The following is a 52,338-nucleotide window of genomic DNA, read 5'->3' on the forward strand; positions in this document are numbered from 1 at the left end:
CAGTTGTAATACAGGAGCAGGTTTTTGGTGGGAATCACAGCTCAAGAAAAAGCACCAGCTTCAACTTGCACCTCATAGGAAATAAGTGAATCTGAAGTTAAACATTAAACAAAACGTCGGGGAATAACGGGTTTATCATTATCTCAAGTCTGCAAACGGTGATCTAAGGATAGGAGAAGGAAGGGAACCGAAGAAGCAAGCAGGATGGACTCCTCCACAAAAATCAATAATGCTGCAGACATCTTGGTCATAGTCCTCTATTTCTTGGTAACCCTGGCAGTGGGAATGTGGGTACGTCTGGATTTTTCTTTCTTAATGAAAATATAGTTTATTGGATTCTAGGAAAATGGCTTCATAAATTAAAATGTATAAATTGCCTGCTGCTTTATTGGGGGCGTGGATTAAAAGGTGGCAGGATGGAGATTATGTTGGGAAGTACTGGGGAAGTAGAACCTGGTATGAGGCCTGGATTGGGGGTGAAGAGGATGAGATTGTGGTGGAGGGGAGCATAGATGGGGCTCGGAGTGAAGGTGGAGGAGGGATATCTGTACTGATGGGACTACAGGAGATGGCTGATGGATGGAGATCTGGATAATGGTGAAGTGCAGTTTTTAGCAGATTAGAGGTGGGGACCTGGTGAAGTACAGAGTGGGGGTGGAGGTGAGAATGGGATGGTAATGGTGGTTCATGGTTGGAGATGGGGTCCTGGAGCAGAGGCAACTGCAGTGGGAATGATGGCGTAGGAATTGGAGTGAAGTGTGAGAGGTGGGATAAATGGGGATTGCAGTGAGGTTGATTGTGCTAGGAAGGTGGGGATGAGTACTGGACGAAGTTGTAAATGGTGGAAATTGGAATAGAGCTAAAGGTGGAAGAGAGGTGGTAATGGAGTGGCAGATGGGCATTACTGCAGGATGGATATGAAATGGATGAGAGCACAGACAAGGTCTGGACACAGGAGAATGACAACTTTCCATCAACAGGATTTCACTGAAGTTAGTCCATGGCAGGCTAATGCAGGATAGAGTCACACCCCAGGTGGCTGCAAACAAATTGTTAGTGTAGACAAGCCCTTAGAGAAAAACCAGTTCTTTCACACCTAATGGGTGAAGTAGGTCTAGATACTGAAACATTCAAAGGAAAAAGGGAGATAGTTTTTGTTGTGATGCTGCCCTAGTGGAAAACACTAGTGTGTCACTTGATTGAAGAGCTGAGATCCCTTTCAGGAACAAAGTCTGTGTATTCTATCTGAGGAGAGATCAGAGACTGTCCTTGGGGAAAATGCTGCTAGTCCCTTGAGGAAAGAGCCAGCAGTTACCCAGAATGAGTCAGGGAAACCTGCCCCTCGGTGACCGACCTGTGCACTCCCCTGAAATAACCCAGGAATCCATGCCATAGAACAGAGCAGCAGCTGCAGACAAAATCTTCCCCACTAGCAGCCTGTCAGACTTTTGAAAAGTGATTAACTTTTGAGGCCAATGAACTAGTTAAAGTTTGTTCAGCACTTAGAAGATGTGAAGTACCTGCACCTGTACCTCTGGCCGAGTGTATTGGAGGCCAAGGGTTGGATTGTACCAGAGAGGCTGTCCATTTATTTTCCGTCCCATAGAAGCAAAACACAATTGAGGGCCCATACCTTTCATGAGAGCACTGCTTCTTCCTAGCGCACCCTGAGGTGCAAGCAACCTCAACTGAGCAGGGAAGAATGGGGAGGAGGCCCCCGCATCAGCCCATTCTAGCCAGCCAAGCTGTCCATTGACTCAGAAGGGTGCAGCATGCTCTCCTCTAAGGAGTGTTGTGGCAGAAACATTTCCATTGCATCTTGGGGAGGGAACCAGGCTTGTGCCTTAAAGGTACAATCTGACCTGAAGTGTGATTGTTGTAATTTATTATTGACTGTAATTCTTTGTAACATAAACTCCTGGGGCAGAAGAGGGCTGGCAGGTGGCATTTCAGGCACTGGAACATTGAAGTTTCTACTTGTTTTGAATAGTTGCTAAGAAGCTTAATGTTAAATGTGTCTTTCCACCAGTGTTGTCCTTTTCCATTAGACAAATATTGATTCAACTATTGTATGTAGTGAAACATGTCCCTGTTTGTTTATTTTCTTGCTTCTATATTAGGATCTGCGATCTGGCTCACTTTTGCTTACGCCCTCTCTGGGTCTGATCCCATTGTCTGCAAAGGATTTTGGATCAGGCCCTGTGAAATATGTGAAGGAAACTTCCTGTAAAGTCACTCCTGATAGATATATGAGAGTAAGGGAAATAATTCCTAACTGGCTACTCGGTGGAAGTGAAGAAAGGCTAACAAGTATGGGTACCTTGGCAATCCTATCAGAACAGGAAAGGTTAAATTGCCATGCAGTAGATTCCTGCGGGGAAACTCTGGAGCACGCTAGTATTGAGTAAGAAAGCTAGGTATGTCATCTCTAGTGCATGAACATAAAACTCGCTATATCAGCAGTTTTGAGGCCTGCTCACCTTCAGGAGTGCTCCCATGAGCGACAGTTTGCAGGCAAGGCCCTTGGTCAGTGATGCCTTTCTTGTGTTTTATTTTTATTGTATAGTTCGTTGTATTTAACATGTGCAGTGTTTAGATTTGGGTTTTGCAGGCTTTGTGTAATGAAAGTTGAAGCAATAAAGCTTGAAATGGTTAATTTATAGATTGATATAAGAATCATTTCTCAGTCATTGGTAGGTCATATTATTTCCTTCAAAATCTTTCTCCCCTGGCCCTTTCTGGGCATTATATTGGTTCCTCTTTCTCATTGATGCCCTGGTTATTTATGCCATCAGCCTATAGTTTGCCTTTTAGAGCTGAAATTTTAACCAGTCATTCTTTTTCCAGGCCATGTTCTTGTCTAACCGAGGGACAGTGGGAGGATTCTTCCTGGCTGGACATAAAATGGTGTGGTGGCCGGTGAGTTTGTATTATTTGCTCTGTGTGTGTGTATGTGTGTGCATAAGTGTGCTTTTAGTCCACACGTAATGTTTGGCTGCACATCACTTTCACCATTTATTCAGTGTTTTGTACTTACTACCTGGGGTGCCAGGTTTGTATAAATTTTGGTGGTGCCCAGAACCCTCACCCCCCCAAATTCTGCCCCCCACCTGCCTAAGTCTCTGGGAGGGAGTTTGGGTGGGGGGAGGAGGTCTGGGGTGCAGGCCTTGGGCTGGGGCAGGGGATTGGGGTGCAGGACGGGTGAAAGGTTGGGCTGTGGGATGGAGTTTGGGTGCTGGGTTCAGGCTCTGGGGGTGCGGGGGAGGGTGAGGGGGGCAGGCTCTGGGACAGAGTTTGGGTGCTGGCTTGGGGGTGGTGGTGCAGGCTCTGGGAGGGAATTTGGGGGCAGGATGGTATGTTTGGGAAGGGGGTGGTGGTGCAGGCTCTGGGACAGAGTTTGGGTGCTGTGTGCAGGCTAGGGCAGGGGCTGGGGGTGCAGGAGGGGATGAGGGGTGCAGGTGCTGGGACTGAGTTTGGGTGCAGGGTGGGGGTGCAGGCTCTGGAAGGGAGCTTGGGGATGGCAGGGGGTGCAGAGGGACAGGGTGCAGGTTCTGGGAAGGAGTTGGGGGACGGAGGGAGGGGGTACAGGCTCTGGGAAGGGGTGGAGGGGTGCAGCGCTTACCTGGGGCTCCTAGGCAGGGAAGGCCAGGAGTCTCCATGTGCTGCTACCCCCAGGCACCGCCCCCGCAGCTTCCCATTGGCTGCAGGGGTACTTGGGGCAGGGCACAGACCCACTCTGCCCAGGGGCTGCAGGGAGGGGCCGGCAGCCACATGGAGCGAGCAGGGAGGAAGTCGCTCAGCTCTGCTGCGCGGCCAGTGTGAGTGGGGGCCCCGGGCTGTTTTAAATAGCCCGGGGGATGCATGGGGGGGACCCGGGGGCGGAAGGCAGGGCCGAGGGAGAGACCCGGCCCCAAACATTGCTGGAGCCAGGCCCCGGGCCAAGAATATTCCTGATGCCCAGGCACCATGGGCCCATAGGACTCGCCGCCCATGCTTACTACCTTCTCTGGACCCTAATGTTTTTGGATGAGGGCCTGGCTCATGCGAGGTGATTGCTGTTAGGTACAAGGTAGAGAGAGGAATTGATTTGTAGGTGTGGTTTCTGTGGTGCTGCTGTATTGCCTTCATGTGGCTGCGTAATCTAGTCTTTTGCTGTAACATTGCAAGGCAAGAACCCTGGAATGTTCATAATAAATTACCGATAACAAATCAGAGTTTATATTTATAATAATAGTATCAAGCACTTACACAACACATTTCAGCTGTAGATCCAAAACCACTTTACCGAGGAGGTAAGTGTCATTCTCCCTGTTTTAAGATGGGGATAGTGATTCACAGATGGGTGCAGTGACTTGCCTAAGGTCACCCAGCAGGCCGGTAGCAAGGGTTGAGATGAGAACCCAAGTCTCCTGAGTTAGTCGAATGCTCTCCCCATTAGGTCATCATCTCTCTATTGAATGAGACTTCCTGGCAAAGGAGAAATCTTTCTAGATAAATGTGGTTCTGTGACCGAATGCATCCCTGTATTCACACCCTACTCACGACTGTACAAAATGTGCCTTGTGAGCCATCATTTGAAAACTAATAATTTGCTGGCCAATAATATCAAGATGAAATGAATGTAACAATGTTATATGTAAAGTTATGAACATAGGCTGAAATTATGGCTGAAGTGTGTTTACCAGACAAGTTTGGGGAGGGGGTAAACCTATTTCTCAAAGACAAGCCGATGCCTTTAGCCAGGTGTGATCAAAATTGATTTGCAATCAGCAGTCAACTGGCCATCCTTTAGCAGAATTTTAACAAACAGGGAACCTCTTTCACCATGAGACTTCATGCCTCCATCTCCACAGCTTGAAGGAACTTTATTTCAGCAAAATGCATTTGAGGGTGACTGGACTATAAAAATGAGGTGCAAAACGCCCCAGGTACTCTCACTTTCTTTTCTCCCTATCCATCTGTCTCTCTTTCACCCAAGAATACAGAGGAACCAGCCTTTGGACTTTGTGAGAGATCCTGACTTGAAAATTTGGTCAGCTATGTTGCTGGGAATGTGTGGTAAGGATTTTACCTGGAACCAAGTCTAGTTTAAGTGGAGGCATTAGAAAGCATTTTATGACTTTTTAATATCTTGTACTTGTGGTCACTTAAAACCTATCTCTTTGTAGTTAAATAAACTATATTTATTCTTTAATCAATACCAATCCAGTGTTGTGTTTAAACTGAATTGTTTGATAAGTCCAATTAAAGTAGTAAACTGTTGCTCATTGACCCCTTATGGGGCAATGGACCTCTAATATGTGACTGTCCAGGAGAGGGCTAGGCACTGCAGAATGCATGTGTTTTTGGGAAAATTTGGGACTGGGAGTGTGTTGGGATTACCCTGCAAGTAGTAACGAAGGCTGCGGGAATCTAGAGTGTGGCTCATGTGTAGCTGGAAGGCTGCAGCTGTACAAAGACACTTGGGGTGTGACGCGCATGTTGTTTGGCTGTTTGTGAGTGGCCAGGTTGGGAGCTACAGCAGCAAAGCATTGTGAGGCACCTAAGGTTGCAGAGCAGGTGGTGACACAAGCTCTCGCTAGTCTGGATTGCGTCCCAGATAGTGATAGGTGCATTCTCTGAGTGTCACTAATATGGTACTTTAGTGATCGTCTTTGCAGTTCGCCCTGGAAGGAAAACTTCAGTGATTGGTTATAAATATCTACCCCTGATCCTGCAGTTGGACCCATGCGGCAGGACCTTTGCACTGGAGTGGGATTTGATGCAGAGCTTTGTCCACCCGGATACAATTGCAAGATTGGGGTCTTGGAGAACTAAATACATATTTACTGACTGTAGGAATTTTCAGAACAGCTTTCAGAAATCCCTGCCACTTTTTCAGTGTCTCCATTCAGCGTTGCCTGAATTGGGGCAGGATTGGAATTGCCATTTTAACGTTAGAGCATTGTCTTTCCAAGCAGGAGGAGGATCTCATGAGTAGATTAGGATTGAGAACATTCAGGTACTAATAGAAACCATTGGGAAATGGAGAATCTCAAAGTTATTTTAAGGCAAATTTGTTTTGTTTAATCAATGGAGTGACGCTGCCGTGAAACTGGATAACAAACATAGAGGTCAATCAGGACCTCTGCCTGTCTGCCTGACTAAATGCACTAGGCCTGATTCTCTGCTGCTTTACACTTTGTATAGTTCTTTATACCTATGAATAGTGAGTGTAAAACACTATCACATTGTACAGGTGCAAATGATGGCACATGGTGCAAGGCAGTGGGGAATCCGGCCCAGTGTCTACAACACAAAAACACCATGGGTCAGACCCTCAGCCCTGGGTAAGCCGCTTTGCACCGCTCTAAAGCCACAAAGGGGATTTAAAGCTTCCCTAAAGGGGCAGGCGGGAATTCCCCTGACACAGGGGAGTCCCCCAGAGACATAAAGCAAGGTAGCCAGCTTTATATCGCCTAAGCCTCTTGTCCATGTAGGAGGCATATCAGAGGCCAGAGGGGATGATCTTGTATTGCCAGAATTGTCTCTAGGATCAATATTTGCTTGAAACCATGTTTGCCTCCTCCCTATGAGCTCCTTCACTTTGGAAGGCACACATACCTCCTTGTGACCTAACAGGAAATCTCTTCCTCTCCACCCTTGGCAGCACCTGGTAAGATAAAAGCAAAAGACATGGTGAGCACTCAGATCCCTAGTTAAAGTAAACACTTATATTAACAATACTATTCTGGAGGGCTACTCTGAATGAAAGAATGTGAGATTCTGGAAAACCCTTTCCCTGGTTTTAGTCTGGGCCAGTCTCAGGCCTCCTAGTGCAAATAGATATGGCGGGAGAGGGGATAAAATATAAAAAGGCCAAAAAGAGTAGAAATACCAGCTTGGTGCTGTGCCAACTAATGCAATATTTAAAGTGTTAGAGAAATGCCTTTTCTGATTTCACTCTGGGGCAGTCCCATGTGTGATTATAACCTGGGAATGTTCCAGGGAAACCAGGGTGAGTTTCCCAAGTCTGTAGGTGGGGATGGTGCTTTATAAATGGACTTTTCCCATCATAGTATATTTGTTCCTTTTGACTTGGCTTATTGAGACTTGACTGCACAATTCATTGCTTTCTGCAATAGAGAATAAAAGAAAATATAACTCCAATAACCTGTTTTAGAAATTAAATTTCCATTGGATTAGTTTCATTCCTCAATTGTCGTGCTGTTCCCTGCTATACCAAGCAGCGGTGGGCATAAGCTGGGGATTGAGAAAAGAAAAGAGGTGGTGTGTTTTCCCTGTTCTTTGTTGAATGAAACTGAATGTTCCCTTTTTTTGCTAGTTGGAGGGGTGAGTAGTTCAGCCAGATAATTGGCGGCAGTGTATTGTTTTAGGGAAGTGTTTATCTGTTCCTGGACAAACAGAAATCTTGATATCTTCATTATGTGGCCAATCTCTCAGTATTGACCAGGCCCTGAAAATAAACACACACAATAATAAAAATGTCAGAGTCGGAACCTATTTCTGTTCTCTGTTTGTATTCAAGGGAGCTCTGATTCACACAGAAACATCCCAACCTAATCTGTGCTTTTTAAGAAATAAATTTTAAAGGAACAGAAAAGCTGAAGAACATAAACTATCTGGGCATGCAAAGTTTAACAATAACTTGAAGAGTTTAGTGACTACTTAGTGGGAAATATTTGGAGACGTGTATGTGTGTTTCCCTTAAAACAGAAATTAAATCCAGCTCTCCCATTTCGGGTCAGTGATATATTAATTTATTGGCTGGACAGGCCAAGGCTTAGGGCAACAGTAAATGAATAACACCCAGCAGTCAAAGAAGGGAAGAAAATTGGGATATGCAGTTAAATTCACTTCAGTTTAATGCAGTCATGTTTCGCTGTTCTCCACTGAGTAGGTTTCTCTGATCATTGTGTGTGAAGGGATTATTTTATATACTAAAAGTTTTTCCTGTTTGTTAATTTAGCAGTTCTGTAGGCAGGTTATAGGAGGTGGGTAGTGGGGATAAATATTTTGCTTTCTGTCCCTAGAAGGAGTGGACTGAGGTAGAAACATTTTTAGTGGTAGGCCAGGGTGAAACCACCACTCTTTAAGGTAAAAAGACCAACCAAACATTCAACCAAAGTGAATCTTTGATAGAAAAGGAAAAGTGCAGTAAATCCAAGTCCTAATGACTCTGCCAACTCCTCTAATGGGACTAGTAGTGGGATGCCTTCCCAAGACTGTGGGCACGGGGTCTGGTGCCTGCATATTTGATGATGGGGAAGCTAAAGTATCAGGCTGGCTTGCTAAGCAACTAGCAGAGGCTGGGCTGCTTTCCAAGCCAACGCTTGCATATGAAGTCCCAGCAAGATGCCTAAAACATTGTTAGATATGCAAGGTTTGAGGAGGTAAGTAATTGCATAGCACCGAGCAGGGAAGGGGGTGGGGGATGGGGAAGAAGGGACACAGGTGATTCCACATTACAACATAGCCTGTGCTACTTGAGAAATGTATGTCCATCTCTGTTGGTTAAAGAATTGTGTGCCATTTTAAAACTACCTGATTAGATGATAATGCAAAATGTAGATCTTGCAGAGAACGTAGGGCAGCAGAATAGCAAACCTGCTTTCCTTTCTCAAGGTAGCTGAGTCTTGAGAGGTGCATGCAAAGGTTTTACAGAGGCGCTAAGCAATATGCAAGTTTGAGTGGTTAAGGGTGGGGAGAGCTGTGGATTTGCACAAATACGCTTTTGTGTCCCAAAATAATTAAGTAAAAAAAAAAAATCCAGTGTCATTCCACAAGGGTAAAGTCCCTACCTGGAGAGGTGGATCAATGGCATAAATAGTGCACTGTAGGGGCTGGGGATTGTTTAAGTTACTTTGCTAGGCAAAGTGTAGGATTTCCAGGTTCCTTAGGAGGCCTGTGGGGCAGCAAGCACCAGGACTTCTGGGGAGCAAACAGCCAATGAAAATAGTAAGGCGAATAGATTAATGAATAATGTGTCAAATATACAGTAACTTTCTTATAGCTTCAGCCTGACTGTGCTTTCCTGAATAGTGAGCCCCTGTCAACAATTGACCTGTCAGAGGATTTTAAAGTAACCTTCTCCTTCTCTCTCTTTCAACAGTGTCAAGGTTCCTTCCCCACTCTGAGCTCTAGGGTACAGATGTGGGGACCTGCATGAAAAACCCTCTAAGCTTATCTTTACCAGCTTAGGATAAAACTTCCCCAAGGTACAAACTATTTTACCTTTTGCCCTTGGACTTTATTGCTGCCACCACCAAGCGTCTAATAAACATATAACGGGGAAAGAGCCTGTTTGGAAACGTCTTTCCCCTCCCCCCCCGGCCCCACCAAATCCTCCCAAACCCTACACCCCCTTTCCTGGGGAAGGCTTAATAAATATCCTCACCGATTTGCATAGGTGAACACAGACCCAAACCCTTGGATCTTAAGAACACTGAAAAAGCAATCAGGTTCTTAAAAGAAGAATTTTAATTGAAGAAAATGTAAAAGAATCACCTCTGTAAAATCAGGATGGTAAATACCTTACAGGGTAATCAGATTCAAAACATAGAGAATCCCTCTAGGCAAAACCTTAAGTTACAAAAAGACACAAAAACAGGAATATACATTCCATCCAGGACAACTTATTTTATCAGCCATTTAAACAAAACAGAATCTAACGCATATCTAACTAGATTGCTTATTCGCCCTTTACAGGAGTTCTAACCTGCATTCCTGCTCTGGTCCGGGCAAAAACATCACACAGACAGGGAGAACCCTTTGTTTCTACTCGCCCCTCCAGCTTTGAAAGTATCTTGTCTCCTCATTGGTCATTTTGGTCAGGTGCCAGCGAGGTGATCTTTAGCTTCTTAACCCTTTACAGGTGAAAGAGTTTTTTCCTCTGGCCAGGAGGGATTTAAAAGTGGTTAGCCTTCCCTTTATATTTATGACAAACAGTCTTTCTTTCCTTTTCGTCATCTTTCATCTCCTCTCTTCCACTATATCTTTCATTCATTCACTGAACATTTGACCCCTTCCCTTTCAAACCCTCATGCTCACTTCTAGTTCCACTGTATCCTTTCCGAAACGCAGTCAGTGCTAACTGGTGGAGGGAGCTACTTTTCCCTTGAAATTCCCTCATCAGAGAAGCAGGCTCAGCAAGTGTACCCTCACGGCCCCACATCCTATGCACGCTCTGTGTCTGTCAGGTCTGTCCAGAGGAGAAGAAAACCCACCCCTTCCAACTTGTCATAATTCTAACAGCATGATCATAAGGGGAGATCATTAATGGCCAGCTCCCTGAAAATCATAATGCTGACCCTGTCATGAAGGGACAACCTTCCGGTATCATGGAGTTGCTTGGAAAATAGGCCAGAATCCTTTAGTTTCTGCAGCGATATATTACAGCACCCACATACTCTCATTGATGAGATTCAGTGTCCAACTCTGTCTGGGACAATCCAAAGTTTAAGGCCCAGTTTCTCTATCTTACGTCTATGATGTATCTAGAAGAAGGGTAAGGAATGGTGTCCCTAGCCTCTGTTTGTCAGTGGGTGGAGATGGATGGCAGGAGAGACATCACTTGATCATTACCTGTTAGATGCCCCAGAAGGAGTGAACCTGGCATTGGCCACTGTCGGTAGACAGGATACTGGGCTGGATGGACTTTTGGTCTGACCCAGTATGGCTGCTCTTATATTCTAAGGCTGGGATTTGTCAAAGCAGCCTAAGGGCATTAAGATCCCATCCTGAAAAGTTAAGCAGAATGCCCTGGACATCTGCATTATGTAGATACTCTGGTTTAATTAAAACATAGTAACTGCCAAACATGTTGCCAGCCATCAGCTAACCTCTTCCACATAACTTTTTCTTGCTGCAAATTAATAAAGTATTGGCGCAAAACATGCAAATTTCTTTTCACAGTTCTGAATTAAAAAATCTGTCCCTATGTATATACGTGCAATTATGGAAAAAGATTTTGTTTTTAGATTGTATTTGTAACTAGTGTATGCTGATCTTATGATCCTCTTGTACAGAGTCTTTCCCCTGTCAGAAAGACAAACAGAAGCAGAAAGTAATAGACCCATATGTTGGCATTCTTTTGTCCTGAAATTGGGAATAATGACTGTGTTAATTGAAATGTTTTGCTAACTGCATTGTTTTTTGTTTGGTTTTGTATTTTTCTTTTAAAAATGTACACAGACAATACAATACGGCCATGGGTAAAGCTGGGAATGTTACTCCGTGGTGTTGTATTAATTTAGATCAGGGATCTCAAACTCGAATCACCACGAGGGCAACATGAGGACTACTACATTGGCCAGAGGGCCACATCACTGACCCCCCCCGGCCCTGCCCCCACTCCATCCCTTCCATGAGGCCCCGCCCCACCCCACCTCTTCCCACCCCTTCTCCAAAGTCCTCACCCCAATTCCGCCCCCTCCCTGCCCCTATTCCAACCCCTTCCCCAAATCCCCACCCCTGACCCGCCTCCTCCCCTGAGCACAAGGCTCCCCGCTCTTTCCCCCTCCGTCCTGGAAAGTGCTGCCAAACAGCTGTTTGGCAGCGGGAAGCACCTGGAGGTAGGCAGAGGAGCGGGGACGCGGCGCGCTGAGAGAGGGGGCTTGATGGGCTGCAGGAAATAACCCCGCAGTCCTCATGTGGGCCGCATGTTTGAGACCCCAGATATAGATGGAATATATGGGCCCAAAGAGTCAATGTGACCCTGAAACTGTCCATCTTTATACAGTTTACACAAGGTTTGGTATATAGAGACCTCAGGCTGCCTAGTACCCTAGCAAACACACCTTTAAACCTTTTTTTAACCTATTATTAAAGATATAGGAAAAAGAAGGAAAAACCTTAAAGCATTTGAAATATTAAGTAAGGCTCTCATTTTAAAAATATCCCTTGTTCACTTTCCCTTCAGGTGGAGAGAGCTTTTAGAAAGAAACACCCTTTGTCTGACAGTCTCTTAGATGGCATTAAAGATGGTAATAACTGTCTTTTGGGGTGGGGAAAGAGGGGAAGTTAGCTGAGATGGGCTGGAATTGTTATTTAAAGTCCAGTCCCATTTCCTAGAAGACAAAACCAGACAAGCACCACCCAAAAATGGGAGAGGAAAGATTAGCAAAGATAGAAAATACAGTTTCACTGCAACCTTGCTGCTGGAAAAAAAGCCCAGCATGTCAGCCCTTTCGAGACCTGGCAAACTTGTCTTAGCATCAGGCTGTTTAGGGCATTGGTTTTAGCTGCCTCTTCTTGGTCAAAGACTCATGGTGGTGTGCAGCAACAGTGACAGTGGTGAGCAGAGGCATCTCTCCCCCATCCCACGAGCCTGGGGGCAGGAGGTGAACCCACCTGAATACAGCCCTGGACGCTGGGATTTCACTGCCCTCAGATGACAAATGTGAGTGGGGTGCAGCGGAGGGAAAAGGGGAGTGGTTTGTTTGTTGGACTTTCACACTACAAGGTGGGAAACTGAGGCAAAAGTCTACTGCTCAAGATAATGTGGGGCCAGTGCGTACTTTTTGTTAGCATACTTTTGAGTAATTGTTGCTGTGTTTTCCCAGATTAACGATGTATTTCATTTCCTCTTAATAAAGTTTTCTTTTGTTATACTCAGACTCAGTGTTTGCAAGTGGGGAAGCGTTACCTCCTAGAGGCTCCCAGGGGTCGGTAGTAAATTGTTTTCCAAGATTTCTGGATGGGGGCCCAAGCCAGTTTTGTAATGTTAAGAGGGACCTCTAGATATTTAACCTGTCCCTTGTTGCTGCTGCCACCACCCGGCAGAAGGGTTACATAGGTATGATCTCCCTTTTGTGTATCTCTGTCTTACTTTTAATCCAGCACTAACTTCTTTCTTTCCTTCCATCTGTATATAACAGCAGTTCCTGTTTCTCCCCATTACTCAGTCCGCGGGATCAATACAGGATGTTACAGGTTTTAGAGATACCAACATTCCTTGCATGCACATGTGTGTCACTCACATGTACTGCACCCTTGGGCCAGTAGCTGTATCTACCATAGCACCTCCCAGAGTCCCATTCAGTTAACCTATTTTCCCCTTGATGGTCAAGTGCAAAAAGGGTGTGTGTCCCACTGGAGATACAAGTCAGCTGTAAGGCTTGTGGATCTTTCGCCCAATGAGATATCTCATTTTCCTGACAGGGGCATGAATCAGCCTCTTGTCCCTGGAGCAGATTAGATGTGTGACGTCAGCCTTTTGTGCTAGCTGCCTGGACCTCTAGCCGAGATCACTGGCTGCTCATTCCGCAATACATCACCCACATGTTCGTTGGAAATGCTCTCCAAAGAGCTGAAATTCTATATGGGCATAGGCCACGCGCTCAGCTCAAGTGGAGGAGGGAGTATTAGCATTCACCAGTGTCCCCTCTGGCTGAGTTAATATGTGATGTCCTGCTCAGTCCTCCTTGCCTGTAGGGATGATGGCTGCAATGTTGGGTTTTAAGAGGAGAAATCAGGCAATCAGGTCCCATAGTGATGGCAGACAGGAAATCTCAAAACACCAAATATGCACTTTTTAAAAAATCACAAATACAGCTCTTGTTTTACCCAGGGCCTGAGCCCAGGATCTATGACCCACATCTGTTGTCTCTCTCTTTCCAGATTGGTGCTTCTCTGTTTGCCAGTAACATTGGTAGTGGGCACTTTGTGGGCTTGGCAGGCACAGGAGCGGCTGCAGGAATCGCCATTGCAGGATTTGAATGGAACGTAAGTGGTACACATTTAAATAAAAATTGTAACCTCGGGGGTATCCAAAGAGATCAGGCGAGCCCACATTGTCTAAAAATCCAACTCACTTCAGTGTCGTCAGAGCCCTCGCCCAGCAGCACCTGCCTCCCCAAGGGCTGGCGACTGGCAGAGCCACCCACCACAAGAACACTGTGTCGATTCCCATTCCTCAGCCTCTCTCACCACTCCCACCTGCAGCGCAGTCAATGGGAGAAGAAAAGGCCATTGCTGTATTAGGAAACCAGTTTTCCACAGAGGTGTTTTTCTCTCTCTCTAAATATATTGGTGATTTCCTCCACTCTATCCTTGTCCTTTGGTTGCTTTTCAAATACTTATAAACAACATCTCCAGATGTCTGGGGAAAGGACAGCTTTTCTGATCTCATCTGTATCATTTTTGCTGAGAATTTGCTTTGTAGAAGTGGGATTAGGGGGAGAGGTGTATTTTGCTTTCCTCCAGGAAGTGAGGAATTTAGGGTTGCCTTCACCCCCTACGTGTCCACTCATTCCCCTCTCACTCAAGGACAGCAGTGAAGGAGTGCAGAGGCTACCTCCTAATGCACCACCAGTGTGGGTCTGTGCTCAGTCTGCTGGGGCCAGACCCCTGTCCTATAACCAAACACCTCAATGGGTTAAAAGTACTATGACTACTGCTTGGAGCGTGGCAGAAGAACCGTAAAGGTTTGGGAAAGGATCTGGGGGAGAGAGCTGGGACGAAAGGTAACGTGCTCCCTCTCCTCAGTCAGTTTTTACCTGTAGTCCTCCATGGATTCAGCAACAAAGCTCATGTATGTGTGGCCGGGAGGAGATGCAGGAGTTGGGGAACAGCCCCTTTATGATGTATTTCCCCTTTCAGGTTAGCTGGTCTGAAGGTGCAGTTTGCATCACATGTTACCACTGCCCTGAACAGCACTAGCTTCTCTACCATCAGTACTCATTGGAAGGAAATTGGGGACACAGTTACTAGGAGGTCAATTCCTGGCAGCAAGGAGTCTGGAGCAGGCTGCTGTTTACCTGGTGCTCCAGGAAGATCTGGACATGAGAGAACATGAATGAGCCAAGAGCCTTGAGATCTAGCTCTTTCCCTTAGATCCTCAGCCTCTGGAATAATAGTGGCCATGCCCCTGGCTGTTGCACTTCACAAAGGAGTTCATGCAACACAACAAAAGACCTTGGAGATTTGGGGTTTCCCTGTAATTGGTTTGAATCATCAAAGGAAGCATATGGGCCATAGGTTTTTTTTAAAATAGAAGTGTGCTGGATATAAAATGAGCCCCATATAGATTGCAACTTCTTTGTGTAAGGGGAAGGGAGTAGACGCTCGCTTAGAGAGATGCACACATTGGAATCAGTTAGTTTAAACTGTCACTTTTTATTATTTTCTGATGACATAGAGGACAGTGATGTGTATGTGTGTACATGTACACAGAAGCTAGCTAGTTAGCTCATTACAATACAAACAACACAATGGAACTGATAAACATGCTAATATACATGGGAAAATGCTGCTTTGGGATCCATACTGATTGTGTTAGCAAGAGAGAGAACTGGACCTCATTCCGCTCTCACTTATACTGCCTCTGTGTCAGTGTAATTCCATTGATTTCAGTGGAGTTACTCTTGATGTACATGGGTGGAAGTGAGAGCAGCATGGTGCCCAATATGGCTGGCATGTCCTATGCTTGATCTATGAGCAGAACTTCAGAGAGGCAATAAAGAACTAGCGTGTGGATGAGAGATCTAGAGTGCAGTTCTGAGAGCAGAATTTAGCTCTATATTGGTTTTAATGTGCACAAGTCTGCACAAAACAAATCGCTAACATTTAAGTAAGAAATATTGATGTATGATCTACAATAAAATATCTGATGCTCAGAATATACAATATGTAGTATCGCAGAGCTACCATACTTTACAGTGTATAGTCCCAAATATGAGAGTATTATATGTCTTACAATATATAAGGACACCTCTTAACTACTCCCACTGCAGAAGGCAGGTCAGTGGGCTAGTCTGGTGGGTGACATGGGCATGGAAGTAAGCTCTGCTGTCCAACACCTTGGAGTAGCAGAGCTAGTCACAAGTGAGACTTGTTCATAACACACTTGGATTTGTTAGTGGTTTCTTTCCTGTGTCGGTGGCTGCCTGGAGACTAGTAAAGGGTGCTGGGGTGGCATCCTTAGACTTTCTTCACATTTCCCAGTGGTAACAATGGTGAATCTGCCAACACAGAGAGGTTTCTGGGTGCTTCTGGTGTTTAAAACACCATGTTGCCTTGGCCTGCTCCGGGCAAGACTAATGAAACAGTGGTTGAAGCACCTGTGCCCAGGGTACACTAATGCTCTGGTGGTTGCTACTACTAGTGGAGCTGTAGTGGGATAGTGCAACAGAAGGACATTTTAAGACCAGTGTTAGAGACACAATACAAATGAATTTCCCCATGGACAGACATGGGGAAATGCTGAAGCAACGTTCTCTTTGATACTTCAATAAGTCTGCTGCAGTGGGGGACTCTTCCTTGGGTGCTTCTATTGTACACCTGGGGTGAAATCCTAGTTCCATTCAAGTCAAAGACAAAACTCCCCTTGACTTCAATAAGGCTGGGACTTCACCCCTGGAGTTCCAACTGTAAAATGCCAGACAAGTAGAAAGAATGAGGCCAGGGGTGCCTGCACTGGTCACCGTTTTACTCTCTGCAGCTGCATACGTGGCCTTGGAAAGTGCTGGTGAAAGGACAAGAGGCTAATTCAGCTGTTCTTTCCTTGGTTACAGGCCCTGATAATTGTATTTGTTCTTGGCTGGTTGTTTGTACCCATCTACATCAGGGCTGGGGTAAGTACAAACACTAGGTTATGCCTTTTATTGTTCCCAGCTTTCATCTTTCTGTTTCAGCCTGCTGTGTTTGTGGGTCTAGCACTATCCCAAAACAATTGTCAGTGGGAGGAGAGACCTGATTGTGACAGGGACTCGACATAAGCTGTTTCTGTGTATTTAAACAAGGAGGTCTCTGTGTCTTTGAGATCCTGACATGAGGAGCATCTGACAGACTGTCTTTCTGTGCTTCTTGGAGGCCATCTGCATTTCTAGTGCACTTACCAGTGTGGTATCTGGACAGAAGAGCCTCTGCCCCCTATGGTAATTGTCTTTTGTTCATAGTGTGAATTCTTCTCCCTCTCCCTCTGCAGGTGGTGACGATGCCAGAGTATCTCAAGAAGCGGTTTGGTGGCCGACGGATTCAGATATATCTGTCAATCCTTTCTCTGCTCCTCTATATTTTCACCAAGATCTCGGTGAGTTAAGCTTTTCCAGTTCCTCTATTCTAAGTGAAGTTCCTATCTGTGATTATTTTATGCTCACATAAGATCTCTCTACCTGTCTTGCTCACTTCTCTCATTTGTTGCCTGGACTCTATTTAGGTAGGTAAAAATCTGTCTCCATGTTGTCACTCGTCTGTCTAGCAGTGCGGACCATCCAAACCAGCTCTACAGCTCTGTTTGTCTGCGCATGTTGGATTATACCAGGGGACTCGTTCTCTAGATGGTGGTTATGATTTAGCTTTCTTTTTCCAGGATTTTGTTTCCACATGTGCTCCCCTCCGGAACAGGTTAGGCTGGCTGGAGCCTTGTACTATATACTGTATGCGCCATCTCAGGCATCAGTGAGAGAAACTGAAGAGAAGGTCTCAAACTATCAGAATTTTAATACCCGGTTCTCTGCCTTTGTCCCCCAAAGGCAACTCTTGCTGCTTCTTACCCAGGAACATTCACCCCACCCCATTTTCAGCATTTTGTTTTAGAGCCTTCTTTCTAAGGTCTCCCATTCTGGGCCAAATTCTCCTGCTGCAGAGTATGAGTAACTCACTTTGGCTCTAGTGGGAGAAAAGGGGCCTTGGGCTTTCAAGGAATGGGTTTTTTGTCCCCACTTTTCCACACATCCTTCCATCTGTATCCTCAGCTGAACATGCAACCTGTTAGTACTAATGAAGCAAAAGCAAGAAAAGAGAGGAAGGCAGGTGGGGAGAAGAGAGATGGGGTTAGAAAATAAAGGAGTGGGGAAGTGCAAGGAGAGGAAGGGAGGGAAGAGGAAAGAGCCTGTCTGTGGATTAGTTTGAGCTATGAAGTGTGGCTAACGAGGGGATTGCAGGAGCAAAGGGAGCTGTGATTTTCCTTCCCTTTTGAACCCATTAAATCTCCATCCAGGTCCACAGGTCAGGCAGACCTGGCTCTGTTGTTTTCCTGCAGTTGCCATGGAAGGTTACTCTTTGCCCTCTGCATAGGAGCTGAGTGTGATAATAGTCCAATGTAACCTAAAAGAGCTGGCCTTTTGCTCCCATTCTCACACTCTCTTACAATGACTGATTCTTACCAAGGTTAAATTAAATAGGCTAGGTCTATGGCGAATCCCCAAGTTGGCTTTTTGGTTTCCGTTTTCATTTCTGTAGCATTTATTTCCATGAGGAGCTGTCAACACAACTGTTGTTTCTTATATGCAGCTGTAATTGGAAATGTTGCATCCATTTAATTGGGCATGGTATTGTTAGCACATAGATCTAGGGCTCCAAGCATCCCTTATGTATGAAACTGGTAGCTTTATTTTGCAAAGCTTTATGGGACTTACATTAAAAGAAGACAATAAAGAATTGCAAGTAGGTAGATTTTTATATTGCTTATAGATAAGGCTAAGGTTTTGTCACGGATATTTTTAGTAAAAGTCAGGGACAGGTCACCGGCAATAAACAAAAATTCACAGCAGCCCGTGACCTGTCCCTGACTTTCACTAAAAACATCCCTGACAAAAAGGGGTCAGCGGGTTCAACACCCACCGCTGCTGGGGCTCCCAGGTCCACCACCGCTGCAGTGGACAGGAGCTCCAGGGTCCCCCTGCCTGTGGGGCTGGGCTGCTGCAGGGTCCCCTCGCCCCTGGTCTTCCAGCTGCCCAGACGGCAGGCAGTGGGGAGTCCCTGCAGCTGTCCAGTTACAGCGAGCGGCAGGGACTCTCTGCAGCTGACCAGCCAGGGCATGTGGGCATCTGCAGGGTCCACCGGCCCCCTGCCATGACTGGACAGCTGCAGGGTCCCTCCACCAGGGTAGGGGTTTTGGAGCTGGGGGGCGGGGGAGGGGCTGGCTGGGAACTCCAGCCCTGGGGCAGAAAGTGCACGGAGGTCAATGGAAGTCATGGAAATCAATGGAAGTTCTCTGACCTCCGTGACATAATCGTAGCCTTACTTATAGAGTGAAAATATGGTTGAGTGTGACCTAGTTTCATAATCTATTTTAAGGTTGTTTTTATGCCTGTGATTCTCTAATGAAATTGTTACTGAAATGAAAAGAAAGGGCTTATACAATGGAAATGTATGAGGAGACGATTCACCTTGCAGGAGCATAATCACAATGTGATATTAACATATGATTGGACAATGTATAAGACATTCCAAACCACAAAGGACAAAATGAAATGATTGGTTAAATACATGTTGTTAAGCAGGTTAAAACTGAAATGTAGGGTATAATGGAATATGACATCTGTCTTTGATTGGGTAGGCTGGGGTTACTGCTGCAGGCAGAGGACCTTAAAAGTGCCTACAGAGTGGTTGAAGAACAGCTCACCACAGCAAATCAAGGCACTCTGGTTGGTCCTAATAAGTGTAGACTGGAACAAGAGGGTCCACAAGAATAGCTTTGGGTATTTAAGAGGGCAAATCTGGTTTTTGGGGTTACCCCTCTGCATCTCCTTATCTGAGCCTGCCTGAAGAGGGTGACTGGGAAGGTTATTACCTGGAATGTGATGGCTCATGGTTACACAACTTTTGGGAAAGTCCTAAGTGAGCGTTGTTTGTGGCAGCTGGTAGAAGTAAGAAAAAGTAGGGACAGAAAACAGGTTCTCTGGGAGGAAGGTTAATATCAGAGCTGCTACCTGATACCACCAGAAGACCTGGAGGAGCAGGGTCTTATCAGGGAAAAAGCGGAGATGAGGAGGAAAGTTCAGATGGGGAGGGAAATACACCTAATGTCCCTTGAGCAATATAGAAGCATTAATCTTTGTAGATGAGCATATTGGAATATGAACACAGGTGATTTCATCATTCTGCTTGCTAAGAGGGTTAAAATAGCGGGCAGGGTTGTATCATCTTAATCAGGGAGATTTTAATTAATGTGTTACAAATGACTGTTGATAAAGATGCTTAGAATGCTCTCCCCAAAGACTATAGATTAGGGAGAATGTTGTTTAACAACACTGTGAATATTCTCCATCGAGGACTAACTGGAATAACACCCGTAGCTGATATTAATCAGTCTCTGGGAGAGCATCCCATGAACTACCATGAGTGGTTATCCTCTGTATGGGAATGAAATAGGGTGGTTCATAATTGGCAAACCAACACCCCCTATGCAAAGCTTTTAATTAGTAATTCTGTTTTGGGAATTAAGAATATGGGGGAGTTGGTAGCTTCCAAGGGGGGCTGGCTTTTGATGAAGTTCTCAGTTTAATGATCAAAGCACATCAGGGCATTGTGGCTGCCAAGGCTGAAGCTGAAATAAAGTATAAGGTCACCATGACGCCCAGTGCAGTTCATATTTGTATCTCCACAGTATCTTGTATCGTGGGTGCCTGTTTTACATGCTGGTTCTTCATTTACATCACTTGTACATGTGATTGTTGGGGTTTTGCTCAATGTGCAACATTCTATGTTCCATGGTTTCTCTACTGCAGAAGTTCCCTTCCTTTTGGGGGCAGAGTTCCTCCCCTGTGTGATGCACCAGTGATGGGCTCCCCTTTTTCCATGTTCCCTCGCAGAATTGCTACCGTCTCTCCTTTTTCTTGCCCATTTTCTGCCTCTTTTCTCTTTTGTTTCTGTTCTGTGTATTTTTTGTCCTCCCCCGCCATCTTGTTTTGTGGCTCCCTGGGAAACTCCGTGCTGTCAGGGTTGACTCCATGGGGCTCCCATAACCAAGATGAGTTCTGCAGAAGCAGAGCAGAGACGCTTAAGTCAGTTGGCTGCTGCATGAGCCTACAGCTCTGTGCGAGCTGTTGCCATGGTAGCTTTCAGGGAGCTGAAAACCATTAGTGCTTCTTCCATCGCTGTCACCAGTGGAGCTGTACCCATGGTAGAAAGGGGGGGGCAGTTTTAAGAAAATCATCTAGTGTAGGCAAGGCACTGGTGACCAGTAACTGATTACATTAAGACTAGGTGTCTGGGGAAACAAGTACCTGGATGCTCCCCCATAATCTGAAGGAATTTAAAACCCAAGTCTGTGAATGCATTGCAAGTGTTCCTTGGAATTCTTTAGATGTAATGGAAGTTGTAAAAGGACACTCATGTCATTAATAGTTTTGCCTAGTGGTTCTTGAATGATGTGTGCCTAGCTCTAGAGTGAGTTTTTTGCATGGAGAAGGTTTAGTACATTCAGAGATATAACGTTTTAATGGTATCCATAACAAGGAAACATTAGCAGTAAATAATGTAACTGGGAGGTAGAAGAGGTGAACTTGGAAGGCGATTCAGTAAATCCAAGGAGTTTACATATTGCTCAGGATGTTAAATAATTAACTACGTTTTAAACCTCAAACTTTGGGGCATAAGATGATCAGCTGTGAGGGTCAGGAATAAATCATCTCCCATAGAGAGCAGCACGGGTTCATAGTTAGCCTGTGGGATTACGCTTTCTGAATTCCTGCATCTTAACCCAGCCCCAGCCTCCATGGCCACAGATGGTGAAAGCAGGGATGGAATTCGTTGGTGGGACCAGGCATACGTTTCATACCCTGTGTGGTGCACAGTTCAGCTTCACAATGCCTCTGCATGTGGCTGGTGGTGAGAGCAGGCCTGGAGGATCTGCAGCTGCACAGGTCTCCTCCTTGCCCGGAAGGCAGAAGGGGTGAAGGGGCGGGGTGTTGAGGTGGTGACAGTCTCAAGGTGGAGTTTCCTCAGTGGCCTGGGGGATAGGTTTTCTTCCTCCAGCATCTGCCCAGCTACTCAGGCTGAGTGCTGTGGAATGGATTTGCCTCTTTATATTTTTGCTTTAGTTTTCTTGTCTGTAAAATGCGGAGGATGATACTCAGTTTCCTGGCTGACTGGGGAGTCGTGAGGATATGTTACTTACTGATTGTAAAGGGCTTGAAAGGTAAAATGTGCTAAGTAGTGTTATGTACAGCATGGCACAATTAGCCAGATGCATGACTTTTATATTACCCCTCTCCTTGTGGCAGAATACCTGACTAGATGCGCTCCCTATGTTCCTTGAATAAATGTTTGCCCTAAAGCCTAGTAGAGCTGAGGACTAAATATCCCTCTTACGCCTTGTCTGCCCTGGGATTTTAGGGTGAGGTTTTCAAAAGCTCCTAAGTGATTTAGGAGCACAGATTCAGTGAGATGACTTTTAATGGCATATATGCTCCTAAGGCATGTAGGCACTGTGGAAAATCCCCACCCCCAGACACTCCCCCGTTTGCAGTGGTGCAGCATGCTGCACTGTTGCAAACCCCTAATAGAGATAGAAATTACACTGATGAGGCATGAATTGGTTACCCTGATTTCAAATTATCTCTACTTTAGGGGGTTTCCTTGGTGCAAATGTGTTGGTAACTAAAATCCCAGGCCGTATTCACGAAGTTGAAAATCCATGTCATTACAAGAGCTAATTGTTTCTCCAGCTGGCCTGTTGAATGCTAATTACTTTGACAGATATTCATGGAATTTGTGTAAAATAAGGTGTCATCTTTGATTCCTGTTTGTCCTCAACTAGGCAGACCAGTCATACCAAGCATCTGTGTTGCACTGGAAAGGTGAGCCTGGAAGAATGGCATTGAGCAAAGACGTAAATAAAGACAAAAGAGTTTTTAAATAAAACTCTTCCTGGATATAATGCAAAGGTTATCAAAAGACTTGGATGGTCTGGGATTTAAGAACTTTGTGGAACTGTTTCCCTATACATAAATTCACAGGCCTGGAGAGGTGGGTAGCCAGATTTGGCTAGGATGGATCACTAACAGATTTCTGGAAATCATTGTAAAAACTGCAGAAACAAAGACGTGAACTTCAAAAATCTGCTGGCAGTTAAAATAAAGCAGATCTGGGTGACCAAGGAGACAGGACCAGTCTTTATTTTGCATGTGCTTTTATTCTTTTGTGCAGTGCTTGGGGGAATGGGGGGAAAGAGATGCTATCAGTAGAGATGATATCTTAAGCATTCCCTAAACTGTCATCTTTCCTTTTATTAGGCAGACATGTTCTCTGGAGCTATATTTATCCAAATGGCCATGGGGCTAAACCTTTATTTGGCCATAATCATACTGCTGGGTGTTACTGGTCTTTACACGATCACAGGTGAGTTTGTGGAACAGATTGATAAATTAAAAACAAGTTAAAAGGGGATCCAGAAAGATGAAAATGGAAGTGGGGAGTAAGAGGGTAAAAATGAGAGCACGAAAGGGGAGAGGGGTGTGTGTGTGAGTGAGAGAGAAGGAAACAAAGAGAGGTGATTCCCACTAAGGCATTAGCACAGGGGCTCTCATATTTTTCTGGCTTTTCTTTGCCTTTAGGTGGCCTTGCTGCCGTGATTTACACAGACACCTTACAGACCATCATCATGCTGGTGGGATCCTTTATTCTCACAGGATTTGGTAAGTAAATCTGATGAACGAGAGCTGGAATGATCAGCTGCAGCCCCCAGTGTCCTGTGGAAATGAATCCAGCACTGTGGAGTCCTGACAGGTTAACAGCTGAGGCACTCCAATTGCTTCATGTATTTGCTGGGGGAAAGGGGAAGGCCGCATTGCTAAGCCCTCCTGTCATCCCGACCATTGCACCTTCAACACATCCAGGAATGCATAATATTAAAGTAGGACCAAGATTCTGAGTCTGTGGTCCATGGACCTCTGGTGCTAACTGGGGAGCTGGTTGGTCATATGGTATGGCTGCGCCTTGTTTCCAGCTGCTAAATTGCATGACAAAAGCTCAAATACATTAAATATTTATGCAGGTTCTGTAGTTACCATAAGGATGACATAGAGTGGCAGAGGAGGTGGGCCGCGTGATTGTGAATAGGAGGCTGGGTGTCCACAAGATCACAAAGATACTAAAATGCAGTCCACCTGTGACACAGAACCCTAGTATTTAGGGATCAACCTACAAAATTAATCAAGAGGAGGTAGTAAAGGCAGGGAGCCCTGTGAGGCTGTAATTTCCTCTCCCTTACCTTGTAGCTTCTTACTGCTTGGTCTTCCTCTTTGGAAGCTTTTCACTGAAATGAAGTTGTCCCCCTGCTTCACAATAAACATTTCAGATTGACTTCATCTGGTGGACTCTGTCTCTGGTCGTTACCTGGGTCAGGCAGCCTGGAGATATTATACCTACATTATACTTTCTGGCAAGGTGTAAGCAGGCATCTGAGGCATGGGAAGGACAGTGGAGTATAAAGGAATCTTTAGAAGGAAAGCCACTGTGGTTCCTTGCTTTTGAGACTGTTCATAGCACATACTTTGATGTCTTCTGACAGTGTTGATCTCTGTTGGGCAGATTTGTCACACGGATAGCATGGAGTTTTCTCCTGGGGCTCTTCCACTCCATCAGGAATTTCAAGCATCTTTACATTGTTTTTCAGCATTTGCCAAAGTAGGAGGATATGAGGCCTTTAAGGAGAAATATATGAAAGCAATTCCAGGAAACACCTCATATGGAAATATTAACATTGATCCAAAATGCTACACCCCTCGGGAAGATTCTTTCCACATCTTCCGAGACCCAATCACTGGAGACCTGCCATGGCCGGGGCTTACCTTTGGCTTGAGCATCCTCGCTTTGTGGTACTGGTGCACAGATCAGGTAGTGTAAAGGCAACAATTGGAATTTCAGAGCAGTCTAAAATCTGCAGTGTAGTTGGACTGATCTCTCTCCCACCCCACCCCCCATGCCTTTATCTCCTTAAGGGAAGGTGATTTTTCTCTATAGCTTTTAAATGCTCAGCCCTTTCTATGTTAAGTCAATGGGGTGTGTGTGTGTTCCTTTACTGCCCTTTTGATGTCATGCTGAGCATATGTTCTGTGTGATGCTTTTCTCCCTTTCTTGTGATCTAGTTTTCAAATGTGCGCATCTTAGTAGGACATCAATATAAATATAATGACCTTTATCAATCCTGGTATAGACCTGGCTTTCCATCCAGCTGTACTAGGTGTATCTTGTATGTGTGCTGCTGGAATCTCCTTGCATAAACAATGCTGGGCAGATGGTCTGTGTATGTCAGTCCGTCCGTGCTAGGCTGGGGGACTGTCCATCTGTTTCCTTTCCGTTTCTTCTCCTTAGGTCAATGGTCCTTCCAGTCTCCAAAAATGATCAAACTGGTATGTTTCAGAAGGAGAAAGTACTACTGTAATGTTGCAGTATTGCATACCATGTATGAGTTGGGGGGAATTCTTCCAGCCCCCAGCTGGTGATCAGATTGAAAGTCCTTATAATTTGTATCCTAGCTAGTGTAACTGTGTCTGCTGTTCTTATTCATTTAAATGTCTAATCCTTTTGAAACTTCCTAAGCTTCTTGGTTCAATAATATCCTGTGGCAGGGAGTCTCACAGGTTAAACATACCCTGGACAAAAGTGTTTTCTTTTATCCATTTAGGTTTGTTCTAAGGCCTTCAAGTGCTCTTTTGTTTTTCTAATTATGGGAAAGGGCAAATTGGAATACAGTTTAAAGAGTCTCATTTGTGCCTTGGTGTGCCCGGCATCGTATGTGGGTGACAAAGCTGGAGTCATTCACATCTACTGTCTCATTGACAGGTTATTGTTCAACGATGCCTCTCAGCCAAGAACATGTCCCATGTGAAGGCCGGCTGTGTCATGTGTGGGTACCTGAAGCTGCTGCCCATGTTTGTGATGGTGATGCCTGGGATGATCAGTCGAATTCTGTACACAGGTAAGACCTAGTACTGTAGCCTCCTCATTCTCTTCTCACTCCTCTTCCAGCCCCACTCAGTTTTCTCTTCACTGTTTCCCCCTCCCCCACTCCTTCAGCCCCTCTCCTCACCCAAAACACATGCACACACCAGCTGCTCCCACAAAATAAGAAGCTATTGCTCTTTCTCCATCCCCTGCTCAGGGCTCCACTGTCCCTGGTGCAGAACTGGTGTCGCAGAGTCTCTCTCTCTCCTGCCCTCTTTGTTGGTAGCATTCCTGCTCTACCTGAGTGGGTGGGAAACACTCCTGTCTGTGAGTGACGTTTCGCTGGCGCAGAGGGAGTTGTGCCTGGATCCCACAGAGGAGTGTTCCCAGATCACGGAAATGCCTGTGAGTTGCAGGCTGCCAGAGCTCAGTGTGAGCTCAGGACCAGTTGTTTTTTCCCCTCTTCGATGAGCTGTGTGTACAACAACAAAGGAGAGCAAGTGACTCTGAGCAGGAGAGGGCCTTTCAGAGCACACGCTAACTTTGCCCTGGCCCCTGAGCCCCGATTTTGCAGTCCTCGCGTGATTCAGTCCCAACCTCCTGTGCAGTTCTGCAAATGCAGTTTTGGTGGCTTGACCTCAGCACCATCATCACTGTTCTCCGGCTAGGAAAGAGGTGATGCAGGAATGGAATTCCTTCCCACAGCTGCGGAGTCAAGGGTGAGATCAGGCAAATAAATCCAGTGGTTTCGCATGGAGATGGGTTTGGGAACTTTTCTTGATTTATGGGTAACTTGCTGCTATGACTCCAGCTAACCCTGTCTTGTTATCTTTTTCTCAGATATGGTGGCTTGTGTCGTGCCTTCAATATGTGAGAACTACTGTGGCACCAAAGTTGGCTGTTCAAACATTGCTTATCCAAAAATGGTGGTGGACCTTATGCCGAATGGTAAGATAGTGTTTTTGTGGGAAAGACATGGATGGCATATTAATAGAAGCTGGATGTCGTGTGGGAGAGATGTCCCAGAGCTGGAATTCGGCTACCAGAACTAGGGACCTGCATTCTCATTTAGTCTGATTTGACATCATTAATGTACTGCAGCACTTCCTTGAGTTATCAGGGCTCAGCTATCGTAGGCCCTAGATCATTCCAGTATACACAGTATATTCCTATACATGCTGTCATAAATATAAAGGGAAGGGTAACCACCTTTCTGTTTACAGTGCTATAAAATCCCTCCTGGCCAGAGGCAAAACCCTTTCACTTGTAAAGGGTTAAGAAGCTAAGGTAACCTAGCTGGCACCTGACCCAAAATGACCAATGAGGAGACAAGATACTTTCAAATCTGGAGGGGGGGAACAAAGAGTTAGTCTGTCTGTGCGATGCTTTTGCTGGGAACAGATCGGGAATGCAGACTTACAACTCCTGTTAAGTTAATAAGTAATCTAGCTAGAAATGCGTTACATTTCCTTTTGTTTAATGACTGGTTAAAATAACCTCTGCTGAATGGAGTGTATATTCCTGTTTTTGTGTCTCTTTGTAACTTAAGGTTTTGCCTAGAGGGATTCTCTGTGTTTTGAATCTGATTACCCTGTAAAGTATTTACCATCCTGATTTTACAGAGGTGATTCTTTTACCTTTTCTTTAATTAAAATTCTTCTTTTAAGAACCTGATTGATTTTTTATTGTCTTAAGATCCAAGGGTTTGGGTCTGTGTTCACCTGTACCAATTGGTGAGGATTCTTATCAAGCCTTCCCTAGGAAAGGGGGTGTAGAGCTTGGGAGGATATTTTGGGGGAAGACGTCTCCAAATGGGCTCTTTCCCTGTTCTTTGTTTAACACGCTTGGTGGTGGCAGCAAAGGGTTCAAGGACAAGGCAAAGTTTGTACCTTGGGGAAGTTTTTAACTTAAGCTGGTAAAAATAAGCTTAGGGGGGTCTTTCATGCACGTTCCCACATCTGTACCCTAGAGTTCAAAGTGGGGAAAGAACCTTGACATGGTGGCAGAGCGGTGGGATCATTTTGAGATAATTTTGAACCAGAAGCACAGCAGGATTTTAAAAGGTTTTGTAAAAGGTGATTGCAGCTGTAGAATCTGTCTCTATGCCTGCTGCTCTGTCCCCCAGGCAGAACAAAAGGATTTTTGTGTAGGCTGAGAACAGCTATCAGGGGGAAAAAAGGGTATCCGGTTACAGCACAGGAAAATTTTACAAGCCAGTTTTTTGTTTGTTTGTTTGTTTCTAACTCTTGGGTGTAAAGTTAGTTAAAAACAGAGAGGTTAGGATGACAGACTGCACTGTTCAACAGAAGTTGGAATTAACCAGATTTGAAGCTGAGGAAGAACAAAAGGAACATGAAAGACGGGTAGAACTCAGAAAGATGGAAATGGAGGGAAAAGAGAAAGAAATGGAGGCTGCCCACAGGAGAGAAATGGAGGCAATGGAAAAAGAAAAGGAGGAGAAGGAAAAAAAGAGGAAGCATGCACTGGAGATGGAGATGGCAAAGGCTCAGCAGAATATACCGAATAACCCTAACAATCCTTCCCCAACAAGCCACAAATGGGAGCGGCTATGTCCACAGTATGATGAATCCAGTGATATTGCTGAATATTTTCTCACCTTTGAGAGACTGTGCACACCTCCATCAAATTCCTGAAGCTCACAAGATGACCACTTTGGTCACAAAATTGACTGGAAGAGCTCTGGACATATTCAATAAGATGCCTATTGATGAGGCTTCTGACTATAATAAATTCAAGGATTTGGTTTTAAAGCAATTTCAAGTTATACCTGAAACTTAGAGTAAAATTTAGAGCCCTTAAGAGAGGACCTGGACTAAGTAATGTGGCTTATCTAAACCAGATGAGGGATCTGTTAAATAAATGGGTCAAAGGAAGGGGTGTAACTAGCTTTGAAGGAATGTGTGATTTGATGACTCAGGAGCAATTCCTGAATATGTCCAAGAAGGATATAAAACAGTGTTTATGGGATAAGAAAATGGACTCAGCAGAAAGCCTTGCTTCTTATGCTGATCAATATGAGCAGTCCCAGACCGCCAGAGAGGCGGGGCAAACTGGAACAAAACGGGTGGGGGGAGGAGAGAGAAACAACCCTGGTCGCAGTTCGAGCGGATACCAGAAGGGACACCCTCAGACCACACCCTACTACCGGGAGCAGCCCAAGGCCCCAGCTACACACCAAGGAACACTCCAGACACCTTTATCGTCCCGCCACACCGTTCTCCAGCAACCCACCTCGCCCCAGTGCCCCATCAGCTGGACGATATTTTAAATGTTACATTTAAATGTTTTAAATGTAACGAGCCGGGGTATGTAAAGGCCAACTGCCCCAAGAACCCCAACAGATTACAGTTCATTGCACCAGAATCAAACCAGAGGTCCTCAGGCCCAGATACCTCCCAGATACCCTCAGAGTGGAGGGAAACTGTGAATGTGGGTGGGAAGAACGTTACAGTGTGGAGGGACACCGGAGCACAAGTGTCGGCTATCCATGCTTCCTTAGTGGACCCCAATTTAATCGACCCAGAGGTCCAAGTGATGATTCAACCCTTCAAGTCAAACTCTTTTGACTTGCCTACAGCCAAGTTGCCGGTCCAGTAGAAGGGCTGGTCAGGAACGTGGACTTCTGCAGTCTATGATGATTATCCCATCCCCACGCTGTTGGGGGAAGACTTGGCCAATCGTGTGAAGTCAGCCAAGAGGGTGGGAATGGTCACCTGCAGCCTGGCTAAGCAAGCTGTCACACCTAGCTCTGTTCCGGAAACTTCTACCAGGACCCGGTCAGAGGTGATGGAACTGGACCCCATGCCAACGTCTGCAACAGCAGTAGTGGATCCAGTCCCAGAGACCCAGACAGAGCCAGTCCCAGAACCGGAACTGGCAGAACAACCAGCACCAGAACTATTGCCAGCACTGAATCCAGTACTTGCAATCCCAACTCCAGAGGGCCCCACCAAACCTGCACCAGCAGCAGCAGATAACCCTACACAAGAGGCTTAGCCGGAGCCTGAATCCCCAACATAGTGCACCAATGGAGAGTGGTTCACAGTCAACGGAAACAACCCCATCACCTGCATTGCTTCCAGAGGGACCAAGCCCAGGTCCACAATCCAATGAGGAGCTGATGTCTCTAGCATCAAGGGAACAGTTCCAGACCGAACAGGAAGCAGATGAAAGCCTCCAGAGAGCTTGGACGGCGGCACGGAGCAACCCACCGCCTCTCAGCTCTTCTAATCGATCCAGGTTTTGTAGAAAGAGGACTTTTATACAAAGAAACTCTTTCTGGTGGACACCAGGAAGACTGACATCCTCAGAGACAGTTGGTAGTTCCCACTAAGTACCGGGTAAAGCTATTAAGCTTAGCCTACGATCATACTAGTGGCCATGCTGGGGTGAACAGAACCAAGGACCATTTGAGAAAGTTGTTCCACTGGGAGGGAATGGGCAAGGATGTTTCTACCTATGTCCGGTCTTGTGAGGTGTGCCAAAGAGTGGGAAAACCCCAAGATCAGGTCAAAACCCCTCTCCAGCCACTCCTCATCATTGAGGTTCCATTTCAGCAAGTAGCTGTGGATATTCTGGGTCCTTTTCCGAAAAAGACTCCCAGAGGAAAGCAGTACATACTGACTTTCATGAATTTTGCCATCCGATGGCTGGAAGCAGTAGCTCTGTACAACACTAGGGCTAAAAGTGTGTGTCAGGCACTAACGAACATTTTTGCCAGGGTAGGTTGGACCTCCGACATCCTTACAGATGCAGGAACTAAGTTCCTGGCAGGAACTATGGAAAGCCTTTGAGAAGCTCATGGGGTAAATCACTTGGTTGCCACCCCTTACCATCATCAAACAAATGGCCTGGTGGAGAAGTTTAATGGAACTTTGGGGGCCACAATACGTAAAGTTGTAAATGAGCACTCCAATGATTGGGACCTAGTGTTGCAGCAGTTGTTCTTTGTCTACAGAGCTGTACCCCATCCCAGTTTAGGGTTTTGACCGTTTGAACTTGTGTATGGCCACGAGGTTAAGGGGCCATTATAGTTGGTGAAGCAGCAATGGGAGGGGTTTACACCTTCCCCAGGAACTAACATTCTGGACTTTGTAACCAACCTACAAAACACCCTCCGAACCTCTTTAGCCCTTGCTAAAGAAAACCTAAGAATGCTCAAAAAGAGCAAAAAGCCTGGTATAATAAACATGCCAGAGAGCGTTCCTTCAAAGTAGGGGATCAGGTCATGGTCTTAAAGGCACTCCAGGCCCATAAAAGGGAAGCGTCTTGGGAAGGGCCATTCACGATCCAAGAGTGCCTGGGAGCAGTTAATTATCTCATAGCATTGCCCACCTCCAGCCGAAAGCCTAAGGTGTACCATATTAATTCTCTAAAGCCCTTTTATTCCAAAGAATTAAAGGTTTTGTCAGTTTATAGCCCAGGGAGGAGATGATACTGAGTGGCCTGAAGGTGAATACTACTAATGGAAAAGTGCTGGTGGTGTGGAATAGGTAAACCTCTCCATGGCCCTTGGGCGTATGCAGCGACAGCAGATCAAGGAGCTGTGCACTAGCTATGCGCCGACGTTCTCAGCCACCCCAGGACTGACCGAACAGGCATACCACTCCATTGACACAGGTAATGCTTGCCCAATTATAGCCCAACCTTACTGGGTGTCTCCTCAAGCTAAAACTGCTATAGAACGGAAGATCCAAGATATGCTACAAATGGGTGTGATCCGCCCCTCTGGCAGTGCATGGGCATTTCCAGTGGTTCTAGTTCCCAAACCAGATGGGGAGATACGTTTTTGTGTGGACTACCGTAAGCTAAATATTGTAACTCGCCCAGACAACTATCCAGTGGCGTGCACAGATGAACTACTGGAGAAACTGGGACGGGCCCAGTTCATCTCTACCTTGGACTTAACCAAGGGGTACTGGCAGGTACCGCTAGATGTATAGAAAGGTCAGCCTTCATCACACACGTTGGGCTGTATAAATTTAATGTGCTCCCTTTTGGGCTGCAGAATGCACCCGCCACCTTCCAAAAACTTGTAGATGGTCTTCTAGTGTGATTGGAAGAATAAGCAGTCGCCTACTTTGATGATGTGGCCATATTTTCGGATTCCTGGGCAGAACACCTGGAACATCTACAAAAAGTCTTTGAGTGCATAAGGCAGGCAGGACTAACTGTTTAGGCCTATTTGACACTTCTTAGCCTTAACAGAGTGACTTACCTTGGACACCAGGTGGGTCAAGGAACTATCAACCCCCTACAGGCCAAAGTGGATGCTATCCGAAAGTAGCCTGTCACAAAGTCAAAGAAACAGGTCCAATCCTTCTTAGGCTTGGCCGGCTATTACAGGCAATTTGTACTGCAATACAGCCAAATCGCCGCCCCACTGACAGACCTAACCAAAAAGAAACAGCCAAATGCAGTTCAGTGGACTGAAGAGTGTCAGAAGGCCTTTAACCAGCTTAAAGCGACACTCATGTCTGACCCTGTGCTAAGGGCCCCAGACTTTGACAAACCGTTCCTAGTAACCACGTCCGAACGTGGTGTGGGAGCAGTCTTAATGCAGGAAGTACTGAATCAAGAGTTCCATCCTGTCGTGTTTTTCTCAGCAAGAAGCTGTCTAAGAGAGAAAGTCACTGGTCAATCAATGAAAAGGAATGTTACGCCATTGTCTATGCTCTGGAAAAGTTACGCCCATAAGTTTGGGGATGGTGTTTCCACCTGCAAACCGACCATGCTGCGCTACAGTGGCTTCACACCGCCAAGAGAAATAACAAAAAACTTATTCAGTGGAGTTTAGCTCTCCAAAATTTTGATTTCAATATACAACACATCTCAGGAGCTTCTAACAAAGTGGCTGATGCACTCTCCCATGAAAGTTTCCCAGAATCAACTGGTCCAAATCATCCTTAAGATGTGAAAAATATTGTTAGTCTTTATACAGTTAGTAGTATATTTAGAGATGCATGTGTCTTATTAACTCTGTTTTCTCTTAGAGCTCCAGGAAAAAATCACAGCCAGTGTTTCACCCTATCTGTGATTGGGGGGGCATGTCATAAATATAAAGGGAAGGGTAACCACCTTTCTGTTTACAGTGCTATAAAATCCCTCCTGGCCAGAGGCAAACCCTTTCACCTGTAAAGGGTTAAGAAGCTAAGGAAACCTAGCTGGCACCTGACCCAAAATGACCAATGAGGAGACAAGATACTTTCAAATCTGGAGGGGGGGAACAAAGAGTTAGTCTGTCTGTGTGATGCTTTTGCTGGGAACAGATCGGGAATGCAGACTTACAACTTCTGTTAAATTAGTAAGTAATCTAGCTAGAAATGCGTTAGATTTCCTTTTGTTTAATGACTGGTAAAATAAGCTGTGCTGGATGGAATGTATATTCCTGTTTTTGTGTCTCTTTGTAACTTAAGGTTTTGCCTAGAGGGGTTCTCTGTGTTTTGAATCTGATTACCCTGTAAGATATTTACCATCCTGATTTTACAGAGGTGATTCTTTTACCTTTTCTTTAATTAAAATTCTTCTTTTAAGAACCTGATTGATTTTCCATTGTTCTTAAGATCCAAGGGTTTGGGTCTGTGTTCACCTGAACCAATTGGTGAGGATTCTTATCAAGCCTTCCCCAGGAAAGGGGGTGTAGAGCTTGGGAGGATATTTTGGGGGAAGACGTCTCCAAATGGGCTCTTTCCCTGTTCTTTGTTTAACATGTTTGATGGTGGCAGCATAGGGTTCAAGGACAAGGCAAAGTTTGTACCTTGGGGAAGTTTTTAACCTAAGCTGGTAAAAATAAGCTTAGGGGGTCTTTCATGCAGGTCCCCACATCTGTACCCTAGAGTTCAGAGTGGGGAAAGAACCTTAACACGTGCCGTGTGTTATGTCATAGATGCCAGATGGTTACGACTAGCGGTGACAATCTTGCTTATTTACAAACATGAGCCAATAAGATGCTGCCAGCGTTAGCCTTGTGAGAGGGGTAAATCTGGCCTACAGTTGCCAGCTACTAAGAAGTTGTCTCTGCCAGAATCTCTGTGTTGAGGGATGTACTTGCAGTTCCTCTGCTAACCTCACTGGGCTGAGTAGAGAAAGTACAGCCTTTCTGGTGCACAGCCATTGGTACATGATAAGGCCTATTCAATTTTGCAGAACAATGCACCTCTGGAGGGAGATAGGTAAACATACAGCGAAAAATGAGAAGCTTCTGCAACCAAGTATAAGCCTTCATGTTATGCCCATGGTTTCCAAATGGACCACTAAGAAGGGATGGGTTTGTGCAGACTTAGGCCACAGCCAGGAGGGTTGCTTCTCAGCTGTCTGCATTAGGATAAGCTACTTGAGGGAGGCTGCTTATGCAGAACTCAGCCTGAGGTCTGTTTCCCTCACTTCTCACTGGCAAGAGTCTCTCACTTGGAAAAGTAGCATCATTCCTGGAAGAGGAGCTGGGAGAGCCAAGCCCCATACACATGGGGCCTCTGCTTTACCTGGCCTATGAGTTTGGCAGATTTTAGAAAGGTACAGCAGGGAAGGTTTGAGAACTCAGTGTGTGCTGAGAAGACTGCCCCTCTCTGGGAAGAGACTGCTAGACAGTGATGCTGGCAGGTTTGGCCTCAGACCACTAAGGAGAAGAGTTACAAGAGACATGAGCTGAAGAAGTAGCCAGCTAGACCCAGGGATGTGAGCACAGAAGGCAAAGGGAAAGATGGCCAAGGAAACATGAGAGTAGGAAGGCCTGTACAGAGAAGGCACAGATAGTTGCCCTGACAAAAGATAGCACCTGGAGTTAAACACAGTAAAAGGCAGCAGGGCTTTGTGGAGGGTGGAGGATGTGTAATGCCAAGGTGAAAAGCTTGGCTTCCAATGAGATCCAAAGCCTAGACCTATAAACTGAAGCAGCAGCTGCCACCCATCAGCAACTCAGTGGGGACCTGCCATTTCTCTCAGATAAGAGAAATGATCATCCATTGCATCTGAGCCTCATTTGTGTTAAGGAAAAGTTAGCACATGTGACTCCATTTTGGTTTGGGGCCCACCTTTGTTTAAATGCCAGCACATCATATACCAGGAGGAGTGATTCTTAGATACTGAATCCCTGTGAAAATCCTCCTCCTTGTCTCCAGCCTGCCTTGACTCCCAGTATCTGTTTTTTGTTAGTCTCTAACTCCCTGTCTCTTGGCCTTGATGTGAGGCCTCCCATTCTGATAATAAAAGTTACTGATGCATGGCTTTAGGACCATGCTGTGTAATTAACATACTGGTATAGCACGAGGAATGCACCAAGCAGGGATAGGTGGTAGATAAGACAAGGGTTTGTTTATTGGCTAAGGTTTCTGATGCCCAAGGGCAACATGCTTTGCTAAAAAGTGTATAACCTTTGTATAATCTGTATTCAGGGTCCCCCCCCTGGCTAGCAGGGGGGCACCACGCTCGAGCGTAATAAACTCAGTGTCTTTTGGGAACTCTGCAGTTGTGGACTTTGTTTCTGTGCCTCAGCCTAGATTCGAACTGTGCGTGTCCTATCAGGTATAATTCGCAGCATTGGTGTGCATGTCCTATCAGGTGTAATTCGCAGCATTGGTGTGCGTGTCCTACCAGGTGTAATTCGTAGCATTTGTGTGCGTGTCCTACAAGGTATAATTCACAGCAGTTGTATGCATGTCCTACCAGGTGTAATTCGTAACATTTGTGAGCTAGGGGCGAAAAGGTAGAGTGGTCACAAGGGGCCACTGACTTTAAGATATAAATTTAGAATAAATGTTTAAAGTTTACTCTGGCGTAACTGCAAGCTGAGTTTGGATCAGGGACTGAGAATTGAGATAGCTGACATTTCCGTATTAGGTAGACCTCTGATTATCAATGTCTGGGTTTCTTATCACTTCCCTTGTGTATGGATTGGTTTTGCTATGCCCCTTGTGGAGTCATCTCTTGCAAGTTGTATGTAATGCTGGTATCTTCCTTGAGTATCATAATGCTGTTTGATCATGTACCCCTCTAGGGGTAATTCCTGGGCGGTGTTCTTTCTCTCCCACTGACCCAGAGTCCAATCAGGCAGTATAAATGACGATCATGTATGTTTCTGGGAGTGTCTCTGACCCCTGATGTTGTACACAAAGGACCCCATCTGAGTAAATACACACAGCCATTATCCATCTCCTAACAGCCCAGCCTGGGTATTATGTGGTATTGTAAATGTTGTGCTTCCTGACCTAGAAGGCATCATTCCGCTTATGTCCAGTAGGGTACCATGCAGTTGTTATAACCTGGGCATACTTCAGTTATTAACAGATAGCTGGGTTGGGGAGGTCAGACCATGCACTCAAAGAGATGTCACTGATGGAGCTTTCCCAGTGACTGACCCTCCCCAGCTCAGGTCGTGTCTCTCTCTGTGTTTTAGGTTTGCGGGGTCTGATGTTGTCAGTCATGCTGGCCTCTCTCATGAGCTCCCTGACTTCCATTTTTAATAGTGCTAGCACTCTGTTCACCATGGACATCTACACCAAAATACGATCCCGGGCATCTGAGAGAGAGCTCATGCTGGCTGGAAGGTAAGTGTTACTGCGCCCCTTCCTAGCATTAGGAACCTAACAAAACTGTACCCTTCAAAGTTCACTTTTAAGTGCCTTGGTGAACAACCTTTCACTGAATGCATGTGGTGCAGCAGTGACCTCTTGTGGCCTGACAGCTTAATCCCATGTGTGCCTTTCTGGGTATTCTGTGAGGTAGTTTCCAGGCCATGTTTCTTATTTAGGGATTAATCTGAGGTGTCTATTCCCTACAGATATTCCAGGGGATCTGTTTAAATTTCATTCCAAGATGCCAGTTACACAAAGCTACAACATCAGTAATATTCACTAGCTATGCTGCTGATTTCTCTTTTATTCATCTCTCTCTGCTGTTTTATTGATTGCTGTGTTTATTTGTGACTTATTGATTTATTGTTTTGAGAGCAGAGTTCTCATTTTGAGTTGACTGAGAGCTGATGGATCGGGTGAGATTTCATTGCTGCTTGCTCTTTTTCCCCAGTGCTGATGGCTGATTACTGTTATTTTTGCTCATGCTTTAATGCTGGTTGACTAACGCAATGAATTGTTAAATTGTTGATTGGTTCATTGTGATTTCTGTATTTCTGATTGATGTTTATAAATAAGTGGCTAACAGTTTTTTTATTGGTTGTATTTGCAGGTTATTTATCTTAGCTTTAATTGGTATCAGCATTGCTTGGATTCCTGTGGTGCAGTCAGCTCAAAGTGGGCAGCTTTTTGATTATATACAGTCGATCACCAGCTATCTGGGGCCACCCATTGCTGCTGTCTTCCTGCTTGCTATCTTCTGTAAGAGGGTCAATGAGGAGGTGAGTACAGGCTAGGAGAAGAGCTCTGTGTGCAAAAGTTCACAAAAGACATTCATCTGTGCATTGGGACAACTGCCCTTTCTTAGTTTCAATGCATTTGATTCTCAATTTCTTTGGCTATTCCTGCTACAGCCCAGTGCCTGAGGTTCCAAAGCCGAATGCTTGAGGGGCTCTTAGCTCAGTTGAGGAATCCTCATATTCTCCTTCCACCACATATATGTAAATATCCATGGACTTTGTTGGACTTTATTGGCTCCTAGACAGCTGTGAAGCTGGAACCACTTACTGTTTCACTGTGACTTGTGCTGAAGGGATGATTTCTGGGAAACACTGCTTTAATGCAACCTTATAGGTTCTCTGTGGGTTCTGTAGGCTTCAACAAGGAAGGGGGAAAGTCCTATGATTTAAGCTGCTGGACTGGAACTTATGAGATCTAGGTTCTGGTCCCAGCTGTGCCACAGACTCCCTGTGAGAACATAGGCAGGTCACTGATGGCTTGAATTTCAGAGGTGTTGATCACTGAAAACAACTCCCTCAGAAGTCTGTGGGAACTGTGTGCTCAGCACCTCTGAAAATCACTCCAATAATAGCCCAGTAGCTCCATTTCCCCACTTGTAATACTGAGGATAATACTTCCCTGTGGACCCTATGGGGATAAATTCATTAATGTTTGTGAGGTTCACAGATGCAATTGTGAGGAAAGCCAACAGATAAATAATTTAACACTGTTTCCAGGTGGGGTTGGAGCTTTCTAGTTACTTTGACTCCTTTCTAACACTTCTCTTTCTCTGAACATTGGTGTATATACTACTAGTGCTTAGATACTTCGTAAGCAGGGATGTTCCATTTCCAGTCACTGCTTGGTTGAACCTCATGGTTAATGGATCAGATCCTGAGGTCCTTATTCAGGGAAGTCTTCCATTGACTTCTGTTGGAATTTTGCCTGAGTAAGAGTGGATTAAGAACTGTTAAGACTCTCTCAGCATTTGGTCAAAGGCGCAGTCCTAATTAGAATAAATACTGGGAACAAATAAAAGTCAAAGAGATTTGAAGCACTGCCTGGATCATAGACCGATTTTTATTTAGTATCCAAGATTAGACTTTTCTGAAAAGTTCTTATTTTTATGATAAACTGAGGTTCTCATCTTGTCTTATTCCAATACCTTCTTGTGATTTTTTTTTCTGACCATTTAATAATAAATTTGTTCTAACTAGAAAATTTCCAGCAGGATTTATAATTCCATACCACTGTCATTAGTTGTGTGGTTTTTAGCATATGGACCAAATTTACTGCTGATGTAAGTGGGTGCAACTGCACTAAAGTCAATAGGGCTGCACCTGTTTACTTCAGAAGTGAATTTGGCTCTGTATATTTTGTTTATATTTATGATATTCAAAATAGAGAGCGACAGACAGAGTAAACAGATGGATAAGGAAGGACAGTGCTCTGATGGTTCAAAGGTTTTGGTTCAGATAATGCTAGCTGCTCATCTGACATTCTCCAGACTTCAAAAACAGCTTGAATGTGAGCTGTGTTGTAGGGGCAGGAGATTTTACTTTCTTCATAGTTATTAAAGTCAGAAAGGACCTTCTATGATCATATAGTCTGCATAACACAGGCCAAAAAACATCACCCAAGAACTGGGGCAGGCATACTCATGAATCTTATTGGCATATGTCAAGATAGGAGAAGATGGTTATTTATTTGTATTGTAATGGTTGTTCTTCAAGATGTGGGTGTACATATATTACACTGAGGTGTGCACGTGCCCAGTGCACCAAAGCTGGAGAACTTTCCTAGCAGTACCCACAGGGGCAGCTCTGCCCCAGTCCCCCCTCAATTTCTTCACACTGGATATCAAGAGTAGAAACTTTGATGTAGAGAGGACAGAAGGTAGGTCATGCAATATGCATTTCCCTCCTCCCATCTTGAAGAACAAGTTACAATACAGGTAAGTAACTATATTTTCTTCTTCAAATGGTTGTAGACATGTATTCCTTTCTGTAGGGACCAAATGGAGAAAGACTTCCATTTCACCAGGTACGTTGTGTGAGTGGAGGGTTTCCTGCTCCCCAACAGAACTTCCCTAAAAGGTCCGAACACTGCAGTTCAAGCGGGTTCAGCCATGGAGTTTCCATGCCATGAGGTGGAGGGACTCCAGGCTGGGGTGCTGTAGTTGACTGTGGTTGTGTGTTATGAAGTCCAGGAGCATAGGAAGGGCTACTGGCCTGTCCACTGATAGCTTCAGCAACGTGGTGAACCAGTGCTGATGGGGCCATGCTGGTGCTATGAGGATCACCTAAGATCTGTCCTGCCGGACCTTGTGTATGAGAGGAAAGGGCGTGAAAGCATATAGCAGATGACCCGTCCATGGGAGACAAAAAGAGTCTGCTATGGAGCCATGGCTGTGGTTCTGAAAGGAGCAGAACAGCTGGCACTTTCTGTTGCTCTGCATCACAAACAGGTCCACATGGGGATAGCCCCACCTCTGGAAGATGGAAAGGGCAATGTCTGCTCTTGAGTGACCACTCATGAGTGTTGAACGAGTGGCTGAGGTGGTCCGCTAGTTCATTCTGTGCTCCCGGCAGATACAAGGCCTGTAGCTGGGTGGAGTGTGCGATGCAGAAGTTCCACATTCGGAGAGCTTCCTGGCACAGGGGAGAGGAGCGAGCACCACCCTGTTTGTTTATATAGAACATTGCTGTGGTGTTGTCCGTCATCACTGAGACACACTTGCCCTGAAGATGGGCCTGGAACGTCTGGCAAGCCAGACAAGTGGGACATGCCACACTGGTGTCCTGTCCACTCTTGTTGGTGGGGGAACGGCCCCTCTCCACCTTTTTCTTCTTATGTGGCACCAGGGATTGTGATCGGTGCTGCACCGATGAGCTGGCCTTCCGCGCAGGGGAGTGGTGCCGATGCTCCTTATGAGAGTCCTTCCTCGGCGCCTGCGCACCAAGGCTGGTGTGCTGTGCACCGAGGCTGCTGGTGCCCTCTCTTGTGCCGGCTGAGGCCGGAGAGCAGACTCCGTGAAAAGGAGTTTCAGCTGATCGTCTCTCTTCCTTTTGGTTCTGGGTTTGAAGCCTCTGCAAATACTACACTTGTCCTGCAAATGTCCCTCTCCCAGGCACTTCAGACAAGTGGTGTATGGATCCCTTCTGGGCATAGGCTTACCACACCTATCACACGGCTTGAACCCCTGGGGCCTGGCGAGGGGGGAACCCCCAACTTTAACTAACTAACTAAGAAACTAGCTACTATAATAATGATTAACAATACGTACAGGAAAAAACACTAGGAAAGCACTTGCTAAAGCAAGAGACAAGCTGCTCCAACAACCGTCACTGGCGGTAAGAAGGAACTGGCGGGTCGGCAGGGGCCTATGTACACTGCCATGAAGGCGCTACTCCAGGGGACTCCGCAGCTGACCCGACGGGTACCGCTAGGGTAAAACCTTCCAATGATCATGCACACGCACACACACATTGGAATGGACATGTGCAAGCACTCGAAGAAGAAGAAGAAGAAGAGCTATATACAATGAGTTCCCAAAGAAACTGAGATAAACAGTGTGAGGTAAATCACCACATAGAATGCTCCGACTCTAGGTGTGGGCAGTGAGAAGGAACTGAGAAGGGTAGAGGCCGTGCTGCCCTTAAATAGACAGAGAAGGGACTAGAGCTCCGGGGCATGAGCACCACCCCTGTGGGTACTGCTAGGCAAAGTGTTCCAGCTTCGTTGTGATGGGTGCTCACACATCTCAGAGGAATACACATCTGCAGCCCGGGTATGTCTATGCTACTCGTCGGATTGGTGGGCAGCAATTGATCCAGTGGGGGTCGATTTATCGCGTCTAGTCTAGACACGATAGATCGACCCCTAAGTGCTCTCCCGTTGACTCCTGTACTCCACCGCCGCGAGAGGCGCAGGCAGAGTCGACGGGGGAGCATCAGCAGTCGACTCACCGCAGTGAAGACATTGCAGTGAGTAGATCTAACTACGTCGACTTCAGCTACGTTATTCACATTGCTGAAGTTGCGTATCTTAGATCGATCCCCTTCCCCCCCTCCACCAGTGTAGGTCAGGCCTTGAAGAAGAACCTTACTTCTAATGTCTGTGTGCAAATTGCATGTCATTCTTGAGAGAGAATTTATTTTAAAAACAAGCTCTGCAGTGCTGCTGTTCTTTCTTAGAACCCTTGCCAATAAGCCAGCACTCAAGAGCAAACCTTCAACAACAAAGTAGCAAGTACAGGCTAGCACTCCCAAGCCATCCTACAGTTAACAGCGTAGCAGCCGTGTTAGTCTGTATCCGCAAAAAGAAAAGGAGGACTTGTGGCAATTTGTTAGTCTCTAAGGTACCACAAGTCTTCCTTTTCTTCCTACAGTTAACCTGTGTGTAATTTCAATGAGGGAAGCGGGGCTCAAGGTTCTAAGATGCAGTTTTATACAGAAAAGACAAGAATTACTTTTAAAATCAGGAAAAGCAAAAGACTTTTGGAGATTCTCCTGTTGTCCTAACCCAGTACATTTTAATAACTGGTTTGGTTCTGGCCAATAAGAAGGCTCATGTTCTCTCTATTCTTAACCACTTGTTGCTGTAGTTTGCTCACGTGTCCAATGGCAGCATTACATATTGTATTGATATTGAGAGATTAAAAGAGGTGATGTATTTCTATATCTACAACAGCTCTTTCTGATAATTCTGCGGGTCACTTTCTTTTGCAGGGTGCTTTCTGGGGCTTGTTCATTGGGCTGGTCGTTGGGCTGAGTCGAATGATTGCAGAGTTTGCCTATGGTTCTGGAAGCTGTGTAAACCCCAGCAACTGTCCAAAGATCATTTGTGGAGTTCATTACCTTTACTTTGCTATAATCCTTTTTGGGATCTCCACCATTGTCATTCTGGGTATCTCATTGATAACTAAACCCATTCCTGATGTACATGTGAGTATTGTTGCCTCTCCTGCTCTTTTATTCCCCCTCCTGCTCCCTGAGCTACTGGAGAGCAATGAAAAAACCCATCACTTTAATTTACACTTTACAAGTATTAATAAGTATACTCAACCCTAGAATTTAGAGTATGCAAATCATATAGGATCCTCCCAGCTAATTGGGTTCACAGTGAAATTTTACATCTTCCCCAAATTATTCCTTGGTCCTGATGTCTCTGGAAATGCAGCACTCTCTGCTAGATAAACAGTGTTCTGGAGATTATTCTGTAATCAGAAACACCTTGAAGACATTATATAGTATAAAATGTGGAATAATACTGAAAGTTGACCCCAAAGAGCCACAAACAGTAGGTGGTACATTTTCTGTGGTGTAGCAAAGATTTCAAGAATGAAGCTATTAAGGAAGGGAAACAGGAATAGTCTCCTACAGTATCTCCCTACTCTTATGAGATCCCTAATTATCCCTGAATATTATTTATCAAACATTCATGACCCCCAAATACTATACCAATCTCAATTTGCTGATTTCAGTACTCTAAGGCTGCAGCTTTATAAGCTCATTTTGTTTAATGGCAGCTCTATGGCTTGTGCTGGACTCTGCGGAACAGCAAGGAGAAGCGTATTGACCTGGATGCAGATGAGAGGATTGAGGTACTTGAGAGTAAAGAGGATGAATCAGGTGATTTCTGAATAAAATTCTGTTTAGATTTGTAGAAGCCATCAACATATTTGAGGTCCCTAACTTCGTTCCTGATGAAACAATGAAGTGCCTTGTACTCCCTTGAAAACAGATGCTGAAGGGCTAGTAGGCACAGAGAGTTAGTGCACTCATTTTTCACCACTCTTGGTCTGTTGGGTCTGATGTAGATTGGGAGTGAAATGAACTACATGATGGCAGTCTAGTTCCCTGTTGATTTTTGTGCATAGCACAAAAGACTTCATGTAATTAGATGAGAGACTCAGGGCTAGAACAAAGGGGGTGGTGCTGGTGAGGGGTGATGGCAGAGCTGTGCAAAAGGACCGAACAAAGATGTATTTGGAAGTGGTGTGTTGGGCGTTAGCTTTTGGAACAGTAAAGGTGGTGCACAGCAGGGTGAAGATGTTTTCCCAGAATTGCACTGGGGAAACTTGCACAAAACTCTGCCTGGCTCCAGGCTCTGATACCAAGCATCACTGAATTCAGCCATTTAATAAAAAGAAAAAAATACAAAAACAGTGGAATAAGTAGAGAGAAACGTGCACTGTGACCTGCTTCTCAATCTCAGGCTGAAGAGTCTATAGACTGCTAAGGCCTCTGTGCACCATGTAAGCAGAGCAAAGTTGCCTTAAATCAGCCAGAAGTAGTTGGTAGAGAATTGGAGCCAACTGGGGGGGAGCTTTTCTTGACCTGCTGCTCACAAACTGGGAAGAATTAGTAGGGGAAGCAAAAGTGGATGGGAATCTGGGAGGCAGTGACCATGAGTTGGTTGAGTTCAGGATCCTGACACAGGGAAGAAAGGTAAGCAGCAGGATACGGACCCTGGACTTCAGGAAAGCAGACTTCGACTCCCTCAGGGAACGGATGGGTAGGATCCCCTGGGGGACTAACATGAAGGGGAAAGGAGTCCAGGAGAGCTGGCTGTATTTCAAGGAATCCCTGTTGAGGTTACAGGGACAAACCATCCCGATGTGTCGAAAGAATAGTAAATATGGCAGGCGACCAGCTTGGCTTAACAGTGAAATCCTAGCGGATCTTAAACATAAAAAAGAAGCTTACAAGAAGTAGAAGGTTGGACATATGACCAGGGAAGAGTATAAAAATATTGCTCGGGCATGTAGGAATGAAATCAGGAGGGCCAAATCGCACCTGGAGCTGCAGCTAGCGAGAGATGTTAAGAGTAACAAGAAGGGTTTCTTCAGGTATGTTGGCAACAAGAAGAAAGCCAAGGAAAGTGTGGGCCCCTTAATGAATGAGGGAGGCAACCTAGTGACAGAGGATGTGGAAAAAGCTAATGTACTCAATGCTTTTTTTGCCTCTGTCTTCACGAACAAGGTCAGCTCCCAGACTGCTGTGCTGGGCATCACAACATGGGGAATAGATGGCCAGCCCTCTGTGGAGAAAGAGGTGGTTAGGGACTATTTAGAAAAACTGGACGTGCACAAGTCCATGGGGCCGGATGAGTTGCATCCGAGAGTGCTAAAGGAACTGGCGGCTGTGATTGCAGAGCCATTGGCCATTATCTCTGAAAACTCGTGGCGAACGGGGGAAGTCCCAGATGACTGGAAAAAGGCTAATGTAGTGCCAATCTTTAAAAAAGGGAAGAAGGAGGATCCTGGGAACTATAGGCCAGTAAGCCTCACTTCAGTCCCCGGAAAAATCATGGAGCAGGTCCTCAAAGAATCAATCCTGAAGCACTTACATGAGAGGAAAGTGATCAGGAACAGTCAGCATGGATTCACCAAGGGAAGGTCATGCCTGACTAATCTAATCGCCTTCTATGATGAGATTACTGGTTCTGTGGATGAAGGGAAAGCAGTGGATGTATTGTATCTTGACTTTAGCAAAGCTTTTGACACGGTCTCCCGCAGTATTCTTGTCAGCAAGTTAAGGAAGTATGGGCTGGATGAATGCACTATAAGGTGGGTAGAAAGTTGGCTAGATTGTCGGGCTCAACGGGTAGTGATCAATGGCTCCATGTCTAGTTGGCAGCCGGTGTCAAGTGGAGTGCCCCAGGGGTCGGTCCTGGGGCCAGTTTTGTTCAATATCTTCATAAATGATCTGGAGGATGGTGTGGATTGCACTCTCAGCAAATTTGCGGATGATACTAAACTGGGAGGAGTGGTAGATACGCTGGAGGGCAGGGATAGGATTCAGAGGGACCTAGACAAATTGGAGGATTGGGCCAAAAGAAATCTGATGAGGTTCAATAAGGATAAGTGCAGGATCCTGCACTTAGGACGGAAGAACCCAATGCACAGCTACAGACTAGGGACCGAATGGCTAGGCAGCAGTTCTGCGGAAAAGGACCTGGGGTGACAGTGGACGAGAAGCTGGATATGAGCCAGCAGTGTGCCCTTGTTGCCAAGAAGGCCAATGGCATTTTGGGATGTATAAGTAGGGGCATAGCGAGGAGATCGAGGGACGTGATCGTCCCCCTCTATTCGACATTGGTGAGGCCTCATCTGGAGTACTGTGTCCAGTTTTGGGCCCCACACTACAAGAAGGATGTGGATAAATTGGAGAGAGTCCAGCGAAGGGCAACAAAAATGATTAGGGGTCTGGAACACATGACTTATGAGGAGAGGCTGAGGGAACTGGGATTGTTTAGTCTGCAGAAGAGAAGAATGAGGGGGGATTTGATAGCTGCTTTCAACTACCTGAGATGTAGTTCCAGAAAGGATGGTTCTAGACTATTCTCAGTGGTGGAAGAGGACAGGACAAGGAGTAATGGTCTCAAGCTGCAGTGGGGGAGGTTTAGGTTGGATATTAGGAAAAACTTTTTCACTAGGAGGGTGGTGAAACACTGGAATGCGTTGCCTAGGGAGGTGGTGGAATCTCCTTCCTTAGAAGTTTTTAAGGTCAGGCTTGACAAAGCCCTGGCTGGGATGATTTAATTGGGTATGGTCCTGCTTTTGAGCAGGGGGTTGGACTAGATGACCTCCTGAGGTCCCTTCCAACCCTGATATTCTATGATTCTATGATTCTATGCTCCTTGCAAGGCATCTCTTTTCCAGCAGAACGTTGGAGCTGCCGTCTGTGCAGCTACCCTCCCTAACCTTACCTTGTGTAAGAGACAGAGGGAGCATGTTGGAGGGAAGGTGGGTTGAGGAAGGAAAGTGTGTGTGGCTGCCCCTGCTGCAAGTGGCCGTGTAGTGGAAGAGGGCCGGGGGTGAAGATCTGGCCCATTACTATGTACCCAACATTTTTCAGTTCTGTCGCAAATCATGTATATTTAAGTATTTATAATGTGCTTGAATCAGCTTAGTGACGTGAGCTACCAGTAAGCATTTGTGAGCTACCAGTGTTTTCAGATATATCACGGCTAACTGGGAACAAACTGTTCTTCTTCAAGTAGATGCAGGCCCATATTCCACTTAGGATGTATGCTTGCCCAGCACACTGGAGCTATGCGTCTGTCCGAAGAAACAGAGGAGCTGTTCCCTGTCAACTGTGCTGAGGAAAAGGTTGCGTAAGACCAGTTGAGATCATTCCAAGTCTTGGAGTGACTCTTCCACCTCCCCCAGGAAAAACGTGGACCAGCACGGAGTTGATGCTGGCACACAGGATGGTACAGGTATCTCCATCCCTTCTTTGGTACCGAGTAAGGAGGTCAGAAACCCTGTACTGTTGAGTCTGGTTCCAGCCTCCGGGTGTCTGTTTAGTCTGGTACCAATGAGGGAAATGCTGGTACTGACTGTTTCCACACTGACAGCATACCAGGCAGCTACAGACTTCTGCTTTTCTGTCGCAACTTCTCCTTTGGTCCAGGACTTTGCCAGGGTTGTATCATCTCTTGCCCCATTGATTGAACAAGCCACTGACCCCTCAGGTGTGTTTGCACTGCACCCCAGTGTTCCCCTTCCACATGTTGTGGAAGCAGGGCTGGTACTGGGATTGATACAGGGGATCTCAGTACCGGGAAACTCCTCGGACCGCTGCAGTTGGCTCTGCAAATGCTTCTGTGGTGGCTTTCACTGCCCTTGACATCAGTATCATAAGACACCCCAGCATCACTGTTCAATTCAGGACCAAAAGTCCCTTCTGGCACCAGCATGCTCTGTACCAACAGTATCATTTCTATTAGCAGTGCTGCCTCCTGCTTTGTTCCTACTCACTCCCTTTGGTCTTGCTCTGTCCTTATCTCCAGGATCCCGAGGCTCCTCTGTGTCTGAGTTGGTGTCATCGTTCTCCTGTTCTCCATCACCTACCAGCATTGGGGGCTGTTGATGGACTGTTACGGGTACCAGGATTGGCACACGTCTTGTGGTCAGGATGGAGGGCCCTGGCCCTGCACCTACTGGCCACCAATGCCTTACCCATGTCCGTGGCCTCCATGGAATCCGTGGAATGCCCCTCAGTTTTGGAGGTCCTGCTCTTCGTCTTGCTCAAAGGCAAGATCATCAGCCAGGATGTGGTGTGACTGTCCATCCTCCGCAGGCCCAGGCACTGGCGATGCTTCACCCTGCAGAGTCTTCAGAGTCCTCCCATAAAGGCCAATCAGCCCTGGAACAGGATCTGGTTTGGCTCAGCTAAGGGCCTCATCTTTGTCTTCAGACGATTCCGTGCTGCCCAGCTCATCCTCCCCTTTGGTACTGCGGGATTTTAAGATATACCAAGTCCTTTTGCAACAGGTAGCTGCTTCCCTCGGTATCCAAGTGGAGTTCTTGCAAGAGAACACCCACAAATTATTGGATATCTGCAGCTGTCTGCCCTGGTAGAATTGCCCTTCCTATCAATGATGCGCTCCCTGAACCAGTTAAGGCCCTCTGGAGCATGCTGGCTTTGGTACTGCCTGCAGATAAGCACATGGAAAAGCATTGTTTCATTCCCATGCAGGGATTTGAGGGGTTTTACTCCCATCCAGCCCCAAATTACTTAGCTGTAACTGTGGTGAATAACAGCCAGGCAGGGCTGGTTTAAATCCAACCCCAAGTATAGGAATTCTATATGATTGGACCTCATGGGCAGGAAGATTTACACCTCACAGATGTGAATTGCTAACCAGAAAGCCTTACTGTCCAAGTACGATTTTTTAACTGGACAACTGTGTCAAAGTCTGCAGAGCAGCTCCCTGAGGCCTCACAAGAGGAATTTTGGGCATTTGTCACTGAGGGCTGCTTGCTGGCTAAGATGTCGTTGCAGTCCACACCAGAGGTCACAGACACCTCAGCCAGAGTGATGGCCTCCACGGTCACCATGAGGAGGGCTTCCTGGCTGCAGAATTTGGGCAGTGCCCCTAATGTCCATTAAGCCATTGAGGATTTGCCCTTCAATGGCTAAACACTGGTTTTGGACAAAATGGCTGCACTCCTTTGATTCCCGGGCCACCCTGTGGTCTTTGGGGTGTAGACCCCAGCCAGTAGGGCGTGCAACAGCAGTATCATCTGCAGTGCATGCTTGGCCAGCCTTTCGCTCCTCTGAGGCAATGGGACTACCCCAGAAAGAGGGAGAGACCCCACAGGAGAAAGCAGTTGGACTCGGGGTTTGGCCCCTCCCTGGCGCCCTCCACATGCCCATTTTGATTCCTTGGTCCAGAGCATTATTCCCATCCTTGCTCCTCCCTCCTCATCTCCCCCTTTTGGGACAGGCTGGCCTGTTTTCACAATGCTTGGGGCTTGATCACCACTGGCAGCTGGATCTGTCAGATTGGGTTATGCCACCCAGTTTCTCTCCACACCATCTCCCCATCCTCCCTCCTAGTCCCTCTTCAGGGACCCCTCTCTCGTGAGATACTGCTCCTCAAGCAGGTACCCAGATCCAAGGGAGGAGTAAGACCTATGCTTGTCTTTCACGGCCTCAACAAATATATCAGGTACATGAGGTTCCAAATCCTTGTCTATCTAATATTCTCCTTGCATTGTCTCAGAACGACTGGTTTGCTGCTCTGGACCTTCAGGACGACTACTTCCTTGCGGCAATTTTGCTGAGCCACAGAAAATGCCTTCAATTTGTCATGGCAGAGCACCACTTTCAGTACACAGTGCTTCCATTCAGCCTCTCTTCTCTCTCCCCCTCCCCTCCAGGTTTTTACCAAATGCATGGCCGTTGTTACAGCATATTTCAGGAAGAAAGGAATTCACGTCTTCCTGTATCTGAATGACTGGTTACTGAGGGACAGAACTCCAGAGAGGAAGTTCTTGTTCACATCAGCACCACGCTGTGCTCGCATGGCTGTCTGGGTCTCATCCTAAACACTGGGAAGGCAACCTTGTTTCCGCTGAGAAAATTGAGTTCATTGGGGCCCTCTCAAATTCCATGATGTCAAAAGTGTTTCTGCTGACTGACTGTTTTCAGATAATTCACCACCATTGCCTCAGTCTGCAGTCTTAGCCTTCCACAACAGTTCGGACGTGTCTGAGACTCTTGGGCTGCATTCCCGCTTGAATGCAGGTGGTCCAGTTTGCAAGTCTGCGCCTTCAAATGTGGCTCAGGAAGGTTTACCATCCTACTCTTCACCCTCTAGACAGACTGGTCCATCTTCTTCCACTGGCCCTGGACTTCTTGCAGTGGTGGATGCATCCACAGAATGTTTGCCAAGGCGTTCCCTTTATCTAGCTCTTGCCAACCATGTTGGTTGTTACTGATGCCTCTCTGAGGGATTGGAGGGCGCACCTTGGGTCACTGAAAATACAAGGGCTGTGGTTGGAACAGGAGTAATCACTCCATATCAACATGCTGGAGCTGTGGGCCATCTGCAATGCACGTCATGCTTTTCGGGACTGTATCAGAGACTCAGTGGTTCACATACTTACCAACAATACTGTCATGGTGTATTGTGTGAATAAAAAAGGGGGAGCAGACTCCAGGTGGCTCCGCCTTCTGGCGATCAGGTTGTGGTAGTTTTGCATCGAGGAGAGCATTATTTAAACAGCTATTCATTTGCCTGGGGTTCAGAATCATCTTGCAGACCATCTCAGCAAGTATTTTTCCCTGAGTGATGAGTGGTCCCTGAAGACAAGGTCTTCCGGGTCATCTTCACAGCTTGGTGCATCCTTTCCCCCAATCCTGATCATTCCTTGGATCATCCGCAAACTGAAACTGGATTGGGACAAGCTCATTCTTGTCCCAGTGTGGCCGAGACAGTGCTGGTTCTCCGACCTTCAGCCTCTTGTACCACTTCTTCCCCATCCCGACTTCCTCCCTCAGAACCAAGGCTGCACCTTGCATCCTGCACTCAGCTCCCTGCATCTCATGGATGAATGAGGAGGAAGAGCAGTGTACAGCAGCTATCCAACAAATCCTCCTTAACAGTAGAAAACCCTCCACCTGGATGGCCTATTCAGCAAAATGGAAGTGATTTTCAGTGTGGTCACTAGCCTGTGGAATCCAGTGAACCCTGGCCTCTATTCTGGACATTTTGGAGTACCCGCTTCGCCTTCAGTTGTTGGGGCTTGTGTTTAGTACATTGAAAGTGCATCTGGCAGTGGTATCGGCATTTCATCCCTGCCATTCAAAGCAGATCAGTCTTTTCCAGTGCCATGTTATCAAGAGTCTAAAAAGGGCTCCTTTGTCTATATCCTCTGGTCTGAGAGCCAGTACCTCTGTGGAACTGTAACTCAGTCCTAGCAGCCTTAATGGGACCTCTGTTCGAGCCTCAGGCATCTTGTCCCTTTCCACTTCTGTGTCAGAAAACAGCATTCCTGGTGTTGATAACATCAGCAAGGCAAGTGTGAGTTGCAGGCTTTAATGGCAGAGCCTCCTTATACACAATTCTCGGAAGACAAAGTGACTTTGTGATTGCATCCAAAATTTTTGTCCCAAGTGATCTCTCAATTTCATTTGACCCAGGTGGTATATTTACCTGTGTTCTTTCCTAAGCCACATTCCTCTCCAGAGGAACAGTGTCTCCACACCTTATATGTTAGGCGATGTCTAACCTTCTGTCTGGGCAGGACATAATGGTTTCGTGTTTTGCCTCGTTTGTTTGTGTCATGTGCAGATGGCATGAAGAGTCAAGCAGTTTCTTCACCGACTGTATACAAATGGACAACATCCTGCATCAAGGCTGCATATGAAATAGCTTTGGCTACCCCCCTTCAGTAGGGGCAAGCTCTTTCTACAAGGGTGCAAGCAATGTCCATAGCATTCCTCCATGATTTCCATATTGGACATTTGCAGGGCAGCTACGTGGTCATAGATACATATGTTCATGAACCATTATGCCGTAGCTGCATCTTCCAGGGTGGATGGAGGCTGTGGTAGAGTGGTCCTGATGTCCTTGTTTAGGTAAACTCTGAGCCCTGCCTCCTGGAGGGGGTACTGCTTGTTCGTCACCTAAGTGGAAGACATGTCTACATCTACTTGAAGAAGAAATGGTTTCTTATTTCTTCAAGATGTGATGCAGATGTGTATTCCATGACCTACCCTCTGTCCCTTCTGCATCAGAATCTCGTTTCCAGGCATTCAATGTGAGGAAACTCAAGGAGGGCCAGGGTGGCACTATGTCATGTAGCTGGGGAGGGTCTATGGCCACAGGGCATGAACACTGCCCCTCTACGGGTACTTTAAGGCAAATTTCTCCAGCTCTGGTGCACTGGGCCATGCATATACCTAGGTGGAATACATGTCTGCCTCAGATCTCGAAGAACACAGGTACAGTAAATACCGATTTCTTAGTGAACTGGAAAGCATAGGGGTTTGTAGGGTACAAAAGAATTGACTGCAATGCTATTTGGTGGTCATGAATCACTCACTTCACAGGTCTGCTGTGGAATTACAATATTCATCTTAGAGAGCTTTTGAATCATTAAGATCACGAATTCGGGGCTGTTATTTCAATTACAAGAGTCTCTTCAGAATGCTTTGTATTACTGAGACCTTGTTTTAGTGCCAATCTTATAGGTCCACACACACCATGTTTCTTGACCATTGTGTTATTCTCTCTATCACAGAAGAAGGCGATGAAGGACAAGGGTTCCTGAAGAAGGCCTACAACTGGTTCTGTGGCTTCGATCAGAAAAAAGAGGCCAAACTGAGCAAAGAGGAGCAGGAAGCGATGGAGAAGAAACTGACTGACACTTCCGAGGTGCCATTCTGGAGAAATATTGTGAACATCAATGGGGTCATTCTATTGGCTGTGGCTATATTCTGTCATGCCTTCTTTGCATAAATCCAACCTTACGCTCCAGAGTTTTTATGAAGGTCTAACTCAAGTTAATTTTCCTTTTGAATTTGCACTGTATTCTTCAAAAGATAAACAACACTACACTAGATACACGTATTAGACTAGTAAGCTGAGATTGAATTCATTAAATTGATTTATTCATTGTTATTTTTAGAAGTTGGTGAAACTAGTTTGATTTCTATGCCCCTTTTTCCTTGCTTTAGATCCCTAAAGTGATCCCGGTTTTTTTTAGTTCAGCTCTATGGAGGGCTGTGCTATAGATTCAGGATAAATGAATCCTTTCAAAATATAGGCTGCCTTATATAAGTTCCCTATGCATGACATTTTATTGATGTATTCCTTTGCTACTATAGCTATTTTTTTCAGTAGAATTTTTCCGCCTCTAGTCTCTGTTCCATATGTTATGCTATTTTCCAGTGGACTGTTTCCTCTCGACTCTTTGTTCACTTTTTCTCCTAAGTGGAATATGAACCCCAGTAGCTTCTGAGTTTAACTTTTGTATTTGTTTTGTGTGAGTTGGTTTGAAATTAGTCAAAACAAGTCTGGCCAGCCCTAATAAGAGTTGTGTTTATGCCTGACT

The 52,338-nt window shown here is 45.9% G+C and overlaps 1 protein-coding gene across 6 annotated transcripts; it reads left to right on the forward strand.

The window, feature by feature from the left end:
• The first annotated feature begins 204 nt into the window (after positions 1 to 204).
• LOC144275513 (sodium/glucose cotransporter 1-like) lies at positions 205 to 51,743 on the forward strand. 6 transcript variants are annotated; one of them, XM_077834825.1, is made up of 17 exons: positions 226 to 291; positions 2,848 to 2,919; positions 13,621 to 13,725; positions 16,515 to 16,574; positions 16,928 to 17,032; positions 22,962 to 23,067; positions 23,283 to 23,363; positions 24,344 to 24,564; positions 25,513 to 25,648; positions 26,455 to 26,562; positions 36,026 to 36,176; positions 36,814 to 36,982; positions 41,711 to 41,926; positions 42,511 to 42,613; positions 43,344 to 43,363; positions 43,811 to 43,837; positions 51,561 to 51,743. In XM_077834825.1, exons 1-17 carry the CDS (start codon positions 286 to 288, stop codon positions 51,741 to 51,743), a joined length of 1,869 nt encoding a protein of 622 aa, XP_077690951.1. In that variant the 5' UTR covers positions 226 to 285. The 6 variants fall into 6 exon arrangements, with proteins under 6 accessions (XP_077690948.1, XP_077690946.1, XP_077690947.1 ...); XM_077834823.1 differs by lacking the exons at positions 43,344 to 43,363; positions 43,811 to 43,837 and adding exons at positions 44,339 to 44,357; positions 51,251 to 51,278 and having other exon boundaries at positions 51,558 to 51,743; XM_077834822.1 differs by lacking the exon at positions 43,344 to 43,363 and having other exon boundaries at positions 205 to 291; positions 43,797 to 43,837.
• Positions 51,744 to 52,338: the final 595 nt, after the last annotated feature.

This window comes from Eretmochelys imbricata, chromosome 15 (assembly GCF_965152235.1).
Source record: "Eretmochelys imbricata isolate rEreImb1 chromosome 15, rEreImb1.hap1, whole genome shotgun sequence".
In the NCBI taxonomy this organism is placed as follows: Eukaryota; Metazoa; Chordata; order Testudines; family Cheloniidae; genus Eretmochelys; species Eretmochelys imbricata.

Coding starts and splice junctions, on each gene's coding strand:
- LOC144275513 (XM_077834820.1), top strand. CDS start 205: ATGGACTCCTCCACAAAAATCAATAATGCTGCAGACATCTTGGTCATA. Junction 23,068..23,282: donor TGGTCTTTACACGATCACAG/GTGAGTTTGTGG, acceptor CTTTGCCTTTAG/GTGGCCTTGCTGCCGTGATT. Junction 36,983..41,710: donor GTAAGAGGGTCAATGAGGAG/GTGAGTACAGGC, acceptor TTTCTTTTGCAG/GGTGCTTTCTGGGGCTTGTT.